The sequence below is a fragment of the Lynx rufus genome, unplaced genomic scaffold (genome assembly GCF_022079265.1).
Source record: "Lynx rufus isolate CCGP_SWC_20201006 ecotype Redwood Valley unplaced genomic scaffold, mLynRuf1.p SCAF_29, whole genome shotgun sequence".
NCBI classification, from domain to species: Eukaryota; Metazoa; Chordata; class Mammalia; order Carnivora; family Felidae; genus Lynx; species Lynx rufus.
The window spans coordinates 5226123-5298211 of NW_025814844.1; the positions used below are offsets into that span (position 1 = coordinate 5226123).

Below are 72089 nucleotides of genomic sequence, written 5' to 3' on the forward strand. Positions count from 1 at the left end.
ATTCAAAACCCTTGAGAAAACTTCTTGACACTTATGTGACCATCTCTCCTAAGCGATTATATTTGGGTATGTGCTTGCAGGTTACTGTCATTATGTTTTCATACACTTTATTTGTATTTACACCTTCTTTTTCTTTTTGAGGCAGTTAGCTCCTTAAAGAGCGGTCTCATTTTTTTTTTTTTTAATTGTTAACAAACTTCATGTCATGAGAGTTAAATGTTGGCTGGATATACTAGTAAGCAAAAACAACTCATTTCTTAGGGGAAAAAAATCATGAAAAACTCCAGTTTTAAAAATTTGGATACTCAGGGCTCCTGGGTGGCTCAGTCAGTTAAGGGTCCAACTTCGACTCAGGTCATCGTCTCGCAGTTTGTGAGTTCGAGTCCTATGTAGGGCTCTGTGCCGACACCTCAGAGCCTCAGACACAAATTCTGTGTCTCCTTCTCTCGCTCTGCCCCTCCTTTGCTCATGCACCTGCGAGCGCTCTCTCTCTCTCTCTCAAGAATAAATAAACATTATTTTTTTTTAATTTGGATATTCAAAAGCTCCTTAGAAATAACAATTTGAGCCTCAGTGAGTTTAGTATCCGACTATTGATTTTGGCTCAGGTCATGATCTCAAGGTCATGAGATCAAGCCTGGTGTTGGGCTCCGTGCTGAGTGTGAACATGGAGCCTGCTTGGGATTCTCTCTAGAAAAGAAAAAGAAGGAAAGAAAGAAAGAAAGAAAGAAAGAAAGAAAGAAAGAAAGAAGAAAGAAAGAAAGACAGAAAGAAGAAAAAAGAAATAACAACTTGCTCAGTCACACAAGTAGTTTAAGGGACTGTTCCCATAAGATAGGCAGATACCTGGAGAAACCTCCTATTCTTAATATTTTCCTAAGGTTGAAATGTGAAAGAAACCCCAGAGATTGCCATTCTTATCACTCTATCATCATCCTTATCAACCTGCTACCAAGTCCTAGATAATTTTTTAATTGGAAATAACAGAACTCTCTGTACTGGTTCCTATTCGTGAAATTTTTTTACCTTCAAGTACACTTCACGTATTTCTCATGGAATTCTATAGGTTAAAAATATGGTTTCCCAACCCCCCGTCTCAGATTTAGGTTGACATCCCACCAAACAAATTAGAACCAGCTTTAATGTTCGATAAGAGAACACTAAGGCTACAGAGATCTGAGGGAGCCACATTCAAGACAGGGTGTCATTTTTTTTTTTTGAAATACATCTTGAACTCTCAATGTGTGTCTGCAGCTTTGCACAAAGAATTTCTAAGATGGAATATAACACGGGCCTTATCAAGAAGTTGATAACCTAGGGGAAATACAAGTGTATTTTTATTTTTTATTTTTTTATTTTTATTTTTATTTATTTTTAAATTTTTTTTAACGTTTATTTATTTTTGAGACAGAGAGAGACAGAGCATGAATGGGGGAGGGTCAGAGAGAGAAGGAGACACAGAATCCGAAACGGGCTCCAGGCTCCGGGCCATCAGCACAGAGCCTGACGCGGGGCTCGAACCCATGGACCGCGAGATCGTGACCTGAGCCGAAGTCGGACGCTTAACCGACTGAGCCACCCAGGCGCCCCTACAAGTGTATTTTTAAAAAGTGGGTCACAAGGAAATAAAGTACAAAATGAGTCCTACACAAGCGGTAACATCATGACATTTTAGGAACATAAACAATGAGAAACGATGTCTGGGGGGGACCTGTGAGTGCCACACACAGCAACCACAACACCATGCCGAGTGCAGATGGGCCAATGCATGACCCCGGGAAAGTCATTACTCAAGAAGTTACCCAGCCGAGGTCCAGGCTTCAGGACAGCACGACCATCCGGAAGGTGCTCTGAAAACATTAAATAGCAGCGGCTCTCCTCCACCTCTACGTCATGAATTTTTGAGCTCCTGCTGTGTGTAGGGCACTGGGCTGCACACTTGGTGGGAAACACAAAGAGACCTAAACAAGGTCTCGATTCTCTAAGTGCTTGGACTGAAGTCAAAGGAGCACGCCCTAGACCACGGCTGGCATTGGCAAAAGACTGCCTCTGTGGTGGCACCGTGGTGAGCTTCAGCCATCTGGGGTCTGCTCCTCGTTGGGCAGCCATACACACAGCAGCTGACAGCACCCCCGGGGCAGAGGTCAGAATCTTCACGGTGGACTCACACTGACCCACCTCTAGAGAGGCCGTTGTGTGGCCGGACCAACAAAGTATTAATCCACCTCGAGGAAGAATTCTCCACGGATTGGCCTGTCTTCCAGGGTGCACCTTCCAAGGCGCCTGGGAGAGAGAATGGGTGATCGGAAGGTTGCTTGGTGACACCAGGTTTAAAAAAAGGAGTAGATCGTCTTGAAGCATATTGCAACCTGTTGACGGCGGAACAGGATGAAAGTCTGCTGCTGTTCGTCAGAGAGCTTGCGTCCTCTGGAGGCTGCATTTCCATTGCTGGAGAGCGGGGCCACTGGCGCCCCCCTGCTCTCTGTCTTTCCCACTTTCTCCACCCCATTGACTCATCTGATAGGAGAGTCTTTAAAAAAATATTTTGTTATTTTGAGAGAGAGTGAGACACAGCATGAGCAGGGGAGGAGCAGAGAGAGTTAGGGGGGAGAGAGAGAGAGAAAGAGAGAGAGAGAGAGAGAGAGAGAGAGAGAGAGAGAATCCCAAGCAGGTTCCATGCTATCAGCACACAGCCCGACTCCAAGCTTGATTTCATGAACTGTGGGATCATGACCTGAGCAGAAACCAAGAATCAGTGGCTTAACTGACAGAGCTACCCGGGTGCTCAGAGAGTCTTTCTTTAGATTGGACCATATGTGGATTAATTAAACTGGAATCCAGCTGCTATTCAAACATAAATGGAAAGATCACTTAGACTCCTATTACCTGTACGGAGTACGGATCTCCTGCACACGCCTTATCTCATGAATTCTCAAAATTCTTTGTAGACAGTGGAAACTAACAACTGTTTTTAACCTACTGTGTGTCACTCTCTTCGATTGCTTTGCGTTTTTCCTCTGACCCTTGCCCAATTCTGTCATGTCAATAGAATTTTGCTGGTTTGCCTTTGAGAAAACGGGAGCGCTGGAAATTACCCCGGGGTAGCCGGTGGTAAGAGCCTAAGTTAAAGTTAGGTAAAACTCCCAACACTCCTAACCCTGAGTTCAGGGATTTCCAACTACTTCATGAGAACAGAATTAATAAATCCAGACAGCACACGAAGAGGCCAGTGAGTGCCAATGTCGAACAGCGCGGGAGATCCGCACCCGGAAGGTTGGGGACGTGAGCAGGAGGGTAAAACCATAAAACAAAGGTCAGCAAAGACACTTCGATGAGAAAAATTATAAATGCGGCTGCTGGCATTTTAATGATCCAAATAAGCATCCAGAAGGAACTGACATGGAAAAGTTGGTTTTGGATGGAGTATGGAGCGGCCTGTTGGCTTCCTTCAACCAGTAATGTCTGCATTACTGTTCCTTTTCCTGAAACCCAAACTCATCTTCATTTAAATTAGACAAGAATAAAGTTTATTTAGCATGCATCGCCCCCCCCCCCCGGGTTTCCGTGAGTCCAATTTGGTTTTGTCACTGGCCTGTGGTGGCCTGTTTCTGAGGTCAGAGTGTGGGCTGCAGTGGCCGGGAGTGACTCAGAGGGGAGCGGCTGGCTTCCTCCGGGCAGGGTCGCACCGGGCTGTCACCCAGCACTCAGGCACTGCCCACTGGGGCCTTTCTCCAATATGCCACTTGGCAGGTGTTGCCCGATCTGCCGGGGATCTAATGAGAATCGGGGAGACTCTGGGAAGCCTTTCAACTCTATCGGGGCTTGCAAGGACTGCTGGTAGGAGGCGAGGGTGACCCCGTGGACAGTGAAAGAGATGAAAGTAAGCCTTTTGGATTAACTAAGATTTAGGAAATAAAAGGATTAGTGGGACACAAAAGCTAGATTTACGGGTTTATTTAGCCAGGGCGGTGTGGCATGCTGGGATGTCCCACAACCCGAAAGAGATAAAAGAGGCTAACTCAGGAGGTCGCAGGGCAGCAGAGATGAGCAGGGTCCCCCCAAAAGCCTGCTAAATCTTCTGATAATTGAAAATGGGCCAGAAAGGGATACTCCCCCATTATTAATTCTGACTCCTCCAGTTGGCAATAAAAAGAGATACAATGACAAGGCATCCCGTGGAGTGAGGGTCAGGGCTCAAATAAGCCTAGGAAGTAGAAAGTTCCTTTTATGACAAAGTCTTATTCATAGATTGTTTCTGTCTTCAGCAACAAAGCAAAGTTTAGCATTAGAGGATGGGAGATTTAATATCATTTGTAGGTAACAAAAATCCCAAAGGTATCTTCTTATGTGGGTTATCTTTGCTCAGTATTTGTCTTCTCCCAAATGGTCGGGACAGAAATCCTGAACACTAGAAGGGGTGAAAGCGTGTCTGGTCTAACTAGCTGTATAGGGTGGGGTATCAGCTCCATCCCCCCCCCCCCGGCCCCGCCCCTCCCCCCCCCCCCCCCCCCACTGCCACGGACGGCCCTCTGCCACAGGCAAGGACCGTCCCGGTCATGGGCAGAACAGTGTGCTTTAGAGGCAAGCTGCTTTACTGCAAGACAAAAGAGTTTTTAAAAGTTCTTCCTCACATTATACCTAAATCTACTGGTCTTTGCTCTGCCAGACGGAGAAATTTAGAACAAATCTACCCTACTGCTTGCGTGATTTCCATCCGAACATCTGAAAATAGCTAGTACAATGTGTTGAAACATGTCCTTTGCCTGGCTAAACTTCTCACCCTCCTCGTGGTAATTCTTATATTCGGTTTCTGGTTCCTTCCCTGGGACACTGAGAAGAAGGTGGGTGTTTTGAGCTTCCTTCCACACTGCTCTCCAAGCTGTGCCCAGAATCACTAATGAGGTTTATCTCCCTGATCAGGTGTCTTCTAATCCCTGCACCACTGTGTTCAATAAACATATCCCATGAAGCTATCCTCATCAAAGTTTTCTTCTCCTAGGACGAGACTACCAAAGCAGACACTACACAGCTACCTTAAGAGCTATAATTAATACACGTTACCCCATGTATTTGCTCGGTATTCATCAGACATGTATGGAGCACTTGCTAAATATCAGGTGGCCACTCACTGCGAAGAAAAAGTTATTAAGAAGACACGGTCATGGCCCCAGAGGAACTCACAATTTAAAAGAGGACACAGACGCTTAAATAATCATACTGAAATGTGATATAAGTTTCATTCCTTCATGACTCCTATTTATCTGCATCTTGACATCCTGTCCTTCTGATCATACTTTTGAAGTCATTAAGAAAACACATAGAAGCTTCCAAAATAGAGGTGGGTTGAGTCAAAGTACATACAAGCCAAATACATACATACATACATACATAAGCAAATAAAAAGACTTTGACGGTTATTCAGTGAAGTGATTTTCAAAAAATTTTAGCAGAATCACCTTTCCTCCCGAGGCGCAAGTTCAACATGGACAGCAGGGGCGGGGAGCAGCTTTGCTTGGGTGCGACGGTAGGATTCTATTGGTTGCGGCTGCCTCCTTCTCCCCTGCCCTTCCTCACTGCCCTCCGCCCTGCCCAGCCTCAAGAAGCCGGCTCAACGCTGTCCTTTCTCAGATAAGGAGACTGAACTCCAGAGCAGATGCCAAGGGAAGAGAAAAAACCGGAAAGACCAATCTGTGCCAGAGATAAGGCCAGAAACAAAAACTCTTTTGAAGAACTGTGTTCAGATAGGGGTGACGTTATGCCTGCTGTCTTTTCTGTGAGGTGAATCCGTGGAATATCCGTGGAGAGTCTGCCTAGTGAAAAAGCAACAGAGAAGCGAATAGTACAGGGAGGAGACTGCTCTTTCTTTTGTGATTGAGCAATACATGTAAATTCCGCAAACTTAGGGGAGCCTGCGTGGCTCTGTGTTACATGTCTGATTTGGGCTTAGGTCACGATCTCACAAGTCGTGAGTTTGAGCCCCACGTCGGGCTCTGTGCTGACAGCTCAAGCTTGGAGCCTGCTTTGGATTCTCTGTTTCCCTCCCTCTCTACCCATCCCGCACTTGCACATGCATATGCTCGCTCTCTCTCTCTCCCTCTCAAAAATAAATAAATAAACATTGGAAAAAAGTCTATAAACTCTGCAAAGTTAAAGGCGCATGGAGAGTCCTGGGTCCTTCTCCATGGCTCTGTGAGCATAACTGGGGAACAAGTACAAAAAGAAAGGGGGTCCTAACGAGGAAACGTACAAATGACGGCGTTCACATTTTTGCTGCCAAACACGGACGATGAAAGACTGTTTTTTGAAACGGAAACCCAGGCTTTTAATGACTATTTCATGCACACTTTCCGCTGAGGCTCTCTGTTAAGTGCTGGGCCTGTGCTGGAGGATGAAGCACACACAGGCTCCACGCCCAAGGCGCATAATGCAGTGGGAAGGTCGTTTGGCAGAATCATTCATTCCTCTTTCCGGGGTGAGAGACCGAGGCACAGAAAGGGGCCGCCTGTGGCCTTGCTGCAGTCAGCCCCGGGACGCTGGAGGGCCGCACGGATCCGCCACATAATTGTCGCAAGCGCCAGGAAGGTCACAGACGAGAGCGGAGGTGAGTACCCTCGGTCTCACCGCCTCAACTACAACTATTTCCGTTTTCCCTTATTTGTTTTCGCTGTCCTCGCACCGACCCTTCTGAGTAGCAGAAATAGTATACGCGGAATGGACTGCGCTATTCATGCATCGATTAGCCAAATCCTTGCTCGATATCTGTGACAGGCACTTCCGATCCCTGCAAACCTATGCTAAAATACCAGACTGGCTTCTGGGTGTGGGCCTCCCGGAGTACCCATTGGCTCAACCAGCTCCCGACTCAGCCTGTGGTAAGGTGAGTATTCTCTCTGGAACCTGAGGTTTGATTTCTGGAAGCCCGGGGACACAGAAGAATGGGAGGCTTCTGGGGGGCGTGGCCATAGAGGCAAGAGGAGAGACCGGGGAGTAACGGGATGAAAGTGTCCGCGCATATTTCTCGTATGTAGTAAAACTAAGCAATGCAGACAGCTTGCTAGAAGTCTCAGCTGATGAGGAGGACTGGGTTTAAATGTGTTTACCAGTCCTCCGTGGTCTACAGAGCTTTTTCAAATCGTCACCCCTGGCAGGACACACGGCATCTGTCTCTGCACCCCCACCTGTGAGCCCCACACCTGCTGCTGTCACAGATCCCCAGACTCTCCTTGCTGGGGTGGTTTGTCTCTTCCAGCCGGAAACCCCTCAAGGTCAGGACATGGGCCCTTGTACCTGTCAAGACGACCACTGTGTGTGTGTGGCGTCCCCAGTGAATGTCTCCTTGATTTCTTCAGGTTTCACTTGAAGTCATTTTGCTTTATTGTGGATACACACATATAATGGCCCCATTCCCTTCTGTTCGGGCTCTCTATCCAAATAGTCAACGCTCACAACATCATGTGGCTCCTACTTCTGAACTGCTCGTTCTTAAGTCCCACAGGGTCCCAGATCCCCCAAAGAACGTGCTGTAGGGTCTTTCTAAGAGCCCAAGTAGGGGCTCTCTGGACCTGACAAACAGATCCCATCTTTATTTAAAATTTTGGTATTCTAGGGGCTCCTAGGTAGCTCAGTTGGTTGACCCTCTGACTCTTGGTTTCAGCTCAGGTCATGACCTTGTGGTTCATGAGATCGAGGCTCTGTGCTGATCGGCAGAGGCTGCTTGGGATTTTCTGCCTCCCTCTCTCTGTGTGCCCCCCCCCCAATAAATAAACATCTAAAAAATTTTTTGATATTCTATCCATCATGGCATTTTTTGCATTGATTTTTTGACTTTTCAAAATAAGCATTAGAATATGAACTATCTTGATTATTGACGTTCCCCTAAAATTTTATGTCAGCAGGGAATGTGTCCACGCTCCTCACCCGGGACCCAGGCTTGAGCCTGAGAGCAGCCAGGCTGCTTAGTTTGGTCTCTAGGGGCCTGCAGTGGGGGCAAGAGGTGGGCCGCCCAGGAGAGTCTAGTGGGAGGGGTTCCGTGGCTTCACTGCTGTGCAGAGTTGCCTGCATGGTTTTGTGTCTGTCGTCGTTAAGAGCCATGACAGTGGTCATTCTATTCCCCGAAGTCTCTGCTATGGCAACCAGAAGGTAGTATAGGAAGTCCTTTGGGTCTTTCTCTAAGACTAAGACTTGCCATATCGGTATCAATGATTAATTAAGAGTCTTTCCCCAGCCGTGGTCCCTCCCCTGGAGACAGACTCTCAGCATCCTTCTCTTAGTTGGAAACATCAGAGTTCTCTTGCTGGTGGTCCCTGCTTTCTCTGAGGTCAGAAGGCTGAGGCCAAGGCAGAGATTGGTTTCTCCGTCAATTCCACCTCTCCTGCCTTGAGACATCATCGTCAAGAAAATCTACGAGCATGACTCTTGTTTTGCGTTTCTACTATGGATTTATTCTCTTCTGAAAAAGTCTCACTTTGTTGCCATAGAATTTGAGCTGGACGGAGAGGTACATATATGCCCAGGCTTCACCTTAAACCTGAGCCCCTTGTGAGTTTTCTAAAGTTTTCCCACCATCTGTTTAGTTACTGCTGCCAGCGTGCTTTTCATCTCATCTTGGGTTTCAGCCTTTCTCTCTTTGTTCATGAAGTTCACCTTTTGTTGAGAATTACTGAGAACACGTCAAGTATTTTCTAAAACTTCCTAGTATTTTTCATAGCAAAATATTTGCCCTGAAATGCCCTTCCTTCACTCTTGAGTGTCACCAGTTTCACGCATCTCATTGACCTTCTTTCTCCCCATCTTGATTGAGAAGAAATGTATCCAGACATCCTGCCAACGTGATAGGTCAAATCCTCTAATATTTACAGATAGCCCCAATTTGCAGCATGGTTAGGGTTTTGCCTTTCATTGTATGCTTTTATGAGTAATTTGCTAGGAAGTTGTAGGAGTCAATGAGGTCACTGTCTTATTACCACCTTAGAGATAAACATGGAATAACCAAGAGAACAGTCAACATGGATAAATAGACTCCCGAATGTTCTCAATTAATCTTCTGCCATGAAAGACAAGCTCTTTAAAAGTGACTTAGGGTTTTAATTGTTATTTATTCCTTATGTCTGCCCCCCTTGTACAGCAGCTGGTTTACCCTTTAGGCATATATTATAGCTTAATGTGCCATGTTTTTTCACTAAATGTTAAAATACTTTTGATGGTCATTGTCTCTTTAAGATTATATGATTTCCAGTAGTTTATTTCTCAGAAGATTGTGAATGTGGCTGACAAAACCTTGCTTCCAGCTAAAAGACTGGGGTTTTTTAAGTGAATATAATAAGTTCATCCCCATTCCTAATACACACTAAAAATCCATGGAAAAAATTGAAAATAAGTTAAACCAAAATGAATAAAGCTAATGCTGATTAAAGCCAGAAAATCTGAACTCCAGCATTGTCTGTGGTCATGGAGAAAGAATTTTAACAGCCTGAGCGTGGCCTGGCTTTCCAGATAAAAGCAATGGGAACAATACTTAGAGCTCCAAGCCACTGGATAGAAAATAGAAGTGATGACTGTATGCTGAAACAGGGTTGGGGGTGTGGTCCTTATGTCAAAGCACAAATTGATTCAGGTGATCATTTAAATGTAATAGCTTTTCATAACATTGTAGAACTTTACTCTCCCATTTTGTAGATGAATAGACTGAGGTCCGCAAAGCTAAAGGTACTTGCCCAAAGCACACAGCTAGTCTGCTATGGAGCCTACAAGTTTTATTGGGCCAATACTGTACTTAACTGTACTGTGTGACATTATACTGCATCAGAGAACGTGCAAACACCATCAGGACCTAGATGATTCACAAGTTCATAGTCATTAGGACATAAAAATTAAGCGAAATTAAGTAAGCAAAGATTTTCATCGAATTAGCCTTTCCTTTTACTAGAAAAGTAATCAAAGGACTTTTAAGTTGAAAAATAATAAATGTTTTCAGTAGATTTTCAGAAAAATACAATACAAAAGAGTCAAGTAAGGTGACTACTAATTAGTTGATGCTTTAAATGTTTCTGAAAGAAGACCAGATTTTTAAGGCTTAAATTCTTAGTTCAGACACACATAAATAATTAGGCTAAACACTTGACTTCTCAGTTCTCAGCTAGATCCTGTATAGAATGGGGTGTGGAATTAGATCAATAATTGCCTATGGCTGAATCACAGCAGTCTACCAAACTTGATTGCTGACCATTGTTAAGGGCCAAATTTTGTCCCCCCCCACCCCCTACCCCCACTGAATTCCTATGTTGAAGTCCTGGCAACCCCCACTACCTCAGAATGTGACTACATTTGGAAATAGAGTCTTCAAAGAGGTAATTGAGGTATGATGAAGCCCTATGGATGGCCCCAAGTCCTATATGACAGGTGTCCTTACAAGGAACGATGAAGAACAGACACACACAAAGAGGGAAGACCATGCGAAGACACAGGAAGGAGGTGGCCATCCAAAAACCAAGGAGAGAGAAGAAACCAACCTTCCTGATGCCTTGACCTTGGACTTCCAGCCTCCAGAAATGTGAGGAAATTAATTTCTGTTGTTCAAGCCATACAGTCTGCGGAACTTTGTTACGGCAGCTCTAGAAAACTAAGACAATCATAAACTAAAAACAGCTACCGTTTATTACACGCGAACTATGACAAGCACTTTACACACATTGTGTCGTGTGATCCTCTCACCATCTTCATGAACTAGGTACGTTATTACCCCCACTTTACAGGAGACAGAAGCTTATCTACCAGAATTCAAAACCAAGATTCTTGCCACTCTTCACCGCTATTCTCCATCAATTCAAAAATACTGCAATATAGGGGCATCTGGGTGGCTCAGTCGGTTAAGCATCCGACTCTTGATTTGGGCTCAGGTCATGATCTCATGGTTCATGAGTTCAAGCCCCCTGTCAGGATCTGTGCTGGGAGTGGAATTCTCTCGGGATTCCGGAATCCTCTCTCTTCCTCTCTCTGCCCCTCCTCCGCGTGTGCTCTCTCTCCTCAAAATAAATAAACATTAAAAAAATACTGTAACATAAAAATGGCTTATCTTTTAGATGATACGTTCCCTGGGATCTTAAATATAATCTTTAAATTCTCTCAATGCCTTGTTGATAATTATCATATGAAAGCGGGGGATTAACGGAGGCTTTTGAATCACTTCTCAAATATCTCTTCTGAAATATTTACATAATTGTGTATGGCTGCTGCAAACATCTCTGCCTTAGAAAATGTATTGGACTGTCTTAAAGTGGGCCAGAACATGTGATTGGTAGATAACCTCACATAAGAAATAAAATTACAGGGGCGCCTGGGTGGCTCAGTCGGTTAAGCATCCGATTTTGGCTCAGGTTATGATTTCGCGGTCGGTGAGTTCGAGCCCCGCGTCGGGCTCTGTGCTGACAGCTCAGAGCCTGGAGCCTGTTTCAGATTCTGTGTCTCCCTCTCTCTGACCCTCCCCCGTTCATGCTCTGTCTCTCTCTGTCTCAAAAAAAAAAAAAAAAGTTAAGAAAAAAGAAAGAAAATTACAGAAACCGACAAAAGTGAACCGATGTGTGCACATTAGCTTTGCCATTACCAACATTTTTCTGTGCCCCTCATCCCCTGCAAGCACTTTCATGCTTAATTGAAATTCTTGCATAATCTGTGCAAACTGTATATTTTACTAAGGGCAATGCATGACATCACATATATAACACTTCTCTTTGAATAAAGAGGACGAGAAAGCATTTGTTATTTTATAACATTTCTCTTTGAATAAAGAGGACGAGAAAGCCTTTGTTATTTAATGTCTAATAAGGGTGGCTTACTTGGAAAGCAGAAGTTCAAGAGATTGTTCAATCACATCAAGAATTCTTTTAAAAATAAAAGTTCGGTTAAGTATTCTTAGAAGAATGAAACCCAAAGCTTTCATGGATGTATATTTTATTTATAAATGAGCTAAGTCTTCAAACGCACTGACATGTCTTCCATTTTTGTAATAAAATTGACATATTTAGAAGGTTTAAATGTTTTTGAAATGTACGTTAAAGGTTAACTATGAAGTGTCTCCCTCCCTCATTTTTCAAATTGCCAATCTCATTGGGCTTGAATAAAAATACAGCATGGGAATTTTTTCCTGAATGCTTCAAAGTAGTTTTTCAACGACTATTTCACCAGAAGGCTGCTGTTTTAGAAATCTGACAATTACTAATCCATTTGTGGTCCACAAAGCAATAACTGCATAATCATTGAAGGAAAACACTTTAAGAATTATCAATAGATGCAGTATTATACTAATTTTTAACTTGTTTAAAATAATAGAGTTTTCCTTGCAAGTTAAATCCAAGAAATTAATGCTACCCGAATTGGGAAATGCATGCTACAGTCACACACTTACCAAGATTTATGAGCCAGAATGAACATTAATCATATTATTTATCTTATTTTAACACTGCTCAGTATTATACATATTTTGCATAACATTTTCATAATGTTAAATATACACCATTAATATACACTTACTTTTATTTTATTGACAAAATTCATTAAAATGTTTTAATTTTCTTTGGTTTTTGAAATTTTTGTTTATTTAGCATAATTTATAGATTTACAATATTTTACTGTTTTCTCTCTTTTGCATTTATTGCAACAGTAAAACATGTAAAAGCTGGGGCGCCTCCGTGGCTTGGTCGGTTAAGCGTCTGACTTCGGCTCAGGTCATGATCTCATGGTCCGTGAGTTCGAGCCCCGCTGCTGACAGCTCAGAGCCTGGAGCCTGTTTCAGATTCTGTGTCTCCCTCTCTCTCTGCCCCCCCCCCCCCCGTTCATGCTCTGTCTGTCTCTGTCTCAAAAATAAATAAAAATAAACTCTAAAAAAATTTTTTAAAAAATATGTAAAAGCTTACAGGAGAGAATTTAGATAGTCCACTCGTTCATAACTGAATTTGTGTTGAGACACACCATACTATCTGCTAAGGGTTATGTCACCACCAATATATTTTTTAAATGTATTTATTTAAATTCAAGTTAGTTAACATGCAGTGTAGTCTTAGTTTCAGGAATAGAACCCAGTGATTCATCTCTTACATATGACATCCAGTGCCCATCCTAACAAGTATCCTCTTTAATGCCCATCACCCACTCCCGCATTTAGCCCACTCCCGCACCCACTTCTCCCTCAGCAACTCTCTTTGTTCTCTGTATTCAAGAGCCTTTTATGGTTTGCCTCCCTCTCTGTTTTTGTCTTATTTTTCCTTCCTTTCCCCTATGTTCCTCTGTTGTGCTTCTCAAGTTCCACATATGAATGAAATTAAATATTTGTCTTTCTCTGATGGACTTATTTTGCTTAGCATAATACACTCTATTTCCATCCATGTTCTTGCAAATGGCAAGATTCCATTCTTTTTCATCGCTGAGTAGTGTTCCATTACACACACACACACACACACACACACACACACATTACATATAATATATATATTCCACATCTTCTTTATCCATTAATCAGTCAATGGGCATTTGGGCTCTTTCCATAATTTGGCTATTGTTGACAGTGCTGCTCTAAACATTGGGGTTCATTTGTCCCTCTGAATCACCATTTTTGTATCCTTTAGATAAATACCCGTAGTACAATTGCTGAGTCGTAGGCTAGTTCTATTTTTAATTTTTTGAGGAACCTCCATATTGTTTTCCAGAGTGGCTGCACCAATTTGCAGTTACCACTGATATTTTAAAAAAGGTTCAAACGTCAAATGCAAGTAAATGTAAATTCTGTGCATTTGCGTTAGGCTAAGACACAGATGCAACTAAACAGTACAGCGATTTTTAGTCTATAAAAGAGATCAATTTTTATACCCTGATCGTAAAAATTCTTAACACAATTACCAAAAAGTTAAGATAAGTGTTTTAAAGGGCATAGTTTTGGATACAGTGCAAATCAATTTTCAATGCTTTGCTCTTACAAATTTACAACTAGTAAAACAATTCCTTCTCCTGTCTTCACAATTACTGGTTAACAGAGTTAGCAATTATGTTATCACACTTATCCATCCAAGAAAAGAGCAGAATGAATAGCAAGGTGTTGCTACACAGTTCCTCGAGATGGAAGAGATGGGAACGAAATGAGCTTCTGGAACATAGCAGGTACAGATGTTAACGCTCTCCCCGTTTTGGGTGGGACAAATACCATTTGAGCTTATATGAAATGGATCGATTTTCCTCCGTGTCCTCACCCAAGGAATGCCGTGCTAACTGAATGTGAAGTTTGTGTGAACCGGTTGTTGGAAGACCGCTGGAAAATATTGCTGCCTTCGAGTCTGAGATGAGTGTGGTTGTGTCCATATTTGTCTTCTGCAGTGACCACTACATCTTGTTGCCGATCGCCTTTCTTACTTTGTCCACGTGAGCATGAAATGCTACGAATTAAGGGATTGCCTTCTGAAAGTGTGTAAAAGTCAGTAGCCTAAGATTAAAAAGTTACTTCCAATTAAACCCAAAGGGTGAACACTTGCTAAGCACGTCTTCAATTCAGAACTATCTACTAACACTTCTTGCTTGTGAGCAAGCTTGGGTTCGGGCGCTGTTTCCTTTTATTCTCCAAGAACCCTACGAGGCAGGTGGTGTTAGCCTGTGTTGAAAAGTAGAAGAGCTTATGAATGTTTCAGTCACAAAGCCAATAATGACATACCCGAGGCTTCAGCTTGGTTGCCATGATTGGAATCTTTTCCTCTCCCCTACCTGAGGAGCGGGTCCAAAACTTCAGCCCTTCCAGAACCACAGCGCTCCCGACGGTTGGCAGGACGGACATCACCGACAGAGGGCATGCTGTGCGGTTGCTCCCGGCTTCATCAGCTATTCCTTCGCTCTCACATTTATTTGCTAAAATGAAACAAAAGTAAAGAAAAAATACATTCAAAGCCATTCGTTATTAGCATCAGCACTATTGTTATTATTACTTTAGAAGGAAAATAATTTAGGTTCAGAGGTGAATGGTGGGAATTTCTAGGGTAGTTGTGGGATTAAAAAGATGAAGGAGAGGGGGCCCCTGGGTGGCTCAGTTGCTTAAGCGTCCAACTTTGGCTCAGGTCATGACCTCACGGTCCATGAGTTTGAGCCCCGCATTGGGCTCTGTGGTGACAGCTCAGAGCCTGGAGCCTGCTTCGGATTCTGTGCGTCCCTCGCCCCCTGCCCCTCCCCCACTCACACTTTGTCTCTCAAAAATTAATAGATGTTAAGATTTTTTTTTTTAATGAAGGAACGAGTACAGTAAAACAGTAAGAAGTCGGTTGCTTTGCTAGAGTATACAGGGACATAAAAACATCCAGAAACCTAGGGTCACACCATACATGTCAACCGAGTCGTGGTTGGAGACTAATGGCTGGTGGGCTTTGGAACCAGATAGATCTGGGTTTGGTCCCTGACCCCACTGTGTATAGCTGTCTTTAAAATGGGGATGATAGGACCTACCCGACAGAGTGGCTGTGATGTTTGAATGACTCACGCATGGAAGAATTTAGCACAGTGCCTGACAGGTAGCAAGCACTCAGGAAACGTCAGCCACTGTCAAACCTTCTGGAAGTGGAAAAGAAGGGTTGTATCTACTTAGAGCCTAAGCTCATGAAGATTTTGCAAGACAGAGACGATTCTTATCAGGTGCCAGGAGTTTCCGTCTGTTATCTCATTGTCTCCTTGTATTACACCATGTGGGCTCGTCACCGTGGAGCAGATGAGACCTGAGTCTCAGAGGTAGACACTTCCCCGCACAGCTGAAACTCACACCCCACCTGTGGGCCCCAGGTCTGCGGCATTTCCACAGCACCACATCGACCCACAGACACCAGCTGTGAAAAAGGCAAGCCAGGATAAGAAGACGGGGCCGATGGCAATGGTGAGTGCCCTGAGAAAGAGAGAGCAGTATGAGCTGATGGGATCAAGAAAGGGGTCCGGGTCCTAGGCTGGAGGGGAGAAGATTAAAGCATGTGTTTAGACTAAGGGAAAGGTGAGCGCTCTTCTTCAAAGTTCAGTCCCATGCCCTAACCCTTGGTCAGAAGAGTGCCTGGTGTTCACTTGGAAGCCAAGTCCTTCTGAGTCAGTTGATGTGACAACTGTCCTCTGCTCTGGGCTCGCTGCAGCCCTGAGAAAGGCCTCAGTTAGCCTGAGAAGGGGAGCTGAGTCAGGACAGAGAATCACTGCCGGTCCCCGCGGGGCCATCCATCACTGCTTCGTACCCAGGCTGGGGAAGCCCGGGCCGACTTCTGAGCCCAGACACTTGCAGCCAGGCTGTGACAGAACATTTATGAGAAGCCTGTAGGGCAGCCTGGCCCCGAAGCTCTGCCATCCCTGCTGGGAAGGGCAGACACTGGAAGTGGAGAAGGTGGGACAGGTTGACTTCTGGAGGGTCTGCTGTCTGAGAAATGGTGTTGGGTCGATGAAGTGGCTGCATCCTTCCTTCAGAGGAATAACAAACGTGTGACGTCAAAGAGCCGGTCGGCGTTCCAGGAAGGACGTGAATATTCATAAAATATTAGAGCTAGAAGGAGATTCAGTGAGCACCCTACTCATTTTCCTCATTTTCTTGCAGAGGAAACAAGGGCTTGAGGGGACAAAAGTGACATGCCCAAGGTCATATAGCAAATAGTGAGTCTCTCTCAAGGCTAGAGTTTCAGTTTTGTTGGTTCTTAATCTAGCCCATAGTTAGCTCAGAGTTAGAGTGCATCAAAACAATCTGGAGAGCTTATTCAAAACACTGTTATTCAAAACAGGTGTTTCAGGCTTCACCCCAAATATGTCTTCAGTGTAACTGGGGTGGGGTTCCAGAATCGTCGTTCATTTTGAGGCTCATGCTTGCCAAGCTCAAACTTTGGGAGAAACTTTTCTCTCCTGCATGAAGGAAAATGGTGCCTTTTTACCCAAGAAAATATCATAAAGGATGCAAGGAAGGATTAGGTAGGTATTGTAACAAAACGTCAAAGAGCAAAATGGTTCTCTCCTGTGTGCCGACCCCTCCCAGAGCCCCGTGTAGCCACTGCATGTGTCTCAGAGCTGAAATAAGGTACGTAGGCCAAGTTCAGCTGCTGCCCTCTCCTTTCAGGGTGGTCAGGAAACACGCTGACGTTTGTCAAGAACTCACTGCAGTAACGGATGTCCATGGTTACACAGCGAGCATTCTTCCCGAGAGCAGCTCCCAGAAGGGCCTCCGATACGTTGGGCCTCACGCTAAAACACAAAGCGTGGTGGATGGTAAGAGGATATACCGAGAAAACCTTTGGAAGTGACCCCTTTTTCTTTGGCAAGTGACAAAAGGAAACACTCCTTTTAGATCCTCCGTAATTCAGAAACCACTTGGGTGGCATGTGTGCTTTAAGAAAGGGCAAGGGGATGGGGCGCCTGGGGGGCTCAGTCGGTTGAGCGTCCGACTTCGGCTCAGGTCACGATCTCGCGGTCCGTGGGTTCGAGCCCCGCGTCAGGCTCTGGGCTGATGGCTCAGAGCCTGGAGCCTGCTTCCGATTCTGTGTCTCCCTCCCTCTCTGCCCCTCCCCCGTTCATGCTCTGTCTCTCTCTGTCTCAAAAATCAATAAACGTTAAAAACAATTATAAAAGAAAGGGCGAGGGGAGACCTCTGACACGGATTTCTCTTGGTTACTACGCTCTGTCTAAATTTCTCGCTTTCTATTCCATTCTGTTTCTTTCTTTTTTTAAGTTTATTTGTTTATTTTTGAGAGAGAGAGAGAGAGAGGGTGCAGCATAAGTGGTGGAGGGTCAGAAAGAGAAGAAGAGAGAGAATCTCCAGCAGCCTCCTTGCTGTCCTCACATGGAGACTGACACGGGGCTCAATCTCACAGACTGTGAGATCACGAGGTCTTAGCCAAACTCACGAGTCAGGCACTTAACCGCCTGAGCCATCTGGGCACCCCTCCGTTCTGTTTCTAATGCTCTCCACAAGGAGCTGGGCCATGAGGAATGACTGGGAGCATGGGTGTGCGGATCAGATGGGTGGGTGTTCTCATCTTGGACCACCATATTGGTGATCTTGGAGATTCCACCTGTCTGGTTGGCATTTCTCCAAGTACCTTTTCAGTGGTGCCTCTACTGATACGTGGATGTAACGATTCCAGGTGAGGTGCTCAATATGTGGTCCCTCAGGCCCACACCCTTAGCGCACTCTTGACTCTCACAGCTTACAATTTCCACAGTTCTACCTATGTTCTTGCACTTCACCTTCACCTCTACCCCACCCTGGTCGAAGACTGTCTTTCTTCTCCTGGGCTGTTGCGATGGTTTCCTAATTGGTTTCCATTCTTCTGCCCTTGCCTTGCTCCTTCTGACTTTTCTCAGCAAGGCTAGAGCACAGCACTCTTTTGCTCAAACCCTCCTCTGGCTTCCCCACACGCGCACTCAGTAAAATCAGTCTTACCTACAGTACCCGCAGAGCCCCACATAATTTGTTCCATCCCTCATCTAAAGATGACTGTCTTCATCTCCCACTACCCCCTCCTCTCACCTGCTCCTTTTGGCCACTCGGGACTCCTTGCTCTTCCTTAAACACGCCAGACGTCTACCTCAGGCCATTTGCACTCCCTGTCCCTTCTGCTTGGATCACTTTCCCTTCAGGTATCGGCACATCTCACTGTCTCACTTTTTAAGTGAGATATTCTCTGCAACCCTATTTAAAACGGCATCCCCACCCAACACTCTCTACCCTCTTCCCTCATACTTTCCTTTTTAGCACAGCCGTTATCACCACCTTTCATAGAATAGATTTTGTGTATTTGTCCTATCGGTTGCCTGTTTCCTAACACATCGTGGTAAATCTGGCGCACGAACATTTGCTGAAGGAATAAATAACCTATAGTTGTTTTCGTTTCGACAAGTTGGATAAGTCAGCAAGCAGCAGGCAACCGTGGAAACCTTTAAGTGAGAAGGATTTTGGAGAAGTGATCATTGTTGGTAAGTTGTTTTATGGTGTGTTAGCGTTCTCACTACTTTCTGATTCTTTCTTTGTTGATTAGCAGGAACCGGTGGCCACAACTGCTGCAAAGTGATTTGGTGATGACCTTTCTTCCTTTTTTTTTAATCGGTTGCTCTTTGTGAGTTGTTTTGTACTCTTCAGGGCAGGCTAGGTGAGACTGCAGTAACCAACGAACCATGAAATTGCAGTGATGTCGCATGCAATGTCTTGCTCACGTCCAACCGGGTGCAGGGGGTGTCCCGTCCACAGGGGCACGCGGGGATCGAGGCTGGCAGAGGCTCTGTCATCTGGGATATCTCCGATTCGAGGAGAGGGAGGAAGAGACTGCAGGCTCCTGCTGGGGCTGGCTCGCTCTCTGCCTCAGCTCAGAAGTGACGCAAGCCTCCTGTACTTCCATTTCATTGTCCAGATCTAGGCGTGTGGCTCCATCTAACTGCAAGGAAGAGGCGAAGTGTGGTCTCCTGTAGGCATAGAGAAGAAAGGAGAATGAGGACTAGTGAACCCCCGTATTGCCCAGCACTGTTTTAATTACGCAGAAATTGTCTCGATGCTGCATCTAGGATTGATGGGCAACGATATTTTGATCCCATCGGCTAGCACCAGAGCAAAATCTCATAGGAAAAGAATCTTATTAAAAAATTAGCAAAAAATAGCAATCGTCATAGTGATACAAAAAAAGCCAACATCCTTACTCGGTTTAAACTTGTATTTTCCACATATCCCTTTGTGGGCACTATTAAACAAACTTGTGATCTTTTAAGTTGTTTTTCTTCTTCATCATCCACTTAGCTGTACTACACGTTGTTCTACTTCTGTAAACACCAACTACAAAGAATGGCCCCCACTGTGTAGGAAATGGGCCAGGGCAGGGGGCGCCTGGGTTAGCACTTTGAATGTTCCAGGCTCTGTGCAAGGAACACTCACGTGCTGTGTCCAGCTTAACTCTCACTGCGACTCTGGGAAGTTGGTGTTATTTTCCTTCAGTGAGTTGCTCGGTGGCCACTGAATGAGGAGGCAGTCGTGCTGGAACCAAAAATCAAGTGTCTTGAATTCCAAGAGCCGTGTCCTTTCTAGGACAAAACTCTAGTACGGAAGATTTATTTTCATAAGCTAGGTGATGCTCGACTACACCAGGAAACGACAGCCTTAACACCTGAATATTTGAACTGGAAGAGGCCTGAAAAGAGCCCGCTTAGTCAAATGCCTTTTTTAAAGAGATGAGAAATGGAGCTCAGGAAGCGCCAGAGAGGAACTAGATATTTTTCTATATATAGCAGGGCTGTTTCTTAAAAAGAAACAAAAAGAACTCTCACTCTGCAGCTAGTCAGGTCTACAAGTTATATCAACCTACTAATCATTGCCACTGAGGGCAGTGTGGTTCGGCAGAAAAGAGAAATGGGTAGGAGGGGGCAGAAGATGTATGTTGAATCTTGTAACTGCTTCTTGTCATTCATTCAACCAAATTACATCGTAACTCTTAGCTCGGAGCCCACTCCCTCCCTCCCATTCACTCTGGTGTTTCAGAGAAATGGCACATGCACAGTGAAAAAGAGGAAAAGAGATTCTCTAGACTCCAGAAAGCTCTGACCCTCTGGTCTCATTCTCGGATTCACCAAAATATCAGATTTGTTTGTTTGTTTTCATCACTGTGTAGGGCCTCAAGATATTCTTCCCAAATCTCCAGAACTCATATCCACACGTTTGATGTCAGCTAAACCAGAAATTTGGCCTTTTCTACCCTGTGGAGGGCACATCCTAAGGTTCTGTCTTTGAGGGCATCTTCTCCCCAAATCTAGCCGTGTGGGAATTCAGCTTTGTCTGACTGCCCCTACCCGCAGTCTTGTCTGGCCACCTGAGCCCTACCACAGAGCTCTAGTGGTAACCGATTCCTTGATGCAAGAGTGAGCACGGGGCATGTGGAGGGGAGGAGGTATGACCTCATTTTACACAGACCAGAAGAATCTGAGAGTAGTTGCCATGGGTTTGCTGTTATCTTCTCTCCCTAACACGGGGTATCACGTTGCGAGGAGCTGTCAGTGGGGAAGGAGGGGCAACCATGTTCCCAGAATAAGCCCCAAGGTTGGTTGATGTGCACAACTCCATTGCATGGTGCGCTACGTTGGAAGGAGGTATGGGAGGCAGGCTGAGAACTAGATGAGCAGACTTGGACACGGAGTTTTCAATAGTGCCTTCACTTTATAACTCAGGAATGGTGGACACACTGGGGGCTAAACCTAAAACTCTGAGAGTGGCCTGGATCATTAATGTCTGTGCCAGAGAAGATGGAGACCCCGACGTGTGGAATTCCTGAGGATAATTCACTCCTTTTGCCACAGATGTTGCAACTTGCAACCTCTGCCCTTCCTCTTCCTTAAGGGTCACGTCCCTGCCCAAACCACCCAATAGAACATACGCAGGTCGCATGACCCACCGCCAAAGGAGCAGATGGGTTGGTCCTGAAATTGACCATTTGATTTTCATATAAGGACCGCGCTTGCCAAGAAGACAGAACTGCGGAGGCAGTTTTGAGACGCACGCAGGCACTGCTGCTTGTGGGTGCCTCCGTGGGCAAAGAGAGGCAGGAGGGAGAGCACCTGGCTGTCCCCTGCCAGCTACCAGTAAGGGAGACGGGAAAGAGGAAGGTGGCTCTGGCTTAAAGCCCCTCCATGGCAGGACAGGAGCGTGGGGAGGCCAGGAGCCCTTTGAGGAGTCTTGCGTGTCCCCAGCAGAGAGGGCACAAATGCGTTTGCCTGCTTCCCACCCCTAGAGGCCTGCAGCCTGGGGAACTGCCTGGGTATGGAGGACTGGCTGTGAGCATGGACCCAGCATCGCTCCTGGACCTTGTGCACTGTGTTTCTGTTTCTGCTGTGTTGTTCTGTGTGTGATGTTTTTGTTTTGTTAAAGCGAGCGTGTCTGGTTGTTGCTTGAGACGGTACAAATGCTGGGGACATTAAGAAGGATGCCATATGAGCAGGGGACGGCCATCCTTAGATGTACCTCTAAAAAACCCCAGACCACAGAACCTTGTTATGGGCTCATTTTAGATGGATGGAAGAAGTGCAAATATAGGTCAAAGGGTGTGTTTATAACTCCTCACTCTCTGGGGCGCCTGGGTGGCTCAGTTAAGCATCAGACTCTTGATTTCGGTTCAGGTCATGATCTCCTGGTTTGTGAGTTCGAGCCCCATGTCTGGCTCTGCGCTGTCAGCGAGGAGCCTGCTTGGGATTCTCTCCCCCTCCCTCTCTGCTCCTCCTGTGTGCGTGCTCTCTCTCTCCCTCTCTCTCAAAAATAAATAAATAAACATTAAAAAAAAAAAAAAAACAACCAAACTCCTCACTCCCTTTCGATGATGTTCAGATCTTAGCTAACCATGGGAGAACTATGAAGAACAGAGCTTAGCATTGGCACAATATATTAACCAAATCACTGGCTCATTGGAAATTCAGCCATTTGCACCGATGTCCCCCTTTGGGCCCTTTAAATGCAGTTGTGATGTCTCCCGAATGCCCTCCGTGTTCCTCTCTTAGGTCAGAGATAACTGGTTTCTCTGAAATATAACTCTAGGAAAGAAGAAATTCTTTCCCAGTTCACCAAGACAGAATTTTTTGTTACCATTTAAATTATCTTTTGTTAGGGGCGCCTGGGTGGCGCAGTCGGTTAAGCGGCCGACTTCAGCTCAGGTCACGATCTCGCGGCCGGTGAGTTCGAGCCCCGCGTCGGGCTCTGGGCTGATGGCTCAGAGCCTGGAGCCTGTTTCCGATTCTGTGTCTCCCTCTCTCTCTGCCCTTCCCCCGTTCATGCTCTGTCTCTCTCTGTCCCCCCCCCAAAAAATAAATAAACGTTGGGAAAAAAAAAGAATATTTAAAAAAAATTATCTTTTGTTCATTGGCGAGCACTCATTTCTCACTGGACAGATACTAGGAACATATACTTCTTTATTTCATACTCCCTGTGTACAAAATAACCTTTGGTTTCAATGCCAGGTCACATTGCTGCATGATTTACATACAAAAAGATGGCTGCTCTTGACCTTCAAAGGGCAGGTTGCCTAAGGGATTTCTTCTGCAAAATGACAATTTTCTTTGCCACTCTTGAGTGGTAGCATATTTACTCGAGCTGTTTGCTTTTCTCTCTTAACATTTTCTCTTCCCGCTTTCTGAGAAGTTCAATCCTCAGTGCTTCTGCTGTTCCTTTGAAAGTCCCCTTTTATCTCAGTAAGCTTTTAAGATTTTGCCTTTGGCCATTAGGTTTCTCTTCTGGTCTTGGCTATGGTTTCCTTTTTTCATTAGCCTACGTTTATGTGTGTGTGTGTGTGTGTGTGAAGCACAACAGGAACTAACGCGCGCTAAGTGCACTTTATTATCTAAAATTGTATTGAATGGGGACGGTTCTTTTTTCCAAGACTTGCCTAACACACGGATGTCATAGGAGTCAAAACACCTCGCTGCCGATTTTACACCGATGTGAAAATGACCACTATCCCATCCTCCTTAAAGGAGCAACTTTAATGGGGAAGAAAAAAAGACATGGTCAGAGGGGTCAATAGTTACCGGAGCTGCTTGATAGGCCGGAGGGGATGACCCAGCAGGCTGGGCATCAAAGGCAGTAGGAGGGTCTGGAGGCTCAGATGTCTGACTTTGGGAGACGAGACGGGGAGCTCTGACATCCAACCGGGACGCCCGCACGCTCTGACTTCTTGCTCTCCCCGTGGCAGGTTGTGACTTGGCTGAAACAGCAGCGGGCCGAGTGTTGGCTGGGATGCGGCCCGCCTGTGTATTTACTCCGAACTCCTCTTCCCCAACATGACTGCAAGGGGCAGGAGGGGTTATGGAAGTCGTAGATCGGGGCTTTCTGCTGGTAAGCACGGTATACAGATGTACAGCTAATAACAGACTGTGAGTGCAGACAGGCCTGGCGGCTGGAGAGAGAAGGCTCTTCCTGTCATTCCTAAGAGCCAAAGAGGGGAGAAGGCAGAGGGTGAGGGAAGATTGTGTCACGGGTCTCAGGGGTAGCAGGGTTCTGAGGATGCTGGCACTCACCGAGGTGCCTCCCTTAGAGGTGCTGGTGGGTCTAGTCAGGGAAGGCCACCCGTAGGGCCCCTAAAACCTGGACACCAAAAAGAAAAAAAGGAAAAGGAGACCATTTTCTTTGAAAGACTTTAGGGGCGCCTGGGTGGCGCAGTCGGTTAAGCATCCGACTTCAGCCAGGTCACGATCTCGCGGTCCGTGGGTTCGAGCCCCGCGTCGGGCTCTGGGCTGATGGCTCAGAGCCTGGAGCCTGTTTCCGATTCTGTGTCTCCCTCTCTCTCTGCCCCTCCCCCGTTCATGCTCTGTCTCTCTCTGTCCCAAAAATAAATAAACGTTGAAAAAAAAAATTAAAAAAAAAAAAAAGAAAGACTTTAATGGCTATTATCAAAACCCACTGATAAAACTGTCCTGGGAAGAATCGGCATTTTGCTGTATTTCCAGGCCAGAGCCTCTACAGATGCACCTGACAGTGAAGTCTCTGAGGACACTAGAGTCTTCTGTCAGTGCCAGAAGTGGCAACAGTGGCTGGGTGTCATGACCACAGGAGGGGGTAAACCATTACTGGGACCACTTGCTCCTCCCGCTCCAAGCAGGAGGCAAGGAAAGTGGTTGAGGCCTTTGGAGATGGTCGAGAGCGGACCCGGGTTGGAGCATAAACTGAGCTTTGCAAAAATCCCTGTCTTGGGGGTCCAGTGATAGTGCAGTGGATGATACTACCAGATCAAAGCGTGGTCACGAGGACTGAGTGGCATCATGAATACGACATGTTCAGCCAAGGCTCAGGCACGTAGTGATTGTTCAGTGCATTTTAGCACATCCACCTGTACTGAGCACGGAGGCATAAGAGGCAGTTGACCTCACGTGCGCACGCGTGTGCAAATGTGCACGTGTGTGTGCATGTGCGTGTGCCTATGTGCGGGTGTTGCGTGAGTGTGTGTATGTGGGTAAAAGGTGGCCAAGATGAGACGAGAATTCAGCAACGTCTCTGGACAACGAATCAATGGCTCTATTGTTTGCCCAAACTCTGTCGAACTGGGTGTCGCAATCTACTCAATTGAACATTCGCCTGATTTTCAATATTTTTCATATTTGTAGCTTTGAAATGATAAAATTGTGTCCCTTCGGGCTGGGAATCAAACATCCCCACCCTGATTCTCCATTGTAGGTGTAGCTGTGGACAGAAGGACCCCTTTCTGTTAAGTTCTTGCTGTTGAGACTGCCCGAGAGATGGTGACCCTTGCAAGGAACCCGGGTTTATGAAGAAGAGACCACTTAACTGGGGCGAGGACGGGGAGGATGTGATATTTCTGCAAACAAATTCATTAACGTGGATTTTCATGATTTGGCCTTACCGTAAACACCAGCATGTGTTTGACTGAAAGCTCTCTGGCCTGGGCGTGAGGTTCCATGCCCTAGAGAGTGTGGTAAGGCCTAGTACGGTCAATGCCGAGTGTGTGCTGGGCAGCCCCTCAGCAGCCAGTCTTAGGGACACCCCCTTTCACGGGTGGGGAAGCGTCCTTTCACACTCACTCATGATGGGAGAGTCCAAAGCTCCCGGTTGCCAGGGAGGACAACAATGGAACTTACCAGAGTCCTCAGTATATCTTCCTGGGAGGTTCCTTTGTGTCTAAACCTCCAGAATGCACATTTCATTCCTCCCCCTGCCACTTTCATCTAAATACTTCTGTGAGGCTAAGAATAAGACAGGTCTTTAGAAACACAGCGGTGCCTGTATGCAACTTTCTGTTTTTAGCCCTCATTGTGGAAAATCTCCATTCCAGCTCTGTGTATTGCTTGGCTGTCTTTAAATACCGTATTTCAAATTAAATTATGAAAGAGCGATAGATAACAGGCAGAGATGGTCACACCAGTTGAGTCAATATCCTTGTTACCTATAACATTCTCAGACAAAAATGAGCCACAGGGTCCACATTCTCTAAAGGATCATACGTCCCTGGGTTTTTTTCTCTATTCTATAAGATCTTGCTCTGAAGGGTCGATAGGATTTACCCAATTTGGTTCAAAGTAGAACAATCTGAGGAGGTTAAGAATATAGCTTGCAGCGTTTAGCTCATGGAGTCTGAGTCTGGGCCCAAACCCTGACCCTCTTTACTAACCCAGCTTTTCTCCCAGGTCCAGAGGACTTTTTCTTATATGTCTGTATCTCAGCAATTCATTGTTACTCTATACAAAATGCTAAGATACCTGCTTCCTGCTCTAGGATCCCTACTATTAACCATAGCAAGCCAGTGGTCAGGTATGAACTCGCAAAAAAACACAATCTTTAGGAACTAAATGCTTGGTAAAGAATTTTCACAACAGGAATGATTTCCCTCCAATCGTCTCTGTGTCTTGTTTACCACTGTGTTTCCACCTAAGCGCAAACAAATAGAATAAAGCAAACGTCTAAATGAATGGGAATGGTGGTCCTTTGATTGCTGGTTATGCGAACACCTGCGTGCTGCCGCAGCTTTGTAACATTTTTTTAAAAAAATGTATTTTCAAGTTAGTTAACATACAGTGTAGTCTTGGCTTCCGGAGTAGAACACAGTGATTCTTAGCATATGACACCCAGTGCTCATCCCAAAAAGTGCCCTCCTTCGTGCCCATCGCCCATTTAACCCACTCCCTCCAGCAACCCTCAGTTTATTCTCTGTATTTAAGAGTCCCTTGTGGTTTGCCTGTCTCTCCGTATTTATCTTATTTTTCCTTCCCTTCCTCTATGTTCATCTGTTGGGTTTCTCAAATTCTACATATGAGTGAAATCATATGATATCTGTCTTTCTCTGACTAACTTACTTCACTTAGCATTAATACCCTGTGGTTCCACTCGTGTTGTTGCAAATGGCAAGATCTCATTGTTTTTCATCACCAAGTAGTATTCCATTGTATATATATATATACCACATCTTCTTTATCCATTCATCAATTGATGGACATTTGGGCTCTTTCCATAATTTGGCTATTGTTGAGAGTGTTGCTATAAACATTGAGGTGCGTGTGCCCCTTCGAAATGGCATTTTTGTATCCCTTGGAGAAATTCCTAGTAGCTTTGTAACTTTTTAACAGAGAATTCTGTGTCCATTCTCTTGGCCTAATACTCATTCTACCACAATTAGTACACTTCATGTGCCATTAGCATACAATGGTCACTTGAAGTGACTTCACCCCAACCCCAAACTACACAGCATAGGGCCTTCCTTTGAAACATCATGAAATAGGCACGCCCCCTTCTCAGTAAAAGTACCTAAGAGAATTTCTACTTTGTCCGATCATGCTCAATATCCACTTCAATAGTAGCCCTGTATCAATGGCTAATGTTTGCTTTTTTTTTTTTTTTTAACAAAGTTTTACAAAGTTCATATATTGCTTTTATAGTTTAAGGACAAAAATATTGGCGGGAAAAGTGGAAGGAGATGTGATCTTGGAGCTATGTCATTGTTGTTATTAATTCATTATAGTCCTCCAACTAGCAAATGACCAACAGAGCTCAAGTCTGTCTGTCTTTGGTGTCAGTGACATGGGTCTCAAAGCCATGGCATAATATTAAATGACTTTCAAGTTGGCAACCTGGTTATCTGATTATACCCAAACGCCTCCAGGTCAACAATCTTCAGAAAAAAGTCAAAATTTAATAATTTTGACATTAGTGTGATTTATGCCTTATGTTTGATTTTGTTATAGACAGAAAATATAGTGCATGTTAAATAAACTTTATTGTGAGTCCACTGAGCTCAGCAGTTAGAATTTAACTGCCTAGACAGTATTTTTTTTAATGTGATTGCATGAAAGTATCATCTTACATTTTATCCCGTTTTTACAAGAGATATTCAGCCAAACATACTCATATATACCCTCTTACCCAGAGACATAAGTACTTCCTCAAAAGGTTATGATTGTGATTTTTTAAAAGCACTATATTTTTATCCAACTTTAGAGGAGTCGATTCCTTACATATCCAGTGAATTATTAAAACACAGTTTACAGGGGCGCCTGGGTGGTGCAGTCGGTTAAGCGTCCGACTTCAGCCAGGTCACTATCTCGCGGTCCGTGAGTTCGAGCCCCGCGTCGGGCTCTGGGCTGATGGCTCGGAGCCTGGAGCCTGTTTCCGATTCTGTGTCTCCCTCTCTCTCTGCCCCTCCCCCGTTCATGCTCTGTCTCTCTCTGTCCCAAAATAAATAAAAAACGTTGAAAAAAAAATTAAAACACAGTTTACATACAGAAAATGTTATGCACACACGTGTTAAAATTCCTTAGAGTGGTGGGTGGACTCGAGGACTTTGACATCAAAATACCTGGCTTAAATCTTGCTTGCATCACGCTTATCAAGTAGGATCAAGTCCAGCTACCCATAATACAAAAGCTTTAAAAGCTTTAAAGGCATAAACACGAAAGGAGTTTATTTTTCTTTCAGAGAGAAACCCAAAAGGAAGGTATTTCAGGACTCCACAGTTAATTACCACCCAGGTCCCTTACTAACCTCTGCATCACACTCTCTAGTGCCTGACCTTCATCTTAAGGGCATAAGATGGCTGCAAGAGCTCCAGCTGTAACACCCATATTCCAGGCTGTGCAATGGAAGAAACAGGAAAAAGAAAAAAAAAGAAAAGAAAAGCAAACACCTCCTTTTGAAAAGATTTTCTGGAAGTCCCGCACAATACCTCCTCCTACATATCATCATCCAAATCTTGGTTACGGGGCTGCATCTAGCCATGAGGGAGGCTGGAGAATGCGTAATTTTAGCAGGAAACAATATAATTTAATATCTTGGACAGAAAAATACCCCATCCACTGGTGCGATTATATGGTAGGATTTTAGGTAGACGTCTGATTACTGAGACTCAGCCTTTTAACTACAAATCCATTTAAAGGAGACATTCCTGGCCACACACAAGTCCTGGGATCAGTGTGCATTTTGGGGTGAACTTACTGTGCAGCGTGTTTTCTGGAGAGCGGCCAGTAGCTTTCTGTCCCATCCCTCACCCTATTCTCCAGCCACACACTGGGTCACTCTGATGTCTTTGCAATACACACTGTGGTCTTGTGCCTCTTCCTTCCTTCATCCACTTCTTCTGTTGGTGATGCCTTCTCCGCTCCTAACCTCAGGTCTGTTGGCTAAATTCATCTCATTCTTTGAGATGCAATTCAAATGCCTCCACTGCCAGGACGACCTCTTTGGCCACATTAATATAAATAAGTCTCTCAACCTTCTGCCTTCAGGTTACATTTTATCTATTGTTTTATATCTCATATCACAATTTTGTGCAGATGTCTTTTTTTAATTATTATATTTTACACCTCTTGAAGGCAAATACTGTCTTCTTCATCTTTGTGTCCTCGGTACCTAATACAGAGGATTAGTACATAAGAGGTGCTTGTTAAAAACATCGAATGGGGGGCGCCTGGGTGGCTCAGTCGGCTGAGCGTCCGACTTTGGCTCAGGTCATGATCTCGCGGCTTGTGAGTTCGAGCCCCGTGTCGGGCTCTGTGCTGACAGCTCAGAGCCCGGAGCCTGCTTCGGATTCTGTGTCTCTCCATCTCTCGGCCCCTCCCCTGCTCCTGCTCTGTGTCTCTCTGTCTCTCAATAATAAATAAATGTAAAAAAAATTTTAAAAAAAACATCGAATGACCTAGCAGTACATAAAGTAATGAAGAGAGTGCACTTATTCACACAGCTAGGATAATTTTTAAATTCCACAAGATGAACTCTCAGATACTGCATTTGGATGCGATTCTCCGACATTCACTTCATGCATTTCGACATGCTGAATTTGGTGCATTAGTAATAACCTTCATGCGGACACTTATACTTTTGGCAAATGGATTATCATATGAACAAATATGTTAACCAACAAGGCCGTAGCAAAGTAGGGCCTGAGCTTCGTAACCATGTTTACAGCTTTCCATCTTGTCCACTAAGTTAAGCTGCCGGTCTTCTAAAATGACAGGCCAAAGTCTAGCTTTGACATGTCAGTTACCTGTCACAGTGGCAGTTGTTTGTTCACCTAGATTGACTATGGAACAGAATTGTGGACTGCTAAGGATGCCCTGTTTAAATTTAGGAGAGGGCACTAAACATTTGAAGCCACAAAGACTCGTAGCATGGAAAATAGTGCCTGGCTTTCACTTCTAGACACTAGACACTGAAGGAAAAGCTAAGAACCTGAGGCAGGTGCTCAAGAAGACAGGCTAAAACAGTTCAGAATAAGTATAACAAAGGAAGTACAAGATGTATACACCAAAAAGTACAAACCAGCGCTGAAAGAAATTAAAGACCTAAATAAGTGGAACATGGATTGTGTTCGTGGATTGGAACTATTCATATTGGTCAGATAGCAGTGCTCAACAAAGTGAGCTACAGATCTTTTTTTAATATTTTTTAACGTTTATTTTTAAAAATTTTTTAAATGTTTATTCATTTTCAAGAGAGAGAGAGACAGAGAGAGAGACAGAGTGAGAGCAGGGGAGAGGGAGAGAGAGAGGAAGACACAGAATCCGAAGCAGGCTCCAGGCTCTGAGCTGTCAGCACAGAGCCTAATGTGGGGCTTGAACTCACGAACCATGAGATCATGACCTGAGCCGAAGTCGGACGCTCAACCCACTGAGCCACCAAGGTGCTCCTAATGTTAATTTTTGAGAGAGAGAGAGAGAGAGAGAGAGACAGAATGCAACTGGGGGAGGGTCAGAAGAGAGGGAGACACAGAATCCAAAGCAGGCTCCAGGCTTCGAGCTGTCAGCCCAGAGCCCAAGGCGGGGTTTGAATTCATGAACTGTGAGATCATGACCTGAGCTGAAGTTGGATGTTTGACTGAGCCACCCAAGGGCCCCAAGTGAGCTAGAAATTTAACACAATCTCTATCAAAATACCAATTGCCTTTTTTTTTTGGCAGAAATTGACAAACTAATCCTAAAATTTATGTGAAAATGCAAAGTACCTAGAATAGCCAAGATAATCTTAAAAAAAAAAAAAGAACAAAGTTAGAGGAATCACACTCTTGATTTCAAAACTCACTCCAAAGCACCAGTAATCCAAGACTTGTCATATTGGATAGACATATACATAGACTTACAGAATGGACATATAGATCATAGAAATAGAACTGAGAGTCAAAAAAATATATTCTTGCATTTATAGTCAATTGATTTTTGAGAATAGTGCCAATACGATTCACTGGGAAAAGAACAGTCGTTATGACAAATGGTGCTGGGACAACTGGATCTCTACATGCAATGTAATGAAGTTGGACTCCCACTTTACACCATACACAAAAATTAACTCAAAATGCATCACAGACCTAAATTTAAGAGTTAAAATATAAAAACCCATAGAAGGAAACATAGGAATCAATTTCAGTGTTTTTTGATCAGGTAATGTTTCTTGGATATGACACCAAAAGCACAAGCAACAAAAGAAAAAATAAATTGAATTTGATCAAAATTAAAAACATCTGTGCTTCAAAAGACCCAATGTAAAAAAGGAAAAGCAATCTAAAGGTTGGGAGAAAATAATTGCAAATCATATATCTCTTATGGGTCTACAATCCAAAATATATAAAAAGCTTTTACAATTCAAAAAGAAAAAGAGAATAACCCATTAAAAAACAGCTAAACAACTTAAATAGACACTTCTGTACCCATCATCTAAAGTATAAGTGTCAGGGGCACCGCTGAGACTTTGGCTCAGTTTATGATCTCACGGTCTGTGGGTTCGAGCCCCGCGTTGGGCTCTGTGCTGACAGCTCAGAGCCTGGAGCCTGCTTCGGATTCCGTGTCTCCCTCTCTCTCTGCCCCTCCCCTGCTCACGCTCTCTCTCTCTCTCTCTGTCTCAAAAATAAAGAAACATTAAATCAATCAATCAATCAATAAAGTATAAGTGGCTAATTAGCACCTGAAAAGACATTTATAATCGTTAGTCCTTAAAGAAATGCAAGACACAATGAGTTACCACCTCATGCCTACTATAAAATAAAAAAGATGAATAATAACAAACATTGGTAAAGATGTGGAAATACTGGAACTCTTCCACATTGCCAGTTTGATTGTGAAATGATGCAGCCCCTTTTAAAAAACTGGCAGTTCTGCAAAATGTTAAACGTAAAATTATGATATGATCTATTAATGCCCCAGAGAGTTAAAAACACACGTCGACACAAAAACCTGCCCATGAGTGTTTATAGCAGCATTATGCATGATATCCAGAATCCGGAAACAATCCAAATGTCCATCAACTGACAAATTGATAAACAAAATATTGCATATCCGTAACAATGGAATATTATTCGGTCATAAAAAGAAATGAAGCACCTATACATATTGTCACATGGATGAACTTTGAAGCACTATGTCAAGTGAAAGGAGCCTACTATAAAAGCCACATGTATGATTCCACTTATGTGAAATGTCCAGAATATGCAAATTCATAAACACAGAAAGTAGATTAGTGGTTGCCCATGAGTGAGGAAGGTGGGAATATGAAGTGACTGCTGAGGAGTACTGGCTTTCTTTGGGGGATGATAAAAGTGTTCTAGAATAATATAGTGAATGGTTGGGGTGCTTGGGTGGCTAAGTCGGTTAATACGACTTGGGCTTAGCTCATGATCTCATGGGTAGTGAGTTTGAGCCCCACATCGGGCTCTGTGCTGACAGCTCAGAGCAAGGAGCCTGCTTTGGATTCTATGTCTCCCTCTCTCTCTCTCTCTCTCTGCCCCTTCCCCACGTGTGCTCTGTCTCTCACACTTTTAAAAATAAATAATAACACATGAAAAAAAAAGATAGTGGATGGTCGCAGAACTCTGTGAGTATCCTAAAAAAGGTCTACAGCTTTACCACACTGAATGCATTCAGTCTCATCTAAAAGACATAGACTTGCACACTTTAAAAGGGTGGATTTTATGGTATGAAAATTATATTTCATTACTGCCATTAGCAACATGAAAAGAAGGAAGGGGGGGGAGAGAAAAAGGAAGGAAGGAAGGAAGGAAGGAAGGAAGGAAGGAAGGAAGGAAGGAAAGAAGGAAGGATGGAGGGAGCTAGTTACTTAACCGTAGCTGAACTTGCTGACAGCCTGAGCCGAAGTCTTTTCTCTCTGCTGAAGGGAGATTAAAAGTGTCAAAGTCACTTTACAGACATCCCCATGTGTCCTGGTATACAAGGGACTTGAAAAAGCAGTACCCTGGCGGGGAGCATATTTGCATCAGGGAAGGAGAATGAGGGGCTCCAGGGGTTCTGGAAATAGTCAGTGTCTTAGTTTGGGGTCAGTTTCATGGGTGTTTTTACATGCAAAACCCCCTCGGATTGTACATTTATGATTTGTTCACTTTGTTATACCTCCATAAAATTTACTTAAAAAAAAAAAGCAGGTAGGCTGTTACCTTTGATTTTCAAAGGAGGTAACTTTTCTAGCAAGGAAGCACCAGTGCAATGTGGAGACGCTCAAGAGAATTCTGAGTACAGTAGTCATGCGGAAAAACCAAGACTTCAAGGTCTGAGAGCACAAGAAGCTAAAGGGCCAGTGACCTTGAGGACAGATAGTTCTGACCAGCCAGCTGGTTTTGCACATGCTCAGAATACAAGGCCAGAATCAAGCTTTTCCTAGTCTCCCTGCAAAGTTACAAGTGCCAAGAAGGCAGGGCGCACGCGTGCCTCGTCTCTCACTCTGCGTGAAACAGGGTACACATGTTTTTAGATGAATAAATAAATTTTTGTTTACAGTCCTCCAAGTTCACAACACAGGTATTTTCCCCATCCTGGCTAGAGAGGGGAATGTCTTGTTCCTGACACATTCACTGTGTGCCCAAGCAACCCCTCGGTGCGTGGCAGGACAGGCGCCCCAGCAGGATGCAGGGCCGCCTGGTCTCCGTGTGGAAAAGTGAGTGTATGTGCCCAGCCAGATGTTCCTTATGCAACACAGTCACATGAAGTGAAATGGCTGACCATTCAGAAGACACTAGGCACACAAGAAATCAAATGTTGCAAAATTAGCCCCTTTCATGTGCGTTGCCAAATTAGTCACGGACCATGTGTCGCGGGAATGCGTCATGAGCACCAGCTCTCAGGACCAAAGGCCCTTATCCCTCTCTACTTTGGCATCTGAGGTCCCACACACAAAGATTTCGAGGTGCGGGGACTGGGCCCAGAAGGCCCAGTGGCTTCACTTGGAGCTTTCCCTTGTGTGCTGAGCTCCCTAGAGGCAGATGGCATAAAGTGCCTTGGTCAAGTTCACATTTATGAATTGTTACCCCAAGGTCATAGACACCACATGACTGGGCCTTCTCTGTGAATTTGAAGATCTTAAGAAACTCCAGCTTCGGGACTTGAACTTCCCTTTGGGACTTGTGTCTCAAACATAGACTAGTCTTCATTTCCTCTCTGAAGCTATTTGCATTCCCAGCCAAGCCACAGGACTCCTGAAAACTGGCCTTTCTCTTTTCAATTAACTTTCCAAAGGGCCAGTCTGAGCAGTCTGAGCAGTGCAGACAATGGGGAGGCTTGAGTTTTGGCCATGACTCTCCGCTGGTTCATGTGTGTGTGACCTGGGCCAAGTCTCTTTCCTTCCCTGTAACAAAGATCTGAAACCTGGGGCACCTGGGTGACTTGGGTGACTCAGTCAGTTAAGTGTCCGGCTCTTGGTTTCAGCTCAGGTCATCACCTCACAGTTTGTGGGATCCAGCCCCGAGTTGGGCTTCAGGATCACAGTGCAGAACCTGCTTAGGATTCTTTCTCCCTCCCTCTCTGCCCCCCCCGACTCATGTGTTTTCTCTCTCTCTCTCTCTCTCTCAAAATAAATAAATAAACTAAAAAAAAAAAAAAATCTTAAACAACTTAAACAATGAGGAAGCCCAGATCCCCATCATCCTTTTCTATTCTAGCTGTAAATGATCCTGAACTGCCCTAAAACCTGCTAGAATCCAAGTTATCAGACTTTGAACCTAGAGAATTTGGAGATATGAGCTATGCTCTACTATGTAGTTATGTTACTCTCCGAGGGGAGGAGCCACAATGATTTGGTAGAAGTTACTCAGGAAAAGATGGGGCCAACTAGGAAAATCTTTCTCTAAAAACAGATATGAAATTGGCTAGTTTGACCTGGGATGTAGAGCATGACTGGTTAGAGCAAAGCCTATGAGGGGTCATCGGCATCTGGCATAAATGCAGCCCTGGGATTTAGAGAAGAGCCTGAGTTTAGAATAAGACCCACCTAGGTTTGCATCTTGACCCTGAAACTGCCATAAGCATGTGACCTTGGACCATTTGTTCAACCTCTCTGAGACTCAGGTTTCTAGGATATAAAGTAGAAATGTTGATGATATTTGCCCAGGCGTCCTTGAAAGGTAAAGCACGGAATGCTATAGCGCAGTGGGAGAGACACGGTAGGGGCAGGAGACCTGCCTTCAGCTTGAAGGGAAAGTCCCAACAGTAAAGGTTGTATATTTGCCTGTTTTAAGAAAGGGAGGTTTAAATATGCTTTTAATGGGAGGGGTAGGATTTAGTCAGAAGGGAGCTGTTCTGAGAAGGTACCACATCGTGGAATCACAGGGGGAAGGGTAGAGGTGGGAGAGGAAGGAGGTTCTATGCAGGGCGGTCCTGTCTGCCCAAGCTCCGCCTGTGACTCGGGCTTTCCAGCCTCACACCTGCTTCCCCAACCACTGCCACGTCTGCCTCCTTCTGTGCTTCCAGTTAGGATGAGACCGGAATGACTGACGGAGCACTGGGGCTTCTGAGTATCTTTTGTGTTTTTATTAAACACAAGCCATATTATTTTCCCATGAGATGTCATTTTTGTGTCACACAGTATGCTCAGCTCGGTGTCGCAAAGATGACTAAAAGCACAAGCCGACAGGGCCTCAGATCATCTTCTGCAAGTGAGGTCAGTGGTCTCCATCCTGACCATCCCTGATGAGGACCAAATGGGACTGTGACTGTTTTACTCCAGAAGGCACTGCACAAGTGACGGTTGGGTCCTCAAAGATCTTACTTTGTACCCATGGGGCCCATAGTTGGGGCGGGAAAATGAGGTGTGAATTCACTAAGAAGTCAATAAATGAGAGGCACTTGGGTATCTCAGTCGGTTAAGCATCTAACTCTTGATCTCAGCTCAGGTCATGATCTCACAGTTCATGAGATCAAGTTCCACATCATGCTCTGCACTGACAGTGCAGGCCTGCTTAAGATTCTCTCTCTCTGTCTCTGTCTCTGTCTGTCTCTCTCTCTCTCTGCTTCTCCCCCAGCTCTCTCTCACTCTCAAAAGTAAGGCAATGCATGCAAGTGCAAAAGGAGTAGAGACTTGCAGAGTCACAGAGACTCCACAAAGTGAAAGGAGACCTCCATGGACTGGGGAGGGTGGAGAATAATCCAGAAGGGTCTCACCAAGGTCCAAAAGCATGAGGAGGTATAAAGAAGGCAGGTGGAGAACTCACGGAAAGGAGACAGTTGAAGGCCAGACCACGAATGTATAAAAGGACAACACGTGTAGTACACAAAATTAGCAGCCATATCCAAACAGTTGGCCCATTTCTAAGCTACGGACGATCCCTCAAGGTCATCTCAGCCATTTATAACCATCTACTGGGCTTCCTTTCTCACCCTAATGAGCCCAGGGGGCTGCTCATTGTGGCCACATGGTTCCCACCCATAGTGATCTGGAAAAACACAAGACACTTACAGTGTTTCCAATGTTTTATCTCTGCCATGGATAGTTTCTTGTTTCATAGGCACATGCTAGATTTTAGAATCATAGGATTTGACAAAATCTTGATCTTGATTCCAGCAAAAAAAACTACCAGGTAGCTGTGTGCAAACTGGTTGGGTCACCATCAACTCCAAGCTTCCCTCTCCTCACCTGTGGAACAGGTAGAACAGCCCTGGCCCAGCCACCTACCACTCAGGATTATGGCAAATATGAACCATTGGGGCCTCAGAGGCGAACGCTATGCAGATGTGATTAGGCACATTTCACAGGTTCTCAAACTCTCCTAAACCCTTGAGTACCTCATGAGCCTCCTCAAGGGTAAAGGAGTCAAACAGAGTGAACCCGAGGTACAGCCTACAATTCCAGCAGCCTTGTTTTGGTGTGCTATATAAACAAAGGTTTTCTATTTACGCTTGTACTTTAAGGAAGAATTCCACCGATTAGGGAGAAATTCTTTTTTTAAGTTATGAGTCAAGTTTAATCTTTAATCTCCGTGTTTTACAGGAAGGAAAACTGAAGCCCAGAGAAGTTGATCCATCTGCCCAGGGACACGCAGCGACAGAGGTAAGATCAGAGGCCATTTCTAAAACTCTTGCTTCTGTGTTTTGCCCACTACTTTTTGGCGCCACAAATGCTGGCATGTTCTATGAACCAACAAGAGAAAACACCACCAAAGTCCCTGCCCCATGGTGTAGATACACCCTTCCTGAGGAACAGCAGTGTGGCTTATAAACCACAACTCACCCCCAGGCCGAAGGAGTGATTCCAGAAAGTTGCGGGAGGAGCTGCAGAGCTCACGTGGTGGGCACGTGAGGCTCTGACACGTGGCTAGACCACGCTTTCCAGCATGTCTTCCTTGGCGGATATAGCAGCTGCCTGGCAAGCACACAGCACCAATAACACTGTTCCCACTTCATTGCTTGCATACTTCAGGCCATTCGAGCAGATGTGCTCCTTTCTTAAAAATAAAAGTGGCATTAATTTTCACCAGTGCTCTCCCTTCCCACCCCCATTCCCAAAGGACTCACATTCCTCCTTCCGGCAAGCTCGGTTCTATTGGGTTCAAGACTAAAGTTCAAACTCCAGATTACCATTTGGTAATATGTTTGGAAAATCATCTCGTTTAGAAACAACTGAGGTTGTATGAGATCGTGCGTGTTGTTGAAACTATCCCAGTATTTTTAAGTAGGAAATTCCAGAAATTCTATTTTCTCTTCTTTCTTATCTGATATTTCTTGTTTCGTACAGGAGGTGAAGGTTTTCTCCTTGGAACACTGAAGAGGAAATATGCGTTAGAAATACGTCAAGTCATGGGGCGCCTGGGTGGTTCACTCAGTTAAGCGTCTGACTACGGCTCAGGTCATGATTTCATGGTTCGTGGGTTCGAGCCCCCCGTCGGGCTGTGCGCTGACACCTCAGAGCCTGGAGCCTGCTTCGGATCCTGCGTCTCCCTCTCTCTCTGCCCCTCTCCCGCTCACACTCTGTCTCTCGCACGCGCGCGAGAAACAAATAAACATTTAAAAAATTAAAAAAAAAAGAAATATGTCAATTCATGACACGAATATATACCAACGTCTGAGAAATTGTCCCTGATCTCAAGTTGCTTCCAAGCTTATCAGAGAGGTATGATACAATATAGAGTTGTATATTTCTATTAGTCTTTCATGTATATACAGTATATATATGTGTGTGTGTGTGTGTGTGTGTGTATGTGTTGTATGTTTCTGCATGTGTGTAGGTGCATACGTGTATGTGTGTGTCCCATCGATTTTGATTGCTGCAGAGGATCTAAGGCCACCACTGGCTGGAACAGAAAGAATTAGCGTGGTCTTGAGGGGCCGCGGTGCCTGCATGGGGGCCTGGGGGTAGATTGGGAAGGACAGATAAGGGTGTTCGAAGCCAAGAAAATAAGTGACCTGAGATACAAAGACAGGACCAGGGGCCGACAGGGTCCAGGGGAAACTTTGTATGTGAATTAATCTTCTAGAATGGACTCCAGGATCAGGACTAGAACCGGTGCTTTGGTGAACAACATGCATAAACAGAAGAGGATCAGAAACTAATGGGATTGAGTCAGTCTAAAGCCAACCGATGTTATGGGCAAGACTTCATTCACAGCCTGGTAAAGTACGAATGATTTACCCCCAGGGTTGGAGCTACGAGGCCCAATCCAAGGCCTCCAAAGCTGCAGTGTAAGATCCTTGTCTGGCTGTGTGAAGGCAAACATGCCCATTCCTGGGGCTTCATCAGGCACGTAGGCACAGACTTATCTCATTATCTTTAGTAAAAGACACCCAGGACCAGCTGGGATCATCATCTCCATCCTACAGATAGTAAGCGGGGCACAGAGTGATGAAAAGTGAAGCACAGAGAAGCAAACTACAGCTCCAAGAGGAGGGGTCCCATCCCAAATGCAGGCATCTGCCTCCAAAAGCCACACTGAGCATTGTCACTCTAATCCTATCCGTGCGGGGGCCCACGCTCTGCATTCTCACCCTGCCCTGGAGAAGTGAACCGACCCGAGCGACCACTCGGAGCCAGCACCCCGGTACTGCTGTTGCCGTGTCTTAGGGCAACGCCACGAATGAGTGATACACCACGAACGGACCTTTTTCATCAATGCTGTCAATATCCTCTCGACGGGTTCAATATGTAGATGTAGCTGAAAAGTCTTAATTTCCTAAGACATTTCGCATTCCTTGGAGCACTCTTTGGACACTTCTTCCAAGTGTAATATTCTGGAGCTCAAGAGAATGGGGGCGGGTGGCCAGGCCTCTGGGCCTCTACACTGCCCAGTAGAAAGCAAGTAGCAGAGCCACTGATTCTGGTTCCTTCCTTAGTGGGTAGGTGTGCTAATGAGCTGAATGTATGCTCAGTGGAACTAGACATGAAGAATTTCCACTGGGGGATTATTCACTCCAAGGGCAGGAATAGTCCCCCGACGGGAAGAATACAGGTTCCGGATACGTACTCCAATGGTCCACCTCAGACTGTTGGGCAGGCCACAGCAGGACGTTGTGGACTGCAGAAACAGCTCAGTGCGCCACATGAAGGGAGGCCCGCCCATCTGTCTCATGAAAGAGTGGACCATGGAGCCATATGTAGTCTCACAGGAAGTGGCCCCTCGTAGACAGCCCTTCACGGCTTCCAGGGCCCTGCTCTCTGACAGAGCATCTTGTTGTAGTGGAACATTTATTAGAAACGATGGTGCAATTTAACTAGGGAGCATAGGAGGCTGCTTTCCCCTCAAAGATCTGTGGCAATGACGGAAATGAAAAGTCTGGAGCTGGGGCGCCTGGGTGGCTCAGTCGGTTAAGCATCACACTTCATCTCAGGTCACGATCTCATGGCTTCATGGGTTTGGGCCCCTTGTCGGGCTCTGTGCTGACAGCTCAGAACCTGGAGCCTGCTTCAGATTCTGTGTCTCCTTCTCTCTCTGCCCTCCCCTGCTTGCACTCTCTGTCTCTCTCTCTCTCAAAAATAAACATTAAAAAAACACTTAAAAAAAAGAGTCTGGAGCTTAGCCACTGCCAAAGGTGACTGAGTGGGACCCGGTGTCCAAGAGCCTCCTGAATCAGGTTCTAGAAGGAGAAGGAAGGTGGCAGGAGAGATGGGCCATCTCAGCCAGACTGCTAGGCTCTGCCCTTCCTTTCATTTTCGACGTTTTAACAGAAATTTTTCACTTTTGTCTTCCCTCCGACACCCATGGAATGACTGCCTGAAGCCATTTAGATTAAAACAGAGGAAGACTTGAAGAGACGGGGTGGGAGTGGGGAGGTACCAGACACCTACCAGCTGGTCTCAGTAGCATCTTTGTTCTGCAAGGACTACCCGGTGGTCGTAATGCTCCCATGTCCCTGACGCCCTGGGCTGAGTTGGGCGACAGACACCAATGCCCGCTACGGGTATGCCTTTCCACAACTGCCCTTCTCTGATCACAGGTGTGCGTGCTGACTGGCACTGCAGGGACCACCCAGGTCACCTCCAGGAATGGGACTGACCCAGGAGCTGTGACAGAGCCAAGTGCCCGAGCCAGCATCACTTCATGACCTGAACGGGATCCCTGTTGTTCCCGGGAAGAGCGTTTTCCTTCACGATTCACGTGGATGATGAAGACACATGTGGTGGAAAAGCCATATGTGTAGCTTTGAGACGGACTCACAACTGGGAGATGGAACCAGGAACCAGCCCAGGGAGTGGCCTCAGATGGGTGGAGAGCTCAGTGCATTTTGATGTCTTTCAGTTGGGGGCACCATGACTCCTAAAAGGGCTCCAGAAGGGAAGCAGGGCTGATTCGGGTTCGGATAGCCTGTTTATTGGTTAGAATTAGGTCTGGAGCAAATACCAGAAAATACCCAAGTAACAGTGACTTAAAATTCAGGGAAGTGAGTGTCTCACACACAAGTCCAGAGGAGGGCATTCCAGAGCCCCATGAGTTCTTGGAAACCTGGGTGCCTTTCAGCCATCCCTGAGATGGTTCTCATCTTCAGAGGTCACTATGGCAATTTTCAGGGTGTTAGCACCAAAAGAGGGAGGGCATGGAAAATGGGGCAAAGGGCATGTACCAGTTATCTCTTAAGAAAAACACCCTAGGGGCGCCTGGGTGGCGCAGTTGGTTAAGCGTCCGACTTCAGCCAGGTCACGATCTCGCGGTCAGTGAGTTCGAGCCCCGCGTCGGGCTCTGGGCTGATGGCTCAGAGCCTGGAGCCTGTTTCCGATTCTGTGTCTCCCTCTCTCTCTGCCCCTCCCCCGTTCATGCTCTGTCTCTGTCCCAAAAATAAATAAACGTTGAAAAAAAAAAGAAAATTAAAAAAAAATCTTTAAAAAAAAGAAAAACACCCTAAAGCTTCCCCAAGACTTCTCTCTTTGAGTCCTATTGACTAGAACGCAGTCTGATGGCTTCATCTTCAAAGGAGACTGCAAAATGCAGTTTTATGTTGAGAACCCATGGCTCCGGCCAGAATGTCTAGAACCCTGGAAGAAGTGGAAAGTGTCTTTAAGAGGTTCACCAGCACGCTCTAACACAGCCCCTTTAAGAGAAGTTAATTCCTTCCACAAACACACACATCCTGCAGAGCCTCTGAGCTTTTCCTCTCTCCCAGAATTGTCTTCCTTAAGCAGATGGACCCATGTTCCCTTTTTGCTTTGGAACCTTCTATGACTCTCCACTTTGGATAAGAAGACTCTCAAACACTTTCCTGCCTTACAACTGCACACGAGATTCAGAACATTTGTTGCTTCCTGCCTGCTGAAGCTTCCGGCTTCACGCCAAGTGACAGTTACCATTTCCACCCTAGTGTGGCTCGAGCATTTGCGCCTATCACCATGGCTGTCATGAGATTACCGCAAACTTAAATTTCATGAACAAGGGACTAAACAAACCACATACAGACTCACGGAAGAAAAAGACAGCTGGATAGCTTGGTTAGAAGACTCAGGAGTGGGACTCTCACAGCCAACCTTGGGGAGGGAGCAGAGCTGACTATTTCTTTGGGCCCTCTTCCCAACATCCTGCTGCCCTCAGATTTCCATGCTCTCTTGAGGGCAAGCAAGGTGGGTAGATTACATGGGTGGATAAGTCACGTTTGCACAGTGGTTAATGGGGTCGGCAGTTTTACCCAGTGTTGCCCTCACAGCCCAGAGACCTTGAGAAAAACAAGTCTGCGCACTGACCATATAGAAAAGTAGTCGGGCGCCTGGGTGGCTCAGTCGGTTAAGCGTCCGACTTCAGCTCAGGTCACGATCTCGCGGTCCGTGAGTTCGAGCCCCGTGTCGGGCTCTGGGCTGATGGCTCAGAGCCTGGAGCCTGCTTCAGATTCTGTGTCTCCCTCTCTTTCTGCCCCTCCCCCGTTCATGCTCTGTCTCTCTCTGTCTCAAAAATAAATAAAACGTTAAAAAAAATAAAAAAAAAAACAAAAGTAGTCATATTGGAGAGACAGGAAAGGGACATGTGCTGGCACTTATGTGGCTTTGCTTATGCACAAAAAATTATTCTAAAAGCGGGTCTTGTCCTTGAGATGTAAAAGAATGAGGAAGGAAGGGCCGTGGGGTAGACCATCGCACTCAGAAATTTCTGAGTATGGCTCCTACAACTACTATAAATCGATAATGGACCTTTCTCTCCTGATTAGCAAGGGGAGTGTGTTACCCAGGGTCCCACAATTATCCTCAGAACAAATCCCTTTCATGAAGCTGAGCTCACTGACACCTGTTTTGTTGCACACAAGTGAACACGGGCTTATCTGGACTGGCTCATAAGCATGAAGTTTGCAGCTCAGTAAAGTGCAAAACCATACTTAGGCAGCAAAAAAGTCTAAATCTTCTCATAGCGCATTGCCATTCCCTCTCATCTCCTGGGAGTTGGTAGCTCAAGTCACAGTCCAGTTCTGGTCATCATTCAGCAAGTGTCCATTTACAGGAACTCTTCTATGCACTGGGGAAAAAGAGGGGAGGAGAAGCTGAGAGTTTCTCCCCATCCTGGAGCCCAGCATCAGAATAAATTCAATGTCCATGCAGATGATCAATCCCAAGTCTAGCCTCTGGCAAGTTCTAGGAGCAGAAAGTACATCAAGGGATCAAAGGCTGCCTGGAGCTGGCAGGAGGGGAGAAAGGAAGGTAACTGATAATGGGTACGGGTTTCTTTGGGGGTGATAAACATGTCTGGAATTAGGTTGCACACTGATGGCCCCATGTTCCTGAATATGCTAGAAACCATTGAATCGCACACTTTAAATGTGTGAATTACATGGTATGTGAATTACATCTCGATAAAGCTGCCGAATAAAAGAGCCTAGTCTTCGTTTCTGGGCCATCTCCATCCCTGCAATCTTCCTTCACACTCCCTTTGGTTATCCACTCCTGTGTGTGCCTCAGACACCATCAGAACCCCACCCTGCTCAACTCCTAACCCTGACATCCAAGCCTCTGTGATAATTCCGTTTGCTCACTAAAGCAGTGCATCCAGAGCCCCTGGCTTAGTGCTCCAAGCCTCCCTTCCTTCCTTACCCAGACTGAAACTCACAGAGGATCCTCTCAGCCCTTTCTTGCCAACAGCCTCAGCATCCTTCTTCCCATGTTCTCCCACCCAAATGCCCTGCAAACACACTTCTGCATCCTCCTACCTCTTCTCCTCTACCTCTGCACCTGAACTGCTGAAGAAAAACCACGCAAATCACAACCTGTACAAATTGGTTCTCAAGCTGAGCCCCAAGCCTTACCTCAGAATTCTGTGTTTGCAGGATACTGGCCTCCTGGGATTTCCCCAAAGTGTCATGCTGGTTCCTGTTTGGGACTCTGCTCATAGAGGCCCCTCTGCCACCTGGTCTCTATCAACTAGATTAAGCTTGTTCAAGTTCCACGGCTTCCAGGAAGATTTCCCATTTTCTCAGAAGCTCTGCCTCTCCTGACAACAGTGGGGAGCCCTCGCGCCTCTGGAGAATTTGCAGCCTCTACACCACCAGGGTGACTTTTCTCCCTCTGCAGCAGTTCTGCAGCTGTGTGCCCTGCAGTGTAAACACTGGTTTCCTGCAGTGTGAACTGGCCCCAGGAGGAGGATGAAAGGAGTTCCATCCTTGGTGTGAGGCAGAAGAAGCTCAGAGTCTCCTGCTCCAGATCGTGGCTTCTTTCTTCCCAGAGTATCTAGAGTCAAAGCGAGCTTCTGCTTCAAATAATTATTTCCTTCTGAACCCCCCCCATCCAGTCTAAACAAAGCATTTCTGTTCCTCCAATAAAACTAGCTTTGACTCTACTTCTTGGGAACTAATGTTCTAGCCTTATCATGCTCCCTGCCTGGATTTCATTACAAAGCTCTCTTCCATCAACTAACAAAGATGTTTTTCCTAATCACTCCTTCCTAATCTAAAGCGTTCTCCCTTGGCTACAGGAAGGGATGGCAGCAGTATCAATTTCCTCTGTCGAGGAAGGAAGGAAGGAAGGAAGGAAGGTAGGAAGGAAGGAAGGAAGGGAGGAAGGAAGGAAGGAAGGAAGGGGGAAGAGAGGGAGGGAGGGAGGAAGGAAAGAAGAAAAGAGAGAAAAAGGAGGGGAGGGAGAGAGGAAGGGAGGGAGGGAAGAAGGGAGGAAGGCAGAAAGGGAAGAAAGGAAGAGAGGAGAGAAGAAGGAAGGAAAATTCCATCACTATCGTGTGCACACTTGTTCCTTAGTCCTGCACTTTCTGGAGTTCTGCTTCATGTGAAAATTCTCCAGTGTCCATTCCTTCTCTATTCTGTGGGTGGACAGATAGTCTCATGTTAGTCTCAATGGATGAAAATTGCACTTTAAGCTTTTTTTTTTTCCCAGATAAAATTTGCATTTGGCTAAACGTCTACAATAACTCAATTCAAAGAAGTAATTAATTTCAAAGCCATAACTAACACTTGTGGAATTATAGCAAGACCACTTGAGAGGAGGTGGGTATTTCTTGTGGCAGAAGACCCCCTTCTCCAACCACAAGGATTGAGGTAATACAGGATGAGCACTAACTATAACACCTGGCACATAGCTATTCTCAAGCAAGTATCATTTGCTTGGTTCTGTAGCATCTTCCCCATGTATAAATTCCTCCCTGTCAAGAAAATCTTCAGTTACATTGCCTATCTGCTAAATGGAATTGGAAATAAGTCTCAGATTCAGTGAGAGGTTGGGAGACTCAACGGAAGAACCCTTCCTGCCCTCATGTGCTCACAGCCCATGCATTGGTCTGTCTAGAGCCTCCCCTCTCAAAGGGCCGCTGTCTATCTGATGGCAATGGGATCCTTTTTGCATAATCTACAGCAGGAGTTTCACCCCAGGGAGCTCCCCCAAACATTTGAAGAACATAAACTCCATTAGCGGGTGTGCGGCTACTCAAATACACCCATAGGTCAGTTCCTTTATTTATTTATTTATTTATTTCACAGGCAACTATCAGTTTTATTTTATTTTATTTTATTTTATTTTATTTTATTTTATTTTATTTTGAATATAATTCACTGTCAAATTAGCTTACATACAACACCCAGTGCTCATCCCAGCAAGTGTCCTCCTCAATGCCCATCACCCACTTTCCCTCTCCCCCACCCCCCCCATCCGCCCTTTGTTCGTTCTCTGTATTTGAGTCTCTTGTGGTTTGCCTCCCTCCCGACTGAAATTGATGGTTCCCATAACATATGCAGGTACAATACTAAGAGATTAGTTTAGGCCATTTGAGTGGTGGTGGGGGGGGATAATTTATCATCTTTATCTTATAGATGAGGACATTTGAAACTTAAGAAAATGAAATGGCTTTCCCAAAGTCACCAGGCCGGTTCCCTGGGTGCTGGCTGGGGCTTTCCCATCACACCTCCTCACAGGAAAGGTAGGGGTGGGGCAGAGGTGAAGGGAGCTTCAGAGAAGCTCCCAGAGGAACCTCACCACAGATAAGGACAGGGGGAACCTTATGATAAACCCATTAAAGCAACGGTTTGGGGGTTATAGAGCATATTTGTATTTAGTCTGTTGCTCTAAGAGAACTCCTATAAAAACCACACAAGAGAAGAATCTGGCTTGGGGCCCTGCCCAGGCTACATCTAAACAAAGCAAGCTGTGCCCTCCCGATGACCGGTCAGTGCTGGCTTGTGTTCTCCTCAGCAGGGTGGAGGTCAGAAAGAGGCCCTAGGTTTCCAAGAGCCTCTCCTGGAGCACTGTAAAAGTTCATACACATTTAGCCAGGCTCCCCTTAGCTGAATGTTTAAACACACATTTTTGTTTCCAGGAAAAGTTCAGCTGGGTCTGTGCTGATTCACTTATGCATGAAGTCAGCAAGGGCATTGTTCTGGAAAGCCAGTGATGGGCTCTGTATCTTGAAAAGCTGGCCCTCCCCCTGAGCCAGGAAGCAGCCCTTTCCTCACAGCACAAGGAATGCAAGGTCAGCCCCTACCTTGCAGAATGTGGCCAGGTGGGTGCCCTCCCTTTGCCCCTCTGACTGGGGCTATGGCTGGTCCCATTAGGGTCTGTTGTTGAGTACTTCTTGGGGATCTGATCCCAATGCCACAAGACGATGGAGAGTCCTCTGCAGTGCTACTAAAAGCATAACCTCCAACTTCTCCAGACAATTTAACTGAAGGCAAAGAAGAATCTTAAAATCCTAAGATGATACAGGTTACTAGAAATTTATGAAAAAAATTGTAAATCTTTTCTAGTACCTCAAAATATTGATAAAGGTGTTTCCCACCTGGTATCATGGCATTTGCAAGATGACTTTGACCACGGGCAGGATGAAAGTCCCTCCATCAGATTAGTTCTTGCCACGCCAGTTGTGTGTTCCCACAGAATCTTCAGGCTGACCTGAAGTTCAGAGGGATTATTCAGATTCCCAGGTTCCAAACCTCCCACTGGAGTGGAATGTGTAGTTTGCCGGCTCAGGGAAGCCAGTGTCAGTGGTGTTTTGTCCAGAGGAGTCTAGATAGAGTGTAGTGGTCAGTTCAGCCAGCTGGCCACCTGTCCCCTGGGACCCCTCCAGATGCTAGCCACCTGCACCAGGGTCACCAAATAGTATCGGGGACAAGAGCCAGATTCTACTTTGGTCTCCACATGCTAAGCCTGTCCCGTTATTCCTGGGAGTGTCAGAGGGTGGTACTATGCAATTTAACACTTTGTTTCAGGAATGACCAATCAACCCCTTTTCAATTCTACCCTGAAGAAAGCCAATGACATGGTGTGGAAATGTGAAGTCATTGGTCAGTGAAATTAATGTATGAGAAACAACCAGACTAACCATTGCATCACATCCACCCACTAAAATGTCCCTTCAGAGCTAAAGGGTGACAGCTGGTGTGGGCCTGGCCCGGGGCTGTCCTTTGGGAAGTCCTGCATCAGAGCTGCCCTGGCTATGGGCTATTCCATTCTGGGCAGGGGGCCCGAGCTGCGAAGAACCAGCAGGCAGAGGATCTGGTGATGTCCATTGATGTCAAGGGAAAGATGGTGATCCAACATATGGAATCTGCTGGTTAGAGAGTGGGGGGAAGGAAGGGGCTCGTTATTGGCCATAAATATGACTGCTTTCCTTCCACCAGCCTTCCCCAGGCACACCCTTCTTCCATGGTCCTTTCCTGCTCTGTGGGCTTGTTCTCAGAAGACTTTGCGGCATGGAAATGTTAGATTGCCCGCTGACCGCTACCAGTTTCCTTGGGAGGAATAATTTGGACTCTGTTGCTTAATTAAATGACTAATTAATCCAACAAATCTTTGTAAATAACTTGCTCTGCGTCAGGCACCATGTCAGGTGCTGGGGCTGCTGAATACTCTGCCTCCCAGTTAGTGATGCTCCAGTGAAGATGAGGGTCGTGTGAGAAACCTAGCTGGAGAGTAGAAGCACTGTCATCCCTGGTCTCTGTGTGCCCCGTGCTGATGGTCCCCATCATACCCAACCTGGGCTAGGGGCATGAGGTCCTGCCCCAGATGGGAGCCTGGTGAGAGCAGAGTGACCTGTCCCCAGCCTGCCCCTGTACATCCAGCCCATCCAGCAAGGAGGAAAGGCCGGGCAATTAGAGGAGCCCCATGAGCTCATAAACCAAATATGCCAAGCAAATGTGATTCCAGAAACCAGAAGCCTTTACACCCTCTTTGGAAGGGATTTATATATCTCCTCCCTTGTTGGTTCAATTCAAGAAACATCGTACAACTTGCCTCTATAATAAGTCAGGCTCTGAATTAGACTGTAGGTACCTCAAAACTAAATAGGACACACTTCTTGCCCTTAAGAAGTTTTTAGAGGAAACGGGCACCTGGGTGGCTCAATTGGTTAGGCATCCAACTTCAGCTCAGGTCATGATCTCATGGCTTTGTGGGTTTGAATCCCATGTGAGGCTCTGTGCTGACGGCTCAGAGCCTGGAGCCTGCTTCCGATTCTGTGTCTCCCTCTCTCTCTGCACCTCCCCCACTTGCACTCTGTCTCCCTCTCTCTCTCTCTCAAAAATAAATAAACATTAAAAAATTGTTTTAAAAAGTTTATGGAGGAAAAAGACAGAAGTATATTTTATTTCAAAGCAAGTGAAAAATTTTTTTCATATTTTTAGATGTGCAAGAAACATTACTTCTTACTTTTTTCTATAACTCAATTTAATTTGTAATAGCCTGGACCCAATTGAAGTAGGATAGCCAAAGGCAGAGACATCACCAGATATAGCAGTGATGGTAACAATAATGACAATATATTGTACAAAACTAATGAAACATACAATAAGCTCAGGAGTATGCAAAAAATATTCTCATTTCTGTAGAAGATTTGGGGAATGAATGAGCGCTAGATATTTAGAAAGCCAAGCAAACAAAAAGAAAATGAGACAGTCATTATTTCAAAGAGGAGAATCTTGCACAAAAGGAAAAGCAATCATGCTATGTTATATGACTCAACTATAAATCAAAGTAATGTGGCCCAAAAAACATAAATGAGGAATGTTGATTTCGCCAAAAATGGCCACATAGCAATGCCGGCAGAACAGGATGAGGGGAGCACACAGCTAAGGGAGAAGGGGGGCGGGATGGCAAGTTGTAAGAAAGCAAACTCTTCATCAAGGATTCCTCCTGAAGTGGTAAACTAAAAGTGGCCGCAGAGGTCTGTAGACATTTGGACACACAGAGTTTGAAGCCCAAAGAAGCAGGCAATTCAGTTGAGCGAAGTTGCCACTGGAGAGCAGGAATTGGGCATTGGGAGAGGGACTGGGCAGAGCAAGGAACTCTTTCTCATTAAAAGCCTCACAGTGCTCTTGGTTTCTTCTACTGTGTACATGCAAACCTTCACTTTTTTCAAAAAGGACGACCAGATTTGCCAGAGGAAGAGATGAGACTTGGTAGGAATAGTTTGTTGCAAGACGGTTTCTATAACGGGTGTCAAATTTGTTGTGTGGTTGCGGTTGTTGTTGTATTCGTCTGACAAGGGCTTCCATGTTTAGTGTTTCTGGTCTTTGGTCTCACCTTCCTCCAACACCCCACAGATGGGGTGAAGAAAAATATGGTGCCCAATCCAAATTTACATTTGGGGGAATGTTGTTAATAGATGTACATTTGGAGAGCACTTGTAGTAAATTGTAAATTTCAAATCATAACTGATCTGTGCTGCAAACCCAAATCCGCAAGCATTTGGGAATGTCAACCCAACGGAAATGGCACGTTGTCATAAATTCTTCAAACAGGTTAACACGACACGAGGAGAACAATAAATGCAACCCTAAATTTTATTTTTAGAAAGTGGTATAACTGAATTGATTTTTAAGAGAATATAAAAGAAAGAATCTAAATCTTGGGAACTGATAGAGCGAAGTTATTTACCATTTTTACTGTTCAATTTCCGCTGATAGAAACAGGAAGGAAGCCGTAAAGGGCCTGTCCATTGAAAAGAGACCAAACTAAGAATGCAAATAAATACTGGAACCCAGTGGTTATGGTAACTGACAAACTCAGAGATTTTCACATCCTCTCTGGGGAAAAGAATATTTTATGCTAATTTTTGAACGGTGATGGATGGCATTTAACCTAATATGTAGATCCCAATGAGAAAATAAAAATTTCCGTGAAGAAAACACTTTTCTGCTTGGTGCCAGTTCCAAGGCCCCAGAACCTTAAAAAGGCAGAAGTGTTTTTGTTCCTGTCAAACTTGCTTGGTAGTCTTAAATCATTATAATTAAATTTTCAGTGGTAATGGCGTGTTCTCTGTCCTATTTTCCTTGCGTCTGAGGCTTCCATGCAAGACTGGTTGTGTGGACCACATGGCCGTGATACTTCCTCTCGGCAAACACAGAGATGCCCTGGGATCTTTGGGCTTATTTATCATGTCCTTTTTTGATCAGAGTTGAGTGTCCTTGGGACACCAGCAGAAGCCCCCGTGCAAAGAGAAGGGCATCCACGCTGCCATAGGGATCGTGCATGAAGGGCTCTGTCGCGCAGGCCAGCGCGTGCACTGCCCCAATCACTCCAGCTGTTGCTGTTCCTGTTTGGCTTCCCACTTCAAAGCTTCCTGCTTTCCTGAACATGCATTCCGAGTTTTATTTTCCAACGCTACAAACCATGTAGTTCCCCCAAGAGCGCTAAAGGTCAAGCTTTTATCCCAGGCCGAAAGGAATATGCACTTGGATCCTTTCCTTTTTTGTTTTCCTTTGGGGAAGTCATAAAAACAGCTTTGATAATTAGTAAACAGCCAACATTTTCCTAACACTCATAAAACATAAAGGCGATGTGAAAACCCCGCTTTGCTCTCAAGTCTCTTAGAGGCTCTTATTCCAACGGCCCCCCCATTCTTCCGAATGCAAGTGAGTTGTTTGAGCTACATCGCGAGGGCTGTCCATATCTCCTGGTTCATGCCCCGAGGAGTGTGACCAGGTTCACATTTCTGTCCTGATTACTGTATGTAAATTCACTAAAGGTTAAAAAAAAACAAAAAAACAAAAAAACACGACACCAAAAACCCAGCCTGTTTTGTGATAGCCTAGAAGCTAGAGTCAAACCCTCAAGACTGAGAAAATTATTTAACTTTTCATTAGATATAGGAACGCTCTATTTTTTGTAAATTTCTTTGTCTTCCTGGGAAACCCAGCGAGATCACTGAAAGCACATAGAAGGATTTTTAATCTGTTTTGAATTACTTCAAAATTCTCGACCCGGCCTCCTCGTTAACTCAAGGAAATGAAAATATTAGTGGCCAAATCTGAATACATAAGACGTGGTTGCCGGATGCCACATCACAAGAATTGCCAGACTGATCACCTGCCTGTTCGCACAGCTCAGTGGCTCTTCGAAGAACGGGCAAGATGAAAATCTGCTATGACCGAATCTGAGCGACACTCCCGTGTCAGCTAAGAAGGCCTTGACTGTGTGAATGGAGTGTGGATGGAGAGCAGAGGGCCTCTGGGGTGTTTGAGGGCCCAAAGCTGAGTTCTATGGGCCATAATAGTCTCTCTTAAAACACGAACAACTAGTTTCTGGTAGTAATTAACTGCAAACAGTCCAACACACCAGGGAAGGGGAAGAAATGTTGGGTCCACAGTCTACGAAAGAAGCAACATCCTCAATTCACGGACTCGATAGGAAGCATGCAAAAGAAAAAAAGAAAAGCTCTACCATTCAGTAAATTAATTAAATGAGACAGTGCCTCATCAGGTTTATTCATTTTAAGTACAGAAATGTGAGCAGCAAATGCATTTATTGAAACTGAAAGTCCCATCCCGGGCTAGGCTGGTGAGGACACACAGCCCTCACTTCCAGGCACTGCAGTCTGGGGCCTGTCCCTCTGGCCATCCTGGCATAGACCATGACTTTGGGTTCAGCAGTGTTTGGGGGAAATTGCTGGAGTTTTCAGGCTGATTCCAACTATCAGAAGGTGTGTCAGAGAACAGGACTTTTATTCCTTCGAGGGTACTGACGGCCCATACCAGCATGAAGGGATAGAACCCTATATCATCCACAATCCCAAAGACACTTCAAAAATTACAGAATTATAATGATCCTGATTAAGACGCCGAAAACCTAAAATAAGTCCACGAGTGGCAGAGAATATCTGCTACAGCTGCTAAGACCTCACCAGCAACAGGGAACTCTATAAGAAAACAAAGAAAAAGGATTCTTTTGATAAAAATGACTTTCTAGCAATTTCTCTTTGGGTTAAGCAATCCATTCCAAGAAGAAGGGAGAACAGAAGTGTGGAAAAGTTCAAAGCTCACATTAACAGGATTTACATTTGACAAGGTTCATATGTCACCTTATCAAAATCATAAAGAGGTCAAACTATTTCAATAGCATTTTGATACTACAAATAATACTTGACCATAATGGTGTTTTGGGGTTAAGATCCAGGGAATAGAGATTCTCACCTAGCGTAAGATTTGATCTTTCAAATATCACGGGCACTCCAAAATGCCAACCGGTAACTGATGTAAACTCTCCAGTAGAGAAACATCGATAGTACATCAATAGCATGTGGAATGGGAGATTCACCTCTTAAAATCTCATGATCTAACACTGATTTGGTGATGACTGATGGGCAAAGCTGTTCCTTTGGCTGGGCGGAGATCAAGGACCCCAGGTGGATGCCTGGACACCCCCCTTAGGACTTTGGCTCAAAAGGAATCTCTGAGGCTGTAGACGATTTTCATCCAGCTGGAAACAGATGTCTTCAGAATTTTCACCTAAGCATTTTGTGCAGGAGAACAACAAATCCAAGTTTCATTATCACCGTCCCCTTCAGGATTCCAAAATCCCTCCTGAAATACAGGCCATGGTGGCAAATCAGCCTGCCTTGAAAGAAGGGGAAAATCCGAGGAGGTCAGAACGCTGAGCACCAGGTGTTTTCCAGAGGTGTTTCAGTCCCCATGTCCCAGATGCGGTCAGCTCTCCCCGGCTTATGGAGGGCGCCCATCCACAGTAAGGCCCCGCGGCCCTCGGATTTACGATAACCTTAACACACACGCCTCCTACAGTGCATGTTTTTAATTGAGATGCTCTCCACATGTTTCTGGGCATTCTTTCCTTTACACAGTGGCTTGGGCAATGCAGTCAATTAACTCAAGAGCCAATGCAGAATGCTGGGAAAAGTCTTCTGGTTGTTTTGTTTTGTTTTGGTAAGTCTTCTGAAAATTTTCACCAGTTTCATCTGGGTTTATCAGTGTCAGTACCTGCCCCCCAACTGTCCTTCTGAGACCAGTGTTGACACCTGCAGCTTAGGCCTCTGCCCAAGTAGAGTTTGTGAGCCAGCGTGGATTTTTCACTGAAGTCCACTGTTGAACTGAGATGGAGTGGCCCGGAAGTGTGAAAATTACATTGGGCTCCCCCCAGAATTTACTTTTGATGCTCTTGTCAAGGGCAAGACTCATTGTCACAGGCCGACTTGAAGTACGCACAAATGTTACTTGTCTCTTCCTTAAAGGAGACCCCCAAGTTCTCACAGAGCTCCGTGCGTGCCTGCGTTCAAAGCCATCTGTCAGTAACAGCGTATAGGCCGCTCACGTCCAGCCTTAAAGCAGGCTTAGCTCGGAGCGCCTGGGTGGCTCAGTCGGTTAATCGTCCAACTTCGCTCAGGTCATGATCTCGCGGTCTGTGAGTTCGAGCCCCGCGTCGGGCTCTGGGCTGACAGCTCAGAGCCTGGAGCCTGTATCAGATTCTGTGTCTCCCTCTCTGACCCTCCCCCGTTCATGCTCTGTCTCTCTCTGTCTCAAAAATAAATAAACATTAAAAAAAAATAAAAAAAAAAAAGAAAAGCAGGCTTAGCTCAAATTGAGAGGAGATCAAGGGATTGAGGAGGACTAACCTAGTTGGCTGGGCTTTGCAATCACCTGGAGCAGGAACTGGAATATTTCTAACACTCAAAAATGCTAGATAGGGGGACTGCTGGAGATGTCCCAGTGCAATCCATGGCTTACCACTTTTTTTTTTTTTAATGAGAAACGAACAAGCCAAAAATCTTTTTAAAAGTGAAATTATAGAAAGATCAAGACAGAATTAAAGCTTTCTTCAGGCAATTCAAATGTTCGGTGTTTAGAAAACGCTTATCCAAACCCTGGGACTTATCAGAGGCGGTTGAGGACCCAGTGACATAGTCCAACCTCCATATCTCCCAAGGGAGGTAGCTGAGGTCGCAGGGGAGCGAAGAGGGTTCCCCACGGTCACGCAGCAAGGCAGGGGCAGAGCCTGGTGGAGAAGCGGCATCTTCCAGCCCTTCCTCTGCACCCCATGACCCTTCCACTCCCGTCCCTCCAGCGGCAACTCGCTGGCTTAGAGTAGCCAGATACTCTGGTGTTTCAATAAAATGGCCTTAAATCTCTCTGTCAGCTCCTGAGAGCTGGAAGCCAGGCTGTTTCTAAGCCTTCATTAAACACGGGTGTGTAGAAATCCAGGGAAGCAAAAAGACCCCTCAAGGGCTCTGGCCGTATCTTAATAGCCTCAGCCTCCCTTGCACACCACGTGTGAGTAATAAACGTTTGTTAAATCGACAAAAGTCGAAGGGGTGGCCTTGGCCTCCGGGTTTCCTTCTTTTTTTGCTTTGTCCCTTGTCTTGGGCCCCAGGCGCAGAGAGTATGTTAAACACACCTTCCAGGTCACAGCACTTTATCACTATCACTTTATCACTCTCTGTGCAAGGTGCCCTGATTGTGTTTGTTTGTTTATTCATCCTTTCCTTTCCTCAGTCCTTCTTTTCCTGGGGAACTAGGACCCTGCCGGGGCAAGGCACCTTTACTTCTTATTAGTTGTTAAGTAACAAGTTTCTGGCCCTTCCAAATATTGCAAGAATTTTATTGTGTGCTCTGCTTAGAGCCGCAGAGATCCTGATAATTTTCTATAAATCCAATCTGTTTATTTTGACGGTGCAAAAGCTTAGTAAAGCTAGACTTTCCTTCACCCGAATGGTCTCAGCATTTAAAGGCATTCGCAGATTTGTTGTTCTGGTTATTGAGGTCGTAGACAAGTAAATGCAGAGAGATGGGATGTGTTTCTTAGGAATGCTGTACCCCTTTCTGTCTTGGTGCACTTAGAGAAGATTCTTTATTGCATGAGGCATAAAGAACTTCAGAAAGGGGGGAAGGGGTACTAATAAAGGAGATTGTGTCCTTCAGTTTGGCTTGAGGAGAATATGGATAAAATATGGGATTTTATCTCATGCTCAGGTATTAATTAGTCTCTAGTAATTCATAAATAATACTTGAATATGCTTAGTCAATTTGTTAACTTTCACATACATGTGTGTATATATACACATATATGTATATGTATTTTTGTGTGTATATACATATATACACATATATATGTCATTTGGCAATTTGGCTAAATGTATTCAACGTACATATATAATATAACCGTGTATTAACAATAATGAAGTGAAATGGTACAAACCACTTCCCAGTAGGCAATGGTACAGCCTTTGGAAAGCAATGTGGCAACTACATTTCAAGAAACATAACAATATTTACAACGTTTGATTCAATAATCTCTCTCCTGAGAATTTATTCAGGAAAAGAGCCTATAGGAAAAATTCGAAAAAGAAGAAAATTTACATATTCATTATAGAAGCTCACATTCTAGTGAAATAGATAAACAAAAACTTAAAGAAAGAAAGAAAAGCATACCGGTTGTGGAAAATGCCATGATGTAAGTATGGTGATCTGACATGATAGGGAAGAAGGGGGGTGCTTTTCACGGGGTGCTCAGGGAAATCCTCTCTAAGGGGGTGGCATTTGAGTGGAGACCAGTTTATGAGAACAAACCAGTCATGTGAAAAGCTTGGGCAAGACCATCTGCGAGAATGCCAAACAGACGTCTTGAGGTAGAAGGACGCTGGTCAAGAACAGGGTAGAGCGGCATGACCAGGATGTAGACAGCAAAATGAGAGTGGCAGAAAGTCGAGTCACAGAGGCAGATGATGTGGTGTGGCAAAGCTTAAGGACAAGCCATGCTATTTACACAACTCTATGAGGACTTCACATGCCTATTAAAACAAATTGAAAGGATTGTGGCTCAGTCGGTTAAGCATCCGACTTCAGCTCAGGTCATGATCTTACAGTGTGTGAGTTTGAGCTCCACATCAGACTCGATACTGTCAGCTCATAGCCCACTTGGGATCTTCTGTGCACCCCCTCTAGCTCTGACCCTCCCCCACTCACATCCATGCTCTCTCTCTCTTAACAATAAACATTTAAAATTTAAAAAAAATCAAAGGAAACATAAGAAAAATTTTAAAAATGATGTGTGGAGTTTTTCTTTCTTAGAATTGGTGTTAATATTTTTATATTATCCACACACAGAAATTAAGATGTCCTTGACTAAATATACAAAAAGTATTGCACCATCATGATACGCAATAAATCCTCCTTCGTGTTCAGCCTGCAGAGTTGACATAGATGTTTCTTGAAAGGAGTCTTCTGTGCTGTGGTGTTCTCTGCACTGCCAACCACAACAGTGAGGCACCATGAATCCATCAAATTGAATCTGCCTTGAGAATTGGGTTCACCTTGGCAAATACCAATAAGCACAATTGTATGGTCTTTAACCCTGTAGGAGAGTTGCTCACAGTGTGAGGGAAGAATTCCACTAATATGAGATTTTTGTTCTCGTCTTATTTGTTTTGAGACACAATTGACATATAACATTTTATTACTTTTAGATTTACAACATAATGACTTGATACATGTATAACAGCAGAAGTTCAGTTAATATCGATCACCAGGTATACTTAAAAACCAGTTTTTTCTTGTGATGAGAGCTTTTACGATTTACACTCTTAACGACTGTAGTCACCATGTTGTATTACATGCCCAGGACTTATTCACCTCAGAATTGGGAGTTTGTGCCTTTTGACTACCTTTCACCCATTTTGCAAACCTTCTAACCCCTCTGGCAACCGCCAATCTCTTCTCTGTATCTGTGAAATGAGGTCAGTTTTTGTTTCTTAGATTTCACATGTAAGTGATATCACACAGTGTTTGTCTCTCTCTGGGTGACTTACTTCACTTAGCAAAAGACCCCCAAGGTCCATCCCTGTAGTCACAAATGGTAGGAATTCCTTTCTTTTTTCCTGGTTGAATAATATTCCTGTGTGTGTGTGTGTGTGTGTGTGTATGTGTGTGTGTGTGTGTGTGTGTGACATCTTCTTTGTCCATTCACCCATTGATGGAAACTTAAATTATTTCGATGTTTTGGCTATCGTAAATAATGTTGCACCAAACATGGGGGTGAAATGCCCAGAAGTGGAATTGCTGTAGGGTAGTTCTGTTTTTAATTTTTTGAGGATCCTCCAACTAGTCTCCACAGTGGCTGCACCAATTTACTTTCCCATGGAAAACATGAAATATTATTCTGAGAAACAGACTGCAATGAATCAGATGACCAGGCTTACCTCAACATAGACAATGGACAATGCCTAAAGCCTTTTACATTTTCCAAGAGAAACAAAAATGCTTTAATAATCAATATTTGAACATCAATCACTGGAATATACAGTTAGTGCTCACAATATCTGTGTGCTTGCACACATGTCCCAGGCTTTTTGCCTTTAGGTTGGCTGTGTGACCAAATATGGCATACGAATGTGAGTGGCAGTGAGGTATCCCTTCTACCTGGGCTGACCAAGTGTCTAGAATGATTTCTCTACAGGTTTTTTCCCATCCCTCTGCTGAGAGGGAAAGGGTTCTAGATGGCAGAGCACACATGGAAGAGACACAGATGTCCAAGTCACCACTGGAAGAGAGCTTCCCAGAAGTGCTGCTGGATGCTGTCAGATTCTGTACATGAGAATGAGACCTTGATTGTGTCAAACTGCAGAGAGCTTTGGGTTACTTGTACCAGCAGCTAGCCTTTATTGCCCTTCTAAATCATGACGTGCTCTGTGAGATGTACCTGTCGAGTCTCCCCACTCGCTCTGCTTGGTTAGAACTCTGCCTTCGTAGAGGATTGAACCCTGTGTTCCTTTGGAAGACACCAGCCGTATTTCCCAATCTCCATTATTATGTCTACAGTGGAAAGAGAAACCATAAGATTCTCTGAAATGTAGAAAACAAAACATGGCCTAATACACTTGCGCCGCCAACTTGACGTTGCCTGTGAAAATCCAAAGAGCTCTAAGTTCCAAATGGTGCCTTTGCCTGGGGTTTTGTTTTCCTCTCATGTTGTTCCCTTTGCCCGAAGTGCCTTTCACCCTCTTCTCTGCCTGGCACAATCCCACCATGTTTCAGGGCCCAACTCAAATGCCAAGTCTTCTGTAAAGCCTTTCTCTAGCTTTCTCTTGCCCCAGGCAAGATTAATCACTCCTTTTCTCCGTCCTTGCAAAGGTCATAGATGACTTCCTAATTGGCACATCCGATGTCTTATTTTCAGTCTATATCCTGTTTGACCTCTTTAGCATTTGTTAGTATTGAAAATACCCTCTTTAAAAAAATCTCTCTTCCCTTCGTTTTTAAGATTCTACTTGCCATGGATCCTGTGACTACCTTTTCTTTTCTTTTCTTTTCTTTTTTTTCCCCAACAACTTTCCCTTTTTTTTTCCCCCCATATTTCCCAACAACTTCCTTGGCTCCACCTACGCTCTCTCCTCAGATATTGATGCCTCCCATGGTCTACCCTAGGTTCTCACTCCACCAACTCACTCAAGACTTCTCTTCTTCTCATCTGGTTTCTGTAACCAGCAATAAGCCAAAGACTCAAGGGTTATATCTCCAGCTGAAGTCTCTCCTTGGCTCCTGCCCCTTATTTCCAATCCTCCACTAGAAATCTCTACCTAGATGACTTCCAGCCACTGCACAAAATCAACAAATTTCCTTCCTCCCCAAGCGTGCTTTGCCTCCTGTGCCCTTATCTCAATTAGTGGTCTCTCCAATTGTTAGCTTCCCAAGCCAGTAGCCTCAAGGGTCCTTGTCGACTCTTCCCTCTTCCTTATCCTCCACATGCAATTTATACCAATTCCTATTAAAAGGTCCTTTATGTAAAGAAAAGAATGTGGATGGACTTTGATGTTAGAGACTTACATTCAAATTTTGACTCAGCCACTTACCAGTTATAGGACTTGGATCGAATTACTTAATCTCTCTGAGCTTGTAATTTCTTATCTGTGAATAGGGATAATAGTCAGATATGGAACTCTCCACAGTGTTGCAAACAGTAAATGAGAAAATGCATGAAAAATGTCTAGTGTAGGCAGAGCAGATACTCACCAATTTTAATCTTTTTTTTTCCCCCTAAAAAAACCACATTCCCACTGCCTTCTTAGTTCAGGACTTCATCGCCTCTCACCTGCATTATTGAGATGGCCATAGAAAGAGTCCTTCTGCCTCTCTTCTCTTCCCTGCCCTCAACCCCAAGCAGTCTGATTTTCCAAGTGCTGCATTCTGTGCCTTTCTCACACACAAATCAGTCACATCACTCCCCAGCTGAAAACTTTTGCTTAACTCCCAGAGATAAAACTGCTTATCATCTATCTATCTTCCATCATCTCATCTTTCCCTGACCACATCGTGTCTGTTCTAGTTAGAGCTCTTTTGATTGTAAGGTACAGATACTCACTCAAACTAGCTTAAGAGAAGGGGAAGTTTAGTGCAAGGGTGCCAAGAGCTCTTGGAAAGGCAATGACATTGGACCAGGTCCAGACCCAAGCAGACTGCCAAGCCCACTCCCCTCCTTCTGGCCCCAAAATATGGAACGTAGTAAAATGTAATAAAATAACTTTTTTGCTCTTTATGAATGTTTAAAACTAAGAGAGTAATCCCCAGGTGCCAGGAATAAGGAACTCAAATTCAAAGTAGTTAGTAGGAGATGAAACCCACATAGATTTCCACGGCTCTGCTGCCTGCAGGATGCGTGTGGGATCAAGAGAAGCAGACCAGCGCAAGAGAAGCGGGATCCTATCTACTGCATAAGGTCCCTGCATAAAGTCAGAAAGGGCTGAGAAAACAATGGCAAAACTTCTGCCCATTGGCCTGGGTAAGAACCAGAAAAACTTGCCATTCACGAAAGTTATGTTTGGAAAAGGGATTATCTGGTGGAAGTCAGAGCCCAAGATTGTGCCATGCCTGTGCACAGAGCTCAAACTTGGGCTTTCTACATGATGCCAGGAGCTCAAGAAAAGAAACGAAGTAGTGAAACCCTCCAGGCCAAGCAGAAGCAAAACCTAGGCCTTACTGTGCAGTGGCTCCTGAGGCCTGGCTCATTTGCATGTCCCAGAGAAAGCAACACGAGCCAGAGAAGCACTCTCAAGGCATAATGACAATGACACAGGGAAAGGAGTCCCAGGTGCCACAAGTGAGATACCTGGTGCCCCTAGAACTAGGGGAAAAACCAAAATCCCAAATAAATGACTATTATCATTAAAACTTCATATATATATATATGTAACTATTAATCACCTCAAATTTGTCTTTTTATTTATTATTTGTGTCACCCCTCTAGAACGTAAGTGTTCTGAGGATAGTTCACTGCTATCTTGCACTGAAGAGGAAGGCACTGAATTAATATTTATTTGAGGAGTGAAAGGGGCCTCTGCCTGGGTGGCTCAGTCGGTTGAGCGTCCGACTTCGGCTCAGGTCGTGATCTCACAGTTCGTGGGTTTGAGCCCCGCGTCGGGCTCTGTGCGGACAGCTCAGAGCCTGGAGCCTGTTTCAGATTCTGTGTCTCCCTCTCTCTCTGCCCCTCCCCTGTTCACGCTCTGTCTCTGTCTCAAGAATAAATAAACATTAGGGGCGCCTGGGTGGCGCAGTCGGTTAAGCGTCCGACTTCAGCCAGGTCACGATCTCGCGGTCCGTGAGTTCGAGCCCCGAGTCGGGCTCTGGGCTGACGGCTCAGAGCCTGGAGCCTGCTTCCAATTCTGTGTCTCCCTCTCTCTCTGCCCCTCCCCCGTTCATGCTTTGTCTCTCTCTGTCTCAAAAATAAATAAAACGTTAAAAAAAAAATTAAAAAAAAAAATAAATGGAGTCACAAGCTCACAGTCCTGTGACTGTGGAACAAACACTAAAGACAACGAGAAAATCTTAAGAACTGCCAGAGCCCCAGCTACAAATTGATAAATACACCTCACGGGTAAAATCAGCTTGTTGCCACCCCAAATTCATTCTCTCTTTCCATCTTAACATAATCATTTTTTGTTCCAAGCAGTACATCAGATTAAGCAAACAACAGCAGTCAAAAAACACATTTGGTTTCAGCTTCCCTCATATGCTGGAGTGGCCATGTGACAAGATTCTAGTCAGTGAGACATGGATGGAAACTCCCACCTCTGGAAAGTCTTTCTTTTCTGATACAGGCATTGCCCCTTTATATAATGTTCATGGATACAGCCCAAATTTCTTTAAAAAAATTTTTTTGAACATTTATTCATTTTTGAGAGACAGAGAGAGACAAAGCATGAGTGGGAGGAGAGGGGCAGAGAGAGAGGGAGACACAGAATCCGAAGCAGACTCCAGACTCTGAGCTGTCAGAGAGCCCAATGCGGGGCTTGAACTCACAGACTGTCAGATCATGACCTGAGCTGAAGTCTGACCCTTAACTGACTGAGTCACCCAGGCGCCCCTATATGGGCCACATTTCTAATTGGTTCCTCTTGTGAAAAGAGTGAGAGACCAAGGAAGAAAAACAGAGAATATTCAACATTAAATTTAAGTTGGAATTTCTTCTGTTTTATAATGTATATGTCTAGAAAAAAAAAAACATAGCAAATACTTAACATTTGCTAATTCTGGGTAATAGCTGTGTGGGTATGTTAAAATTTTGTCTATACATTTTTTTTTTAATTTTATAAGATTAAATCCAAAAGAAAGAAAAGAATTTCGACACAATGACAGGGCTCCTGAGAACAGAAATGAGAAGGTTCCAGGAGCTGGAGGCTGGTCTCCTCTTGGGGTCTCCCAGAATGAGGGAATGGAAGACGATGCATGAGAGCTCTGCTTCCTCTGTATGGCCTCTCCTTCATGGTCTCTCCTTCTTACTCCATTCTCCCATGACTCATTTTCCCTCATGACTTTGTACACCCAGGCTCAACCTCAACTCCCTCAGCACCACTATTCCTGCAAACTCATTCTCTCAGTTTCCCAGATAAGCACAGCGATCTTTGGTTCCCAATTTGGTCACTCAACAGAGACAACAATGCTAGCTGCTGCCTGAAGCTTCTCCATCCAGGCTGCAAGTCACAGAGCCCTGTCCCAGTTATAAACCAGCTGCTTTGAAATCAGATATCTATCCCTGGTCCACTCAGCGTGACCGGGGGCTGGACTCCTATGGCACAGACGTGGGAAGTGGCCCCCATAGGTGGGTGGGGAGATGATGGTCATTTTCCAAGAACAATTTTCTCAGGTGGTTTCCTCTTCCTGAAACACACCTCCCCTGCCTCCTTCAGCCCCTTCTCTGCCTGGCAATGTGTTCTTCTTCAAAAGGGAGATCATACTTTTCTAGAAAACCACCCTAACTTCTTCAGGCAGCAGTACACCCCTCCTTTATGCTTCTATAAGCACCTTGTACTTACCTCTATGTACTATGCCACTTACATATGGAATCATAACTATCTGTCCACTTGTGTATCTCCTATACTGGACTGTGATCATCTCAAGGCTAAAGACCATATCTTAGCTGCCCTTGTATTCCCAATGCCCATTGTTGTCCCTACTGAGTGACTCAATAAGTGGCCACCATTTAACCTGTGAGCCAAGCCTTTCTAGTAAGTACTCTACAGCATGCTCATAATATGGAGAGTTCACAGAGTGGTGAACCTTGAGTCCAGTTCTCTCAACTTACAGATAGGGAAACTGAGACCCTGGCAAATGAGGGAACTTCACAGGGTCACATGCCTGGTAAATGGAAGCACTGGGTGGTGGGAAGGAGGTCTCCTTTCTCCTCATCAATCATGCAGGAGCCCTTCATAGCACTATCCCTTTAAGGGCAGTGCTCAAGATGACCCTCCCCAACCCCGTTAGGTTCCAGTGAACTCTAAAAATGGAACCCCTCTGTGTGTGTCATCATGTTTAAAGCAGCTTTGGAAGCATATAAACATTTCTAAGACACACAGTGCTCCATAGTATCACTCTTCTCGTTCTTTATCGGAGCTACCCTCAATGCACACCAGGTCCTCCCTAAGAAAGGTCCAGGCACTCAGGCTCTGACATTCGTGTCTGAGGCCCTCTCTGGCCCATGGTGACAGGCAGAGAAAGGACAGATGTGACTCCCTGGCCCTGGCACAGACCATTCCAGCTTATGATGCCGATCTGCCCTGCAGCCCGTTCCACTGTGTTGGAATAGGGCCATGCTTGCACAGGAAGCTCTGTGTATCACTCCGCACTGTGGGCAGGAACCCTGCAAAGCCCTTCCTATGACTGATAAACAGTGTTTGGTTTGGATCAAGAGGAAAAATAAGGCTCTCAGGATAATAGAGGCGGATGGGGAAAACACAGGACTCCAAAATGAGAGCAAAAGAAGATTATTGCTTTGAACCACTCGTGTGGTAACTAAGTCTAGGAACAATGAGGGTTGCAGCGGAAACAGCGGCATTGGGAGAGCAAGCTTCCTTCCACCAGCTGCAGTCAAAGCTGCAGGTTCTCTGGGGCAGGGAACTGGTCTGTGCTGTGTTGTAGCTGCCAAAGGACAAACAGTGCAGGTTGAGTAAGATCCTCTTCAAAGGACCAGATCCCAGGACTTCAGCCACAGTGGCTCACAGGGAAAGGTATCCCCTCACACAAATGGTGGCATGAGACCATCTGAAAGGAAGAAAAAAGCAGATGGTTAGGCTTTGCTTACAATGGTTACATCCCTCTCTAACAATAGCGAGGTTGTATTATTTGTTTTTGTTGAACTGCTTTGGGTGGGCAGTGGGTGGCGGGTGAGCTCCCCCTCACAAAGGACATGTGTGAGGAAATGTCCTCCCTGTTTGACCAGCTCTGGGAGATGTTGTTTTGCAGAGCGAGTAACACAAGTTGAGGGAGAAAGGAAATTGTTCGGGGTGTTAGGAGGGAATTTGAGAGGCCAGGAGAGGGATGAGTAAGAAGAGAAACAGCTGGCAAGGGGGAGAAACTTGAGGGGTGGGGAATAAAAGAAATGTTTGATGGGGAGTTCCATTTACCCTGAAGTATGGGCTGTGACTTTCCTTCTCTGTCTCTCCAAGAAATTTTACTGAAAATTTCAGTAACATATGCCTTTCTTCCTAAGACCCTGTGGGGATGGGGTTTGTTCTGTGGGATGCTGATTTTGGACCAGGGTGGGTGTGGGGTGAGAGCTGAGCTCTCTGTGGCCTGCCCAGCTGGGTTATACTTTTAAATAAATTGTTTCTGTGGAACTTCCCATGCCAGGATCTCAGGCCTTTGACAAAAGTGCCAACTTGGCACGAATAAAGGAAAATAATTTCTTCCCTTATCTCTACTCCCAGAGCTCTGCAATTGTACTTAAAACTAGATGATTTATTAATAATTTAATGCAGTATAGTACTTATTGAGAAATTTTGTACTTTGTTTTTCTCGGTGGCAGACTCTAGGGAAGAATAGAGCTGAAAAAAAGAGAGGTCACTAGGCAGGGCCTAGGATTAAAAAAAAAACCAAAATAAGACTTTTTTTTTAATCCTCATGGTCTAGGCCTGCTGAGGATAAGCAAGCCAGGTTGACCCAGAGTAGGGGTGGATAAAGTCTGGCCGATGGAAGGCTGAAGAGGGAAGGGATTGACCAGCAAAGCAATGGGAAAGGAACAGGGCAGGGGCAGGGAAATGGGCTTCCTAGGGCAGGGGTCAGAGCTGGCTGGTGGGCGGGGCTGGAGTTAACCCTGATGGGATGGCAACGTGGCCACCTGTGAGGCCCCAGGAGCCGCCATAGTCAGCACAGGTCAGGTCACTCTGTATTAACAAATACACCTGAAAACTCTGTGGCTCCACACAGCACATAAAGTGCGTCAAGCTGCTCTAAGTTAGCAACTTTCCCGGGCAGTTGCCTTTCATGTGGTGACCTGAGAACCTGGGCCGCTTCTATCTTGTGGCTATGCCTTCTAGAACACGTGACTTCCAAGGTCATTGCAGAAGGGGGATGAGAGGGTAGATCTGTATGCCCAGTATGGTGGCTACTAGACCCATGAGGTTATTTGAGTTTAAATTAATAAAAATTAACTAAAATTAAAAATTCAGATCTTCAGTGCCGTAAGGCTAGTGGCTATCATAGTGATCAGTGCGGGTATGGAAAGTTTCCATCATGGCAGAAAGTTCCGTCAGATAGAGCTGGTGTAGGGAGTCACGTGGGCTCTGGGGTCACTCTGGGAGGTGATGTACATCACTTCTGCCATATCCCGTTGGCGAGAAACAGTCTTTTAACCTCAACCTCACTGCTATACAAGGTGAGATATATGTGTGCCAGGGGAGAAAGTGGAATTGGTGAGTTACTGTATCTCATCTCTCTCAGGAGCTGTCAAGGGGTCTTCCTGGCCTGACTAGGAGTGACCCAAGAACTGCCCACCTAAGGTGCATCAGTGAGCTCAGGGCAAGCACCACAGCAGAGCAGAGGCCACAGGGTGGGTCCTCTCCAGTGTCTTGTACAATCCAAAGGTAGAGCAGGAGCAGGGGAGGGGCAGTTAGAGGCAAGGAAAGCCCTGAAAAGAGACTGATAGTTAATTTTTTCTAAGCTTTCTGAGTAAGAAATTAAGTCAGATTTTATTTGATTTAGAAAAATAAAGAAATCAAGGATTTTTTTCCACTTCAACTGCTCTTGGGCAACTTGCATGTTATGTTTCTCTGTCTTGCGAAAGCAATGAGGGGCAGCCAACATGTTCCTAAGGGTTAGAGCTGGGAAGGCTAGTAATGGGCCTCAATGACATCATGCATTGAGTGTTCTCAGCCATCTGAAACGCCCTGTCATTCTTCCCTTGGAGGTGATGTGGATTGAGGCGGAAAGCAGAAACTTTAAAATCCAATAGGTCAGAGTTCCATTTCTGTAATGGAAGCCGGGTCCCCAAAGTAGGATTGGGATGAGTGGGATCTGGGCAGCCTGACCCAGTGGCCACAGATACAGTCCATGGTATGACAGGGAAGGAACACAGAGACTGCACACTTGGGGCACAGAACCAAGTCTAGGTCACAAGGGCACCAAGACCAAAACTGGGAAAGCAGTTCAGGATGTCAGAAGCCAGGAAGATCAGAGAATATTCAGGAAGCACAGTGCAAGGCAAGTCAGGGCAAAGGGTTCCCATTGAATTCTCTGATCGCCATGAGGGCCTTGGAGAATAGGATCCAATGAACTTGACCAAAAAGTACGGCAGCGATCTGCCCCGGACAGACTCTCAATCTCTGAGTCAGTTTCTGCATCTTGACCAATGGAAATGGTCATTCCCGCCTCCAGTTGTGGCAATGAAGACTAAGGGACATCCAACAGTTTTCTTTCTTTAATCTTCTTTTATTGTTGGTTTTTCTTCTACCATATCTTTTAAAACCTAGTTAAAACCCTGAGTCCTTCATGATGTTCACATGTGTTCAAGTATGCTTGAACATACTTCCATGTTACAAGTATGGAACGCTCTTGGAGTACATTTACAATAGGTCTTCAATGAGTTATTTTGCTCCGGTGGGTAAGCTAGGGGCCTTACTGTTCAAGCATGAGGTCTATTTTGGACAATGTATAATTCACATAAGTTGTTAATTGATAACCCAGACATTATTCTGGGTCTTTATGTCAAAGAAACCCAGTTCAGAAAGCACGAGAAGTTATTCTCTTGAAATTGTGAATCTCAACATCAAGGCTTATCTCTAGAATGCTGTGGCTAATTCTGCCCACAAGCATCAGGAAGAACATTCCACAAAAAGTCCAGAGGGACATGGATGGGTTGTCTTCCACCATGGGGATGGACTTCTGATGCCTGGGAACAGAGGCTGTGAGACAATGGGATGATGATGCCAGGGGAAAGCCCAGCTCAGTCAAAAGCACTAAGCTAAACAACAGAGACTCCTTAAAGTTTGAGAGAGGTTGTCTTGGTGACAAATAGAAGGAAATATTGTTTACTACGCAAGCTGTAAGCATATGGAACAAATTATGCTGAGGATGTCAGGGAAAATTATAAATAGATTCAAAATAGATTCAGATAATTCATGCATGCTAGGCCTAATTAATAGGATCTTAAGGGAAATTTGGGAATATTCTATAGGCATCACTAATATTTGGAGATCAACTTCATACAGGAAAAGTGCAAAACTCACTCAGCACACATCTCCCAGCACCCAGGACAGAGATAAACTGATAGGGGGGATCACTAGCCCAACATTTTATGGCTTTTATTAGGTTCCTTTCTTTTTATGCCTTGGAGTCAAGAGCCATGGAGTTGTTCTACACTGAATGGGATTAAGTGAATTTAGAGAGCATGGAAGGGTAGCTTGAAAAAATGGTTTATATTTCTGGGAGAAAAGATACTTTACCAGTACTAAATAATTTGTAAATACAGACAACCTCCCCCATTCCAAATAACCCAGTTAAATCAACCTTGGCATTTATTCAACCTCCAAAGCAGTCCATATGGCCCTGATGTGCGCCAATTAGATGTGTATTACTACCAGCCGTCAGAAGCTTATCTTGCCCTGGAGACAGGAGTAAGCCTGGGTTTTTAGCCACACTCAAGCAGAAAATGTGAGAGAGAAAGGAAGTGGGTGGGGTCCACTGTTCCTAGACATAAAAAGAACAATTAACTTGAATAGAGAAGGGAAGGATTGAGGTTGAGAGGAACTTCAGAGATGGTCCAAAGTGGACCCACCTTCTCAGTTTGTGGCTTAGAACAGGAGGTCGGAGGAGGGGAGATAACCAGCGGAGGACGCAGGGGAGGGGTGGATAGGTGAAAACTCTGGTCTTCCCTTACCTCCCATCCAGGACTTCCAGGACTAAACAATTTCCATGCTATGCTGATTAGCTTGAGTCTGGAATGAGGAATTATATATATTGATGTCTAGAATGGAAACTGAAATGATTCCAGGATTTTGTTGGAAATGCTAACATTAAATAAAAAGGTGTAGGTTTAAAAACAGTCTCAAGAAAGTTTGGACATTCTGTCATTTGGAGCAATGCATTCAAGGAGATGTTGGAAAGCAGATGATCCATCAAGCTGATCAATAATAATACTTACCTTAAGAACACAAAGTATTATTCCTGTCCCCTCCTGAACAAAAGAAGGCTTTCCCATATAGGTAGAGCTTGGTTCCTGCTCTAAAGTGTTAGCTTCTTCTGTTTTTTCAACGTTTATTTATTTTTGGGACAGAGAGAGACAGAGCATGAACGGGGGAGGGGCAGAGAGAGGGAGACACAGAATCGGAAGCAGGCTCCAGGCTCTGAGCCATCAGCCCAGAGCCCGACGCGGGGCTCGAACTCACGGACCGCGAGATCGTGACCTGGCTGAAGTCGGACGCTTAACCGACTGCGCCACCCAGGCGCCCCGCTTCTTCTGTTTTCATGGACAGTAGAGTTCTGACTATCGTAATCTTTCTATTTTTGCTCAAGGGGCATATGAAGGAATGTTGTATAAGATAAGCATATCATTTGTTGGATACTTTTAAATGTTGGCACTCATGATTTCTAGGAGATTAAAGTCCATTCTAACTACTTCCCCTGGGGAACCCATTGTCAACATGGTGACATTTCAATCTTGTTTGACCTTGACCCATGATAAGAACCACATTTTATGTCACAACACAGGACACAGGCATACACCCGTACACACAACTGAAATACAGGTTTCATAAAATAATACTTAGCCTCACTACCCAAGAGCCACTCAGACACCTCCTATTCTCATCGTTCACTTTTGTAAATGCTAGTCCATGTTTTTATTACCCACAAATGGTCATGACCGGTAGGGGGAAACCCTAAGTATGAGAAGACTGCACATGCTCAGTTCACCCCTCATGGACGCCATCCTCTAAGCCAGACCCGAGCAGCGAGCGGATCTGACAGATAATGGGGTGCACACTTTTTCCCATTGCTACTTCCAGCATGGGCTTCCTACACGGCTATCAGCACAGAGCCTGACATGAGCTTCTATCTCACAGCCCTGAGATCATGACCTGAGCCAAAATCAAGAGCCAGATGCGCTTAACCCACTGAGCCACCCGGGCGCCACTCTCTGTGGACTTTAAATCATTCCATCCTATTAATGATGTACAAATCAACTTCACAAATCTCATGAAATAACTTAGAGACGCATAATCAAATTGTGCCCAAAGCGCGACCTCATACCATTGATGGATTAGATGTATATCAATATTAGACAGACAGGCAGATAATGAGTGGTTATATATGGCAAAAACTCAACTAATCAAAACTCTTAAATAATTACATTTTTACTTATGCTACTCATTTTCCGGAAAAATAAATAAATGAGCAAACTGGGACCAGAATTTTAAAACATCTACAGTTCCTTACAACTCATGTCCATCCCAGTCTTCTGCCTCTCTAATAACTCACAATAAAGCACAATATGAATGAATATTCATAATACAGGACTAATTTGAGTGAATTTGGATTGCATTTTTGAGTGAATCGGCGAAAGTCAGAATTAATTAACTAATGCCTTTCAGAAAGGCGTTATAACAAGGACTGAACCAACGGAGATTTGACTTAGTTAAGCAGAAAACTGAATTTTAAAGTGCTCCATTCATTGGAAGGAGAGGGGGTGGGGATTTAGCATTTCAGAAACCATGAAGTGATAGATAGCTTCATATGTAACACCCACAGCTCTCTCATCAGTCGTGTATGACTTTCCCACCTTAAAGACAAGCAAACTGAGACTCAGAGCTCAAGTCTCACCATCACTAAGAGGCAGGGCTAAGAGTGAAACACAATGATTCATTGGCTCCAAACCCATGCTTCAAAAAACTTTAACTCCACCCCATGACCTCCTGGAGAATAGTTTATTGATGCTTTGCTCTCTCTCTCTCTCTCTCTTTTTTACTCTCAGTGTGTTGACGAATTTCACTTCATAAATTGTAACTGCTGCTCCTTTAACAGTGGTGATAGAAAATAAATCCAAATTCTCGATCTCCAACCACAGTATCATTAAGGACCTTCACGTCTCCACCCTCTGTGGATTGCAAACCATACATCCAACATGGTGAGTACCCCCGACCCCGGTGCTGGCCTCACTAGGTTGTCACTCTGCCCTGCTTTTTGTAGGTCCATGGTGCATTCCAGCCTGTGTCCCTGGAGCCCCCCACTCTTCCCACACAGGCTGAGTCCCCACAGCCTCTCGGTTGGCCTCCACCTGGGCCTGGTAGGCCAGGCGATCAGTTACCTCCTACAGTTCCCGTATCTGAAATCAGCCTCTCTTTCCCACTAACGGATCCCGCAGGGAAGGAGGTTTCTAATGACTAAAAGTAAATGAGGTTGGGTGCACATTTATGATGCAAATAACAAAGACTGTGATAATTCTGGACCGAATAACACCTGTCTGGCCACTATTCAATTCCCGAACTTACTGTGTTCCCCGGAAAGCTGGCCTTAACCTCTGCACAAGACAGCTGGGATTCTACTAGGCTGGGTATCGGGCCAGCTCCTCCCTGGAAAAGCTCAGTGCATTTCCCCATGGGCATGGACAACTATCGCTGGGAAGACATTCTATTTAAAAACCTGCTGGTGTGCTGGTTCTGTGAAATTCTACCTAATTTAAACGCTGGACAAACTTCTCTGGCAGGCATAAATTCAGAATCCTGGAGAGTGACACGGCTGAGCTATAGGTCACATTCGAAAGGCAATACTACTTATGCTCCCTCCTGGGACAAGCCGAGGACACCAGATAAGCTTGAAAAGCCTAAGCATTGGCCAGCTTCCTGCAGAAGTTTCTAAACCCCTGCCTTTCCCAACAGGACTACTGAAAAGACAGATGAAGCTCTCCAGGATGCCAAGAAGGTCACTTGCCCAAGGCCTCACAGAGAGCCAGGGGAAGGTTCTGGGTGTGAACCAAGCTCTCTGGCCCGTCCTCATACTCAAAATGGAAGGGACAAGTCGGTGCAGTTGGGGATTCCGTTCCTCTAATTATTCCAGTTACCAGAGGCTTTCATATCTTTTCCTTGTCATCCTAAATGATGCGTTTTGAGTGCTGAGGTTTCATGTTGAAAATATAATGAGAACCTTCGTGAGTTCGGAATGAGATGCAGAAAATTGCACTGGTGGCATTTCTCTGGGGACTGTGAAAGGGAAACCCTGGAGGTGGGAAGTGGATCTGGTACCCCTGGGGGACTCTTGGGTCACCGAGCAGCACACGCTTCTCTGGGTTCCAATTCTCCAGCTCTTTTCTGAGAAACGTCGCTTGCCTTTGTCTTATAATCATGGAGAAGGGGGAGACACACTGTGGGAAAAAGCAGCGTCTGGTACTACTAAGTAATTATTTGGAATGAGAGGTTGGCCATCTTATAAGTAGCACTGGGGAGAAAAGGGAGGTCAAGAAGAGGGCGGCCAAACAGAAAAAAAAAAAAAAAATCAACTTTTCTAGATGCTACCAGAAGAAAATCAGGCGTGTTGGGTTGGGCTTTGTGGGTGCCCAAATAACCAGGTAAAACATTTTAAATACAGCTAATATAACTATTTTGAATTTGTGATGCCGAACAACTAGCTTGTCTGGTATCTGCTCCTGCTTGGAAACTTCGCAAAGAATGAATGTCTACTCTGCACCATGGAGATAGAATGTTTTCAGAGACTTTTCATGGAGGCAAGTAAATTGTGCCCCATTGAGTGCTTCAAAAAATGCCGATTTCAAAAATCTGTCCTCCCTTTATTTTTTTTTTTAATTTTTTAATGTTTATTTTTGAGAGAGAGAGACAGAGCACAAGCAGGGGAGGGGCAGGGAGAGAGACAGAGAGACAGAATCTGAAGCAGGCTCTAGGCTCTGAACTGTCAGCACAGAGCCTGACGCAGGGCTGGAACCTGTGAACCATGAGATCATTAGCCGAAGTCAGATGCTTAACTGACTGAGCCACCCAGGCACCCCAGTCCCCCCTTTATTGTTT

At 45.0% G+C, this 72089-nt stretch overlaps 1 long non-coding RNA gene across 1 annotated transcript; it reads left to right on the forward strand.

Annotated features, from left to right (window-relative positions):
• Positions 1-18871: 18871 nt before the first annotated feature.
• On the forward strand, positions 18872-38038 carry LOC124519815 (uncharacterized). Its single transcript, XR_006964194.1, has 3 exons — positions 18872-18948; positions 37190-37249; positions 37934-38038. It is a non-coding gene; the product is annotated as an uncharacterized LOC124519815 (long non-coding RNA).
• Positions 38039-72089: the final 34051 nt, after the last annotated feature.